The sequence below is a fragment of the Filicampus tigris genome, chromosome 2 (genome assembly GCF_054856515.1).
Source record: "Filicampus tigris isolate MCC_2025a chromosome 2, RoL_Ftig_1.0, whole genome shotgun sequence".
Classification (NCBI taxonomy): Eukaryota; Metazoa; Chordata; class Actinopteri; order Syngnathiformes; family Syngnathidae; genus Filicampus; species Filicampus tigris.
Genome location: NC_141218.1, coordinates 18,259,418 through 18,318,804, shown reverse-complemented (window position 1 = coordinate 18,318,804; position 59,387 = coordinate 18,259,418). Strand labels below are relative to the sequence as shown.

The 59,387-nt window shown below is 41.2% G+C and overlaps 4 protein-coding genes and 2 long non-coding RNA genes across 7 annotated transcripts; 3 read left to right on the top strand and 3 right to left on the bottom strand.

The window, feature by feature from the left end:
• Positions 1-1,794: 1,794 nt before the first annotated feature.
• On the bottom strand, positions 1,795-8,639 carry rom1b (retinal outer segment membrane protein 1b). 2 transcript variants are annotated; one of them, XM_086023001.1, is made up of 5 exons: positions 7,863-8,639; positions 7,040-7,282; positions 4,893-5,080; positions 3,681-3,927; positions 1,795-2,436 (listed from the first exon to the last, which is right to left on the bottom strand). In XM_086023001.1, exons 1-5 carry the CDS (start codon positions 8,010-8,012, stop codon positions 2,209-2,211), a joined length of 1,056 nt encoding a protein of 351 aa, XP_085879127.1. In that variant the 5' UTR covers positions 8,013-8,639; the 3' UTR covers positions 1,795-2,208. The 2 variants fall into 2 exon arrangements, with proteins under 2 accessions (XP_085879127.1, XP_085879134.1); XM_086023008.1 differs by having other exon boundaries at positions 8,023-8,639.
• A 2,440-nt stretch (positions 8,640-11,079) lies between these two features.
• LOC147151666 (uncharacterized) lies at positions 11,080-19,310 on the bottom strand. The gene is made up of 7 exons (XM_086013811.1): positions 18,855-19,310; positions 16,840-18,421; positions 15,759-15,787; positions 15,393-15,521; positions 14,401-14,467; positions 14,165-14,272; positions 11,080-13,082 (listed from the first exon to the last, which is right to left on the bottom strand). Exons 1-7 carry the CDS (start codon positions 18,956-18,958, stop codon positions 12,513-12,515), a joined length of 2,589 nt encoding a protein of 862 aa, XP_085869937.1. The 5' UTR covers positions 18,959-19,310; the 3' UTR covers positions 11,080-12,512.
• On the top strand, positions 12,525-25,470 carry LOC147151665 (uncharacterized). The gene is made up of 2 exons (XR_015081984.1): positions 12,525-14,242; positions 20,558-25,470. It is a non-coding gene; the product is annotated as an uncharacterized LOC147151665 (long non-coding RNA).
• Positions 25,471-30,926: 5,456 nt separating this feature from the next.
• Positions 30,927-48,940, top strand: scyl1 (SCY1-like, kinase-like 1). The gene is made up of 18 exons (XM_086016728.1): positions 30,927-31,247; positions 32,699-32,839; positions 34,718-34,825; positions 35,220-35,446; positions 35,562-35,652; positions 35,927-36,082; positions 36,310-36,468; positions 38,037-38,144; positions 39,077-39,190; positions 39,281-39,436; positions 40,414-40,602; positions 40,711-40,786; positions 41,370-41,564; positions 43,493-43,641; positions 44,779-44,868; positions 44,955-45,254; positions 46,941-47,019; positions 47,644-48,940. The coding sequence occupies exons 1-18, from the start codon at positions 31,140-31,142 to the stop codon at positions 47,766-47,768; spliced, it is 2,571 nt and encodes an 856-aa protein (XP_085872854.1). The 5' UTR covers positions 30,927-31,139; the 3' UTR covers positions 47,769-48,940.
• Positions 48,941-48,986: 46 nt separating this feature from the next.
• Positions 48,987-56,359, bottom strand: LOC147151663 (phospholipase A and acyltransferase 3-like). The gene is made up of 6 exons (XM_086016740.1): positions 56,345-56,359; positions 55,733-55,858; positions 54,989-55,037; positions 53,351-53,459; positions 52,584-52,852; positions 48,987-50,784 (listed from the first exon to the last, which is right to left on the bottom strand). Exons 3-6 carry the CDS (start codon positions 55,028-55,030, stop codon positions 50,668-50,670), a joined length of 537 nt encoding a protein of 178 aa, XP_085872866.1. The 5' UTR covers positions 55,031-55,037; positions 55,733-55,858; positions 56,345-56,359; the 3' UTR covers positions 48,987-50,667.
• On the top strand, positions 56,300-57,418 carry LOC147151662 (uncharacterized). Its single transcript, XR_015082588.1, has 2 exons — positions 56,300-56,800; positions 56,879-57,418. It is a non-coding gene; the product is annotated as an uncharacterized LOC147151662 (long non-coding RNA).
• The last annotated feature ends 1,969 nt before the right edge of the window (positions 57,419-59,387 follow it).

Genomic DNA, 59,387 nt, shown 5'->3' with positions numbered 1-59,387 from the left:
TTCAAAACAAGAAAACCCATGCATACGGCAATACGGCAAACATTCTCCCTTTGAAATGCTCACTATTACTTGCACTCTCTGATGATCAGCATTGTATCAAGTGGAGAAGTATTAATAATAATGTACTTTCAGTAGTTTATTGGCTGGAATGGCCATCTGGCATTCAGGGCAGATGCCTAGTGAGCCAGTGTCTTTTGGGCTCGATGCAGTGCTATTTAATTATTATTTTCCTCCATTTTACCCCAAGAGACCACCCCGCAATTAAGAGGGATCAGCCCATCCATTTACAATATAACATATTTTTCAGGCCGTCTGTCCTTCTTAGAATTCTTGAATTTTCTCAAAAGTTCACAGTGCGCCTTGTAATCCAGTGTGCCTTATTTATCGATGTCGGGTTTTCAGTCTTTAATTCTAATTCCTTCCTATTTACTTACATATAAACACTAGCAGGCGCAAATGTTTTTGTCACACCTGAACTAGAACTACATCCTGCTTCGGTGTCTAAGAACCATGGGAAATGTAGTCCTACTAGCTTCATGCCCGTGGTCACCAAGGGAAAAAATAGCAGACTTGGATAATGGCGAGTGAGGTAGGAGGGGTATCTGGAGAGTGCACTTACTTGTTTATAGCTGTTGAACTGTTAATAATCAATAGTGATAAGTCTAGCAAATAAACATACGATACAAAAAAAAATAGACCCGTTTGTTAATATTGCCCCTCCCAAAAATCTGTTGCGTCTAATGTTCCGAAAACTACAGTGGACAGCAAACTTAACGAAAGAACATCTGTGGCAAAGCTACATGGTAGTTCGCAGTGGTTGGATGTCGTGGCTGAATACAAACTTTTCAGACAAACGGTTTCAGCTGTGATTGGCTGTTAGCTAGCAAATGCATGAGATAGAAGCCGATTATATAAGCAAAGAAACTGCAAATAAATTGCCATTACTGTATCTTGTAAATCAAGTTCTGCAAAATGTTGCTTTTACTTAAACTTCATCCTGCTCATAATCGGAGTGTGTTGAGCAAGGTTCTGGATATGTGTATCTTTTATTTCATGAAACTCTGACTGTGGATGGTACGACAAATGATGACTTCTCAGTTACGGAAATGGTTTTCTGGTCTATGTGCCAGTCCAAGCCAAACAATGTCAGGAGTTGTGTAGTTCTCATCCTACCTATGGATTTACTTTACTAATACTAAAAATCTGACCTCAATGTGAACCCTAACTAGGCCTACTTTAAATATTAACAACAACATTACTGTCCCCTATGCAATACTGTTAATTACTATCAATATGACGGTATATCTACATGATCTGCCACTTCCTAAATCTTTTCATCAATCAGCTCTACAGCCACTGAAAGCAGGTTTATCTGCATAAATAAAACAAAACATAATGTTGTCAGATTTTTATTTAAGAAGAAAGAAGCACACATTTTAAACATCAGGGGTTATAAGATTTATCACTATGATATTTGAATTGCATTTTAATCTGTTTTTTTCTTTATGTAAAAGGGTAACAAAACAAAAAAACACATCCAACACTTGTCGTTGCTGTAAGACAGAGTGTGTTGCCATGTGTGCAGATAGTGCCTGTGCAGCACTTCTTGGATAAAGTATACCCGGGATTATCCGATTGTTTCTGAGCTGCATAGACAAGATGACAGCTTCATTTAGGGCACCAAAGTCACACACACATACTCGCAGAGACACACACAGACAAACGGCTCCCAGACAACCCACAGTTTGTTTCTTTTCTATTGTTCCTTGTAAAAATAGAAGCAGACACTACAAAGCGGTTAAAAATGTCTTCCTTTAATAGGCTGTATGTGCATTGCCACTTTTAAACTGTTTCCAAAGCATTTAATTGCAGTTAAGTAAAAACTCTAATGCTGTGAAATGATTAATACAGTGCACACGGGACGAACTATGATATCACGTTAAAAGTATCAGATTAAGGTCAAAATGTCGACTAAACCTGTTTATACAGTAAAATCAAAAAGTACTACCCATCTGGTGAACAGAAGCTCTGGTAGATGGTCACACATTCACATTTTGGCTGCGGGGTTGGTGGAGCAATCAAGCCTAACGTTTGAAAACCAAAAGGTGTTCTACCTGCCACCAGCCAAATCACACCCAACCAGGAAAACTTAGACATAACTTCCCAACTTTCAGCATTCTTCTTCTTCTGATTTTATTCAATCATCTTTTAGCTGGAAGATGGCGGGGCCTTTTCTGCGTCAGGAGAGCTCTCCGCTGCACTGGGGTCGACCTGGCCAAACTTCAGCAGGAGCAGGATTTTCAATTTGGCTTCCTCCAAGGTCTCCTTCACTCCCTTCTCCAGAAGAAAACCCTCGCTATCACCTTCCGGCTGCTCTTGAGCCATGGCCCCTTCCACCGACGTCTGCAGGTAGCGCAGGCTCAACAGGACTGACATCTGTGCATGGGAAGGTAGAAGTGATAGGAACAGTGGTCAGTGAGGCATGTAGCATTAGCATAACACCATTTATTATGCAACTACAAAAGCAAATAACAATCCATACGTTTTAATGGAGCTGGGCAATTTTAGAAAAAAATATAATAGCGAGTATTTTGATTGAGTTCCAAATTTAGCTTGTATTCAACTACCATAACATCAATTTTAGATCTAACTTAAATGAACAACGACATAATAAATTAGTATCAAGTGATGGATGGATGTATGGATGTATGGATGGATGGATGGATGGAAGTATGGATGGATGAATGGATGGATGGATAAAAATAGCAAGAAATTCCTGCTGTGCATGCTTTGTCCTCTAAGGGGCAGTGTGGTGCATGCATGGAGAGCCACTTACATGAACAGTAAACAAGTAGAAGAAAAAAGTGACAAACTTTGTAAGTACTGTATACCTCAACTTTCAAAGATAGGAAGAATCTATGCTTGTATGTTTGGTTATTTTATGTCTGTTTGTGTTCCTACAGTGTTTGTATGTGAAGTTTTGTTATTTGAATGTAAATCTCTCCCGTGACGTCTAATGCTAATTTTTGCTAACAGGTTTTCCATTGGGTGCTAGCATTAAGGTGGCCATGGGCCCAAAACTAACTATTTCTTGTGTTTAAATATCCTATGTGTGTAATTATTTTTGTTGTGTGTTTTGTTTTACGCTCATGGACTGCAGAAGAGCATACGGTATTCATTTAACAATGTGTGGTGGTGTACTGCAACACAACTGGCATTTTTGCAAGATTTTGCCCCTTTCAAATAGCTAAATAAAGTAGCCAAACTATTAGAAATAGATCTTCTAGAGCTATTCTAAACCACAACAAACCATAATTATACAAAAGTATTAATTTACTTATATTATACTATGAATGTTATGCATGGATACCTGAAAGGGACAGTTTTGATCAAAGTAATTTGGATTTCAAGCATTTCAACTAAATGGAGAGTGGATTTGTATGTAACTCCTGAGTCCAGTAACAAATATCCATCCATCCATTATCTACACCGCTAACCCATTGCAGTTAATTAATGCCTAACGGCATACAAATTCGACAAGCATGATCACCTTATTATTTCAGCACAATTTGCACCACATCTTAAGACATCAAAGTTTCTGCATTACTATTTTTTTAAAATTGTGCTGCCATCCTATGCTAGATGACTGTTGTCAAATGTGTATTGACGGCGTGATCCACCTGTATCAAGATGACTGATAGCACGCCAGGACCGGTTGAATTCATCAGGTCCATGTAGTAGTCAATCAGAGCCTGCCTGCAGCCACGATTGTACAGGTTGAGCTCCTCATTCTGGAACTCATAGTTGTAGTGAGCGCTGTTGTCTGTCAGGTGGTACTGCAGGCAGGGCCGAGGGGACGCAGGGTTACAGCAGCTGAACGGGACACCATCCAACAAATAGCGCCCATCTATATTGCTGCGAATGCGACTAGAGATTGAGGGGGAAACATAAAAAGTGAAATGAAACTAAAGGATGTGTTGGAAAGATAGTTCAATTTTATTTTTATTATATTTTATAGGAAAGTAAAAGTCGAGCTCTACTAGTCAACATCACCATAAAGTGACTTTGAGGCTGAAATTTTCCATTGAACTTTACATTCAGTGTATTAAGTGGACGTTATGCTGTTTGAAATGCACATTCTCACACTTCATTATAAGTTACGTGCAAGCAGAGAACGTGGTGGACGCAATATGATGAAAATTATGAAACATAAGTGTAAATATTATGTAACTGTCCTCTGTTTTAGCCTCCATTTAACAAAAGACGAGATGCTGGTCGTAATGTCACTGTTAATATCAAAGGGCTTCTTAAACGGGCAGTTTCCCAGTGACAACAATTGTTTAGTTTCAATTAAAGGGAAGTCAAGTCCCAAAAATATTTGTAATGATGTATTCGATGTGCCCCCACTAATCTAAACACATGATTAATGTTGCGTTTGTGGAATATTATTGTGGCCATATAAGGCAAAATAGATACCCCTGAGAAGAATAAAAACCGGTGGATAGTTTTATGCTTAATTCATATTCTACAAACACAATAATCAGAATACCATGTATAGACTAGTAGGGGGTGCATAGTACATATAGTTGTGAAGAAGATGTTTGACTTGACTTTCTCTTTAACCACTTACTACACGCACTGTAGTTAGCAGAGCGGTGTGTCAAGTGTATCAAAATCTTGTACACCAACATAATTATTTGCTTGTAATCCTTCCTTTATGAGTAAATCACTTGAAATATCCCTCTCTTTCACAGTGAACATAATTTTTTACCTTTTGGATGCCGCTTCCACTCCACTCATGCAGATAAGCATCTTATCTGTATTTCTTTATCCGTCCCTATAAACCACTCTTTTGTCTCACACTGCTCACCACTGTTTCATCATGTACTCACTCCTTGATATCCTTGGAGGTGTAGTCCAGGTATCTGTTGCTGACCCACTGCACCTCAAACCAATCCCTGAAGTTGGTGTTTCCACAGCAACGAAATTCCATCTGCAAACGATCGATGGTTTCTTTCTGGAAACAGCGTCCCGGAACGTCGGTGTCCTTGTAGAATCGAATCCCATTCCTCAAACCAACCTGAGATGAGGGAGGCACAGCCATAAAGGATGGCTACTTTTCCATCTTTGTAATGACTTTCCGAAAAGCAACACACACAAAAATAAAATCAAACCCACCGCCTGAAAGTTTGTTGCAGTCTTTCTTTTCAAGTCACACTAGCCATTGTTTTCTTGTGACATCAAATCATATACCGTAATTCGTATAGTTTATGAAATCAAGTGTTTTTAATTATAAAATACATAGGGCTGCGACTAACGACTATTTCATTAATTGATTAATCATTTTATTATTTTGTCAATTAATCAATTAATTGGATGAAAAAAGTTTTGATTTACACCCATTTATTCAAAAACATGACTAATGGTTATATCAAATTGACAGTGCAGAAAATTCAGAAACACAAATAAATTATGATTCAGCTACTGGTTTAGTCCATAACATGTCAGAAAATACGCAAAAACGTTGATCATTGTTTTCTAAAGTAAAAGCAAATGATTTGTTTTCATTCAACACAAATATAATCAGTCCGCTCTCATGGAGGACAAATCAGACAATATTTACTGTTGATAACTTGAAGTCCAGAGTATTTGGACTATTTTGAATGTTAAAAAAGGGTATCTAAACAATTCATCTATTATCAAAAATAATTCTTGATTAATTTGATAATCGATTAGTGGTCGATTGATCATTGATCAACCCTAAAAATACAATACATACCTGCACTACAGTGCTACAGTACACTGTGCAATACCGCTCTGAAATTGCCAGTCAAAGGCAGTTTTCTTGATCATATTTGGATCCCATTAGTTTATGCAAATGTTTTTAAGGTTGTGTCCATTCAGTGTGTGTTGAATTTTGGGTCCTCAGCATCAGGCCTGGAGTGGGTAATATGGACAACTGGGCAATTTCCTGGTGGGCTGTGCTGCTATATGCATATCCATTTTGAAATCAGCAAATAAAGTGCGTTAGTGATATTTAAATGTATTATCGCCATATCGTACAAATGTGCCACTAACACATTGATTGGTTCTGGTAGTACATTCTATTATATGTAGCACTGATTGTACTACCTTTGTTATTAAGGGTGTCACCCTTAATAGTCGCAATAATTTAATCCACAACTAGAAATGACATCACTGTAACTATCAGAGCTGGGCAGTCCGTCCCTAGGCCGGACCGGTCGGACCCTCCGGCAGAGGGGTGGGTGGTGACAAATTTTTAAAATTGGCTGCACTAAGCATGGCTGGAAGTGGATTTTAGTCCGGCCCACCAATTGGCCCTCATGCGTTTGACGTGGTCGCAAGGCGGCCAAATTTCATCTCAGCCTACCCAGTGAAAGGCTTCTTTCTACTCCCGCGTCGGGACGTAACGGGAAGGGGGGTGATCATTTTTAAAAATAATGGCGGGGGGTCGCGGCCGGAAGGGTACCCAGGTCAAGGGTGGAGGGTCGCGGCCAGACCGGCAAAAAAGGGTCAAGTGCCCAGCTCTGGTAACTATATTACATTGTTATTATTATATCCATCTATATTACTATGTCTGAACAAAATAACAAATTAAAGATGCATAACAGTCACAACTGTTACTTGTCATGACAAAGCATGCTGGGAAATCCTCCTCCTGTTCTCTATTCCAATACCCGTTGCTGTGTGGCAATCGTAAAGTTAGCGTCAGTGAACTATGTAGTGCACCAGTAGTGGTGTAAAAATGTTTCAAATAAGAGCGCAAACAGAAATCGCCATATTAGCTGCCAGAATGTGGCTAAACAGCATTTGATAAATGTGCATTTTTAAGTGTAAAGTCTTATCTGACTTGCATATTGGTCCTTTTTTGGTGGAGGGAATGCTAACCTATTTTAGATTGTTACACTAATAACAGTAAAATTGTAACTCCTCATTAAAACGTTATGAACTAAAATGGGTTTGAAAATTAGATCCCCTTCTCAGCATCTTGGAAAATACTTCTAATCTATGAACCCACCTTCAGAGACTCTTCCAGGCGTCCTTGCAGGGCATAACTGAGCACCACCACGGCGATAAGCAGGCAACAGATGAGTGCGGCCACAGCATACCAGCCCAGCAGGAAAATCTTCCAGCGTGGGAAGCGGCTCGGGTCCAAGGAGTCCTGGCACACTCGGCCGGCCACCCAGTTGGTGCCGATGGAGGCCAGGCCCACCAGCATCAGGATGTTGGGCACCACGTGGATCTCTGCGTTCTCCATCACCTCAACAAGGAAAGAACACACCGAAAGGTTGCAGGGCTACATACATTTTTGTGTACTTTTCCTTTGAGTAGCCGCAACTGAGCAATTTGAAATTTGAATGATTTTGTACCACTTGCCGAATAACAATGTCAATCGATATTCTTATAGGCGGCAGGTTCTTGAAACAAGTGTTGCTCTCATGCGGTATTCTTTGCGCGTCAGTCAGTGCTCCTTCTCAGGCATCCCCCGTTTCTAATCAATAACACTTTGCTTCACGAGTAAGAGATTACGATGGCCCCGCTCACACTGGTGATCAATAATGTAGCAGAGGGCGCACGTTGATGCCCTGCAGCTGTCCCACGCTACCAACTGCTTATTAATGCTTGCAGTCAATGTCAGTCTATAGGACATCAGTGAGGTCACATTGAGTTTTAGAGGTCACCACCTTCACGTTATTGGTTGCGGTATTTACAGCAAGCAGGCAGATTCTATGCACAATGTTTTCAGATGTTTAAATTAAAACTGAAATTAAAATGCGACAAATATTACAGGACTATTCTTTGTCAAGCCCTCACTGCAATTTTTTTTAGTCCAGCTTTACCTCAGCCCTACGGAGCAGCTCTATCTTAAGGTAGACCCCCAGCGAAAAGACGAAGGACCCGCACAACACGGCCATCCACGACAAGAGCCACAGGCCCTGGGCCAGACGCACCCGCCTCTGCTGGGTGAACTTCATCTTCAGCAGCACCATGACTCCTTACCGCGCCCCGCTCGGCTCCAAACTCAAGAGAAAAGATGACAAGGAAATGAAGGTAAGGGTGAGGAGTGGAGAATTGTGCTCCGAAACGGTCTGTGAATCCAGAGGTGGCCAGCTGCATGAAAAAGGAAAACCCTCAGAGGTTGTCTTGTAATCCAGCGGTCAAAGCAGGCCTATGCTGGTGAGTTATTAGCGCGTTGAGCTCGTTTAAGTTGTTCCAGTTGGAAAGGATAAGCAGATAGAGCCCTTGGGTGCTAGAGGACGGTCAATCTGAGTTGATAATCCAAAAGAACAAATTCACTTTGATAAAGAATTAAAAAAAAAAAAAAATGATCAGCGTATAATCCGTGATGTTAAGAAAGTGTACAGAAATGTAAAAATTGTTAAGAAAAGAGTTCTTCCTTTTCCTGGAGATGACACGTTTTCCACTCGCGTAACTAGTCAATCTGTGGTTGATCCCCCTCCCCTCCAAACTGGAATCAAAGATTTCCTCCTCTTGATGTGATCTTATTAGATGGTGCCTTGGTGGGTTTGTGCATGTGCGGTGCCCCCCTAAACCGCCATAGCCGTGGTTGGAGGACACAGAGACTGGGCAAAGTGGAGAGTTTGGAACCCTAATCCCCTCCATCACAGTCCCCGGGATCCTATTAGGCTCCAGGGGCCAATAGGAAAGCAGGCCAGTGTCTGATCAGCAAACTTGTTCTGATGGACATCTTTAAAGGGAGGGCCGAATGAAATATTATGACAGCTTTAGTCACCTGACATGAATATCATGCACTGTGGGTGCTCAGGCAACCTGAGGAAACATGACTGGGGCTGTGTCCTGTGCAGGGCGGGCCCCAGGCATTTCCGGCCCCTGGAACAATATCATTTAGGGTCCCACCATTTCAGGGGCCCTTAGAAACATCATCACGTTTGTCCCGCTTCCAGTGCCCCTGTTCAAGTGGTCTGGGGAAATGTGCTTGTTTGGAAGATTTCAAAATAAGATCTGACAAATACAGTGGCCTCCATGATTATTAGCACCCTTGGTTAAGATGTGTTAAAAGCCTTCAAATGAATTCAACTTTTATTGCAGAAGCATATTCTCATACTGAAAATTGTAGATATGGTTCACCAGATACAGAACCAAGCACCTCCCAATGCCATCGCAGTCCCCTGACCTCTATCCCATTGAAAAGCTGTGGAGTGAGCTAAAAAGGAGCTTTACCTGCAATGGAGATGAGCCAGGTCCCTGGATGATTTAGAAAGAGTGTGCAAAGAGGAATGGTTGAAGATCCCTCTCTCTTTCTGTATTCTCCCATCTTGTGAAACATCCATCCATTATCTAAACCACTTATCCTCACGAGGGTCGCGGGGGTGCTGGAGGCTAATCCCAGCTGTCTTCGGGCAGTAGGCGGGGGACACCCCGAATTGGTTGCCAGCCAATCGCAGGGCACGCACAGACTTTCTTACTCACAATTTAGGGACAATTTAGAGTGTTCAATCAACCGACCATGCATGTTTTTGGAATGCGGGAGGAAACTGGAGTACACACGCAGGCACGGAATTGAACCAACGACCACTGCACTGTGAGGTGGATGTGTTAACCTGCTGACCACCGTGCCACCAGTCCTCTATTATTTAGGGAAAAAAATAATTCATTAGAAACTAAAGAGCATTTGTACTAGGGGGTGCCAGTAATTATGGAGGGTGGTCTACATCTACCAGATCGACCCTAATCATAATATCTGGTTCTGGCAAGTTTTAATCAAAGATTGCTTGACCTTAAATGTATTTTTGTATGTTGATTTAAAGAATATCTTTACTATTTTCATAGCACATCAGGTTTTTGATATATTTTCATGTTTTTGTTTTTAAGTTTGACCTGTAAACGCTTGCGCAATATGGCTTTTTACCACGCGTTATAGTTATGACATTTCACAAAAATAATTCCACCTGTTGCTAAACCCAACCCTTAATTTATTAATATTATTAAATATATTACTACATTATTATTATTATTATTATTATTATTATTATCAAACCCTGATGTGGTAAAGAAAAAATTATGGCAGATTCGGAATCAGTGCTAAAAAAATAATTTAGTAAAGTTAAATTGGATCTCTGATCTAAAAATTTAGTTTTGTTTTTTTTGACCAGCGTAATTCAAAGAATTAAAGAATTATACATTTATTTACGTATACATGTAAATTGGAATACTAATATGAGACAGGTGTTGGGTTTTTTGGGGGGATGGGTGTTTTTTTTTTTACAATTTGGGCACTTTGAATAGACAAAATATTACAAACGTCAATATGAATAATTGATCACATCAAATTGAAATAGACACGTACACGTCAATATAAGAAGAACCATGTCATTTCTTTCAGCAAATCAGAAAAGAAATTACATTATTATAAGCAAATGCAAAAATGCATTTCTATTTGAATATAACAAATCATAGGTATACACATATATATGTGTGTGTATACATATATATATATGTATGTATATGTATATATATATATATATATATATATATATATATATATATATTTATATATATATATATATATATATATATATATATATATATATATATTAGAGCAGACTGCATAATGTGTGTTATTCATGTTAGAGAGCGCCAACATAGTGGAGGATGATCAATTGGATTATATTGTCATGATAAGTATTTATGACAACTTCAGTTAGTGTGAGGTGACACAGAAAACCCAGGCCTTCACAGATCCTCCAAGGTATGCACATTTGGCTAAATGTAAATGTAAAATGTTACAGCCCCGTCAAAAATCTGTGTAGCTGTAGTTAAGACCCTCCAGCATTTGATTTGATATTCTAGAATAGACAGTACTTATAAATTATTTTCTCAGCCCCAATGTATCAGTCAACCCCCCCCCTCCCCCCACCCCTCTCCCCCCTGGATATCCTGGAGCCGTGCCTGCTTTTGGAACAGTCTCAAGCACTCTCACTGTGACAATGCACAGGATAAAGATAGTTGCAAATGCAAGGATGGAGTCGGGTTGTTGCCAAGCACTAATTATAAAATGACCGAACAGGAAACAGATGACTCTAAAAACATCACATTTTTATTAACATGGAATATGAATCATCAAACAGGGAAGCTTCAGTTCAGCATGCTACCCTTTCAAGCTATTAACTGGAATATTCTTGGTAAGCCCAAAACTGCACTTATTTGCAGATGATAAGCAATGACATGATTAAAATTAGTTTTATTAAAGAAGAAATACCATATATGCTACATCCTGAGCTGACATCCAGTGCGTATAGTTGCTGACAAATCAGGACTGCGATATCCAGATTGAAATAACATCAATGAAATTATTATTTCCTTATCCGCACAATCTAAATAACACACCGACATAATATTGTATTTACAGACATGATTGCATAAACAATAAATACTAACATTAAAGGGTGAGTCTCTTTGGCCCCATCTCGTGCCTTTAGTTTGCTGGAAACCACTGTGAAGAAAAAACAACCAACCAGAGACAGGTGTGACTTACAAGGTGTCAATTATTTCTCGTACACTTGCAGGCACCCTGACAACATCATGCTTATCTATTACCTTGTTACCCTAGAAAAGTACCTTATTTGTAATGAAATGTTACTCTGACACGAACATGTCCTCCTGTTTTGTTTCGGAATCTGTCCAATTCTCTTTTAGCTTTTGCTTCTTCTCTCTGCTTGTTTGCTAGTCTCGTGCTCAGCTGTTGGCAAATTAGGAGGACTTTTTTTTTCATTTTGTAGAGGTGGACTGGATATCCTGCCAGTTTCAGCAAAGCTCCTGAAGTCCAAGGTAACAGGTCAGTTTAAGAGGACTGATTTTCCCCACCACACACACACACACACACACACACAAATCATTGTACTCATGTAGCACTGTCAGGTTATACTAAGTTTTAAGCAATGTGAGAAAAAGTGATCTTTATAAAAACATTTCCTTCGTTTTTCCTAACACGCATTAAAATTGACATAACCCCTAACCCCACGAAAATGCAATCAGTATTAAATTTCCAATTCATTAACTATCAATGTCATTTTTCACAACTATACACCACAATAACAAGAACTACACTAAACTATGTTTAATAATTGTAATTATTATTCTTATGAATAAATAAAAACACATGATCTTATTTACAATATAGATCATTTGCAAATAGCATTTAATATTTTTGTAATTTTTAGTAATAACATGGACTTTGTGAAAAGTTGCTTGAGGTGAAAGCGAATCACACTGTGCAATGTGATTATTGGATTGTTCGGCAAACCTTGTCCAATTCTATTCACACGTCGTCAAAGCAATACAATATAATACAAACAACCTTGCAATGTAATGTGCCGACATTTCCGAGATGGAAGAAACATAAACACAAACGCACAACTACGTTGTTTCCTGCGGTGACGTTAAATTCCCATCATCGCCCATGTTGCAGTTACTCTGTCACTGCCATTTTGCTCCACTCCCACTTCCTATTACTCATGCTCCTTTCGTTCGCCCACCCTCCCACGGGTGTGCAGCTGCTGCATGAACTCATCTAAGATCTGCTGGGCAGACATGGAGGTCACATCCACAGCATCCTGCTCCAAAAGCGTCACCAATACCTCTCCCTTTTCACCCAAGTGGTCAGCACGGTGGAGCTGCTGAGGCTGAAGAGGGCGGTCAGTGTACTTTACACCCACGGAGGACTGCTGTAGATTTGTTTGTGGTTTGGCAGTGTAATTGGCTACTATTTTCTGATAGATGGCGGTGCTCATGTCCACCAACGAGAAAGGCGGGCTGTTGCTGCACTCGAGTGGGCCTTGGAGGGGGATTTGACCTCCTGTTTTGGGCACTTCCTGTTTGAAGGGAACAAAGGCTGTAGCAGTCTTGGACTCTGTTAACCAGTCGTGTGCCGTTTCCTCCGATTTAGGAGGGTGAGGTGGCTTGAGTGCAGGTGGAGAGCTGGCGGAGTGGCTGCCAGTAGCAGAAGGTGTTAGAATCTTATGCGCAGGCGCAGATGAGTTGAAGTGCTTCTCCAGTAAATCCTTTATCAAGCACGGCAGCTGAGAGTGAGACATGCATTGAAGATGGATTCAAACTACACATTCAAAGATGAGGAGAAGTCATTTAATGCAGTCTTTGTCATTGTCATTTTGGGTTGCAGGAGTTTTAAGTGACAATTTGTATTTAATGTCAAATGCTTACGTATGTCAAATTAAATTAAAATCCCCTCTACTTAAATACAATTATTTTTAAAGAAATGCCAGTATATAATCCTCTTTTAATGCAAAATATACACTAGCATATTCAATGTGAATAAGCAGGAGCAAAATGTATAATCCTGAAGGCATGTGGGCACGTTCCATTGTGATTTACTTTGGTTCAGGTTTACTTTCAGCTAAGCAATAACACAGGTAAGCAAAAAGCAGTTACTTGTGAAATGTTGTCACTCTGAACAGGGATTATAACTATTGTGTCAAGCAGAATGATCTTTTCGATACACCTGGATGATGATCCCATTTCAATTCACAATACGTTTAATACTCTGTTCTTATTTGCAGTGGAGTAGAAATGCACTGCACTTTACTGTGAAGTGATTCCCACACTGTCTTTTGGTTACTTGTGATTCTCAACATGTGATTCGGGCTTCAAAATTGGGTTGCGTACGCTTTAAAGTGGGTCGCAGACAGTTGGTAAAACAAAAACCAAAAAAACAATTTATTTGTATTCAGATGTTTTCAGATTATTGTGTGAGGAAATGTTAATCACTCGTACGCGAGTCTATGTAGACAAATATTGTGCAGCTCAGCCGGTGGCGACAAACACATTTGAAACTGTAAAACTGTACGATGTCAAATGTATTTGAAACGGTGTTTTAAAACGTGACATACTGCACGTGTATTTGCAGAGGCTATTTTTAACAAACAAACAAAAAAAAGCTCTTTAAAATGGGTCGCGCAGGTCCAGGTTGACAACATTTGAGAACTACTGCCTTAGAGAGAGCAGACATTAGTAACACCTCTAAACCTAATGTCAAATCTGTACCCATCTGACAGTGTCAATAAAAGCTGAACAGTATCTTTGTAACGGCTCAACTTTCAGTGTGCTTCTTTGCTTACTGTCCGCTAGAGGGAAGCATGCTCACATTGATGTTCTCCAGCGCAGCAATGGTCCTGTGAGCGTCCTCCAGCTCTGAGCTCAGCTGGGACACACGATTGAGCAGGTACTTCCTTTCACTGCTTATATTCTCCGACTGCGCACATATACACAGAGAGGGAGAACGCATTCGAAACGGAATAGCCAGTTCGGTTGACAAAGTAGTGTTTCAAAAAGCAAGAAAGGAGTCCCTTTGTGTTATTCTTGCCTTGCTGGTTTTCTCACCGCAATGTGAAAATGCTCCCCCAGCAGATTACTGGCCTGCCCGGTTCCAATGTGTGTGTCCAGGAGGCTGTAAGTCAGAAACAATCAAGATACAAGCTTTATTTTACACTCTAGTAGGAGTACCCCATATTACGTTTTGCAAACAAGCACAGTTGTTGGGTCAGTCACAAATTGACAATACCCCAAGTGTGTAAAAGAAGAACGTTAAAAATACTAAAGAGCATTTGCTCAGTGTGACCTGACAGCCTTTTGCTCCAGGCTGTTCGTGAAGCATGTGCTGGGTGGGAAGTTGCAGTTGTTTAGTGATAAATACAGGACCAGGCCTGTCACTGGCACACTCGCTCATAGGAGTGAAGTGATATAACAGATGCATGGAGTTAGCCAAGGGCAGAGCGGGTGGTAGAAGTACTCACGCTCTGTAGTCTGTCCTAAAGTACAGCTGTTTGTGTAAAAACAAACAAAAGATGAGTAAAAGTACTGTAGAAGTATTGATTCAACTTCTGTGCGTAAGTACAAATAAAAAAGTACACATACTGAAATGTACTTACACACAAAAGTAAAAAGGATACCTGAAAAATCTACTTAAGTACAGAAACAAAGTATTTGTACACCATTTACAACCACTGGCCAAAGGAAAAGGGTCGCAATCGGATCCAAACACAAACCAAAATGCACTCGGGCAAATTCAGTGCATTCCATGCATCGATAAACCTATAGCCACTGTTATGCCAAGCCACAGGTTGACGAGATGTTGATTGATCACCAGGGGACACAATCTGCTTTGGCTCTCCGTTGAATCAATGTGAGCCTAAAGCATTGCTCTGCTCTGCTCTAGCGAGGCTCACATTGCATCACATGTGACAGGGATTTAGTGTGACATAAGAGATTTGCACTCAGCGGACACTTCACTAGCTACTCCTACATAGTTTAACGCCATTGCTAATCGTCCTCCTTGTTCTAAGCGTTTGTCGGGTTGGGTTATTCTTCCAAACCTTTTATATTTGTCTTTGACATTGCCGAGTTCATCCCTGGTCCTCTGCAGCTCCGATTCCAGGCTTTCAATGCACACCACCGTCTGCAGCAAGTTCTGGTGAAGATCAGTATTCTCCTCTTGTAGCACCCTGAACACACAAGGCGATAGGAAGATAGAGTTTTGGGGGGTATCTTTGTGTTTACCAGGAACAGAAATTTGAAGGAATGCGGGGATAAGTGCATTTCTAAAGAGGGACTGATTGCATCTCTATCATTAGATGCCACTTTTATGAAGGCTTGTCATACGATGATGCAGATTTCTGACCACTACATTACAAGTATATAGCCACCAATTCATCACAACTTAAAAAGAGAGAAATACTTACTGTAGCTGCTCAGCGTCATACAGTCTGTCCTATAGAAATGTGACGGTGAAGAAAATTATAAGTGACGTAACATAAGACAAGTGATTTTCTGTATTTCAGTAAAATAGTTCCACTCTCTAAGGATGGCGGGATATCGGACACTGATAAAATGGTTAACCCATGCTAGCAGCCAGGGCTGATTCAAAGAGACTCAACAAATGGTAGAAATGAGAAACATGAAAACCTTCCAGTTATCAATTTTCTTCTGATCTAACCGCATTGAGGCGACAATGGGAGCGTTGCACATTACATGTTCGAGTCAATGCGCACCCGGGATGGATCACTGCTTCATTACGAGGGACATGTCAGATTTGCTATCGATTGTGGCAGAGCCGTCCCTGGTAATGGAGTCTTTACAAATCGATCAGTTCTTTTCTGCCGGCCAGAATGTTTCGACGAACTGGGCAAGGCAATCAATCTCCTACGCAATAAACACTGGAAAAGAATGATGTAACACCATGCACATTTTGTTAAATTATATAGTCAGGCCTGAACAACTCTGACACTTAAGCTTCTACCTTATAGTTTGGGTTTTTTTTAAATGTAATTTACTTGTAATTCTTTAACCAACTCAGTTACCAATTTCCAAACTGTACTGGTTCCAAGGACGGTTTGTACTCCTTTTGCTTCCCTTCAAAGCACTGCGCTTTGCTGCATTGCTGTGGTATGACTCAGCGCATGTGGTATTCGACACCTCCCTCAGAGTGACTCAGCTGCACCACCTCTACTGGAGAGCAGCAACTCCATTTGCAGCGCATATATAGCCCTCGCTGGTTTCCTATGAGGCCTTACTGAACTTAATAGCCTCCCATTTTATAATTAGTCTTCGTAGTCATTTAGGGGGCTGATGATTTTTTTTTTTCCGCAGGGGTATGACTCATGAGACGTCCAGAATGTAGGATAATGACGTCATTGTATATAGCTGAGGTGTACAACACGCAAACTAATTACTGGAAGCAAATTATTTCAACATGATACCACGAATATTCAGATCCAAAATGTATCCTCATGTTACTTTCGAACAGAATTGAAATGAACTCACTCTGCATTGTTTGGAGCTCCCCACGTGCTCCGAATGGTGTCGCCGGCTCTGCTCTGAGCTGTGTCCGGTAGTGGTGGAGGCTGTATCTCGCGTCCCGGGCGAGTCGGATTTACTCGACGAAGACTCTGATCCGAGGCCCGTTCGTGCACCCTGAACTGAGGATGGCGGTGAGGTGTTTGGCCCTCGCTGGCTTGCGCTAGTGTGCACATGCTGAGGCTGGGGCTGAGCGAAGTGCTGGGTGTGTGGAATATGGAAGGCATGGCTTTGCTGCTTGTATTGGTGCCGCAGTTTGGGCTGGCACAGTTCAGGGCTGGTGCTGGTTCCGTCGGTTAGTTGAGAACCGCATCTGCCATAAGCGTCCTCTGTCAGGGAGCCCCCAATGGGTGATAGCCTCCTGTCTCTACGGCTTCTTCCATGGCGAGCATTTCGACTGGAGGAGTAGGCATACTGGTGAGGCGGCGGGCTGCCCTGGTGGTACCTCGCCGCGTATGAAATCAATTTGTCCGAATTGGAGCCGTCTAAGTCTTTTCGTGAGACACAAGGAGCACTTTTGTCCGGCCTGCTATCTTCTTTCGGATACTGTTTCCTCTCCTCGCCAGAACTTTTCCGATGCTTTTTAGGTGGGAGTTCAGGTTTGACAGAGTCAACTGTTTGAGCTGGTCCGCAGGTCTGGCTGAGAACTTTGCTATTGTTCACCCCGAGTATAGTCAGATACGACGGACTTATCACCTGTTTTGTTATCTCATCCAGGAACGCTGAGAATTGCAACTTTCCCCGCACAAAATTAGCCCTCGCTTGCTCCATCTCGGCTGGTGCAATCCCTTTCTCCTTCTGGCCGCTGGCACTGGGATCCGGTTGTTTGGCCACTCTTGGGGATATCACCTCCATCGATTTAGCTTTGCGTATGTCAGCGTGAGGCTCCGTGTTCTTCAGGATTCCTTTGCTGGGAAGCTGGCTGGATGAAACTGCTCTCTTTGGGCCCCTAGAATGTCCTAAGAGAAGGTCTTCCTCACTGAAAGTCAGGCTTCGATTCAAACTAGAGGTCTTATACAGAGGCCCACTATTTGGTGCCTTGGATTGTTTCCTGCCATCATGGCCTTCATCACCCTTCAGGAGGCCCTCCTCGCTTCTGCTATGACTTCGGTCAAGGGACGAAAAGACAGCCCTCTCTCTCTGTTGTGTGCTAGGACCGCCCAAACCATTGCCGTTGCCGCCATGCGTAACGGTGGCAAAGACAATAGGCTCGCTGCCGTCGTCTTCCCGAAAAGCCCTGCGTGTGTCCGCAATATTGGAGCAGGACAAGGAATGCTGTGGACGCTCAGCATGGCGGAGAGAGAAAGGATCGTTTGCACTTGCCTCCGTGAACCAGGATGACGAGGAGACGGAAGAAGAGGTTGAAGAGAGGGAGGAGGAGGAAGCTCTGGACAGAGTTACAGGAGTGTTGTGGTTATAAAGTAGTTCATCCTCCTCAATGTGGGGAGTTTGGTGCATTTGATGGCGATGGTGGGTGTCGTTTTGAGGGTTGCCTTGGAGGTAATGACCACGCTGATGGTGGCGGTGCCCTTGGGTTTCTTCCGAATTTCTATCAGCATCATCAAACAATGGCACAAACACATTGTGAACATTTACCCATCCATCCAACCATCCATTTTCTATATCGCTTGTTCTCATTAGGCTTTCGGGTGAGCTGGTGCCTAACCCAGATAACTTTGGGCAAGAGGTGGAGCGCACCCTGGACTGGTCGCAAGTCGACTGAAGTGCATATATACAGGTGGATCGCAACCAATTCGAATATTACAGAAATGTTTTTAGTCTTTCAGTTCAAAAAGTGAAACTCGTGTATTGATTAAACACACAGGAGAATATTTTTCAAAAGGCCAATTCTTTCCCAATTTCTACAAATTCTTTTCATAGACCCTTACGGGAGCCTTCCCCAGGCGACTATATCCATGGCTGTCTCCTTTATTGTTTCCCAAACAATATCCATAAATATGAAGTCTTCGAAAGTATCCTACCTGTGCGACGCTGGGTCTTCGCGATGAAGATGATGGCGGTGCTTCCGTAACTTCATCTCTGCCAGTTCGGAGGGGCTGTGAACCGGCCTAAAAAACTTCTCCATTACCTGTCTCTTCCCTGGTGGTAAGCTATCGATGTCGCCTTGGTTGAGTTGACTGGACAGAGGCCACTGATGGTGATCGGTGTTTCCACTGCCCTGAAGCTCCAGTTTCTCTCAAGTAATTATTATCTCGGTAAGACTACGACCTGTTTGTCAGATGCAAAGTCTTTGCTTCACACCAGATGGTATAGTCTGGAGTATTCCAAACTAACTCTCTAGCTCTATTGGTGTTTTAGGAAAGGCCCAATTTTTCGGATTGTGTGTCTACCTACTGTGGATAGGTTTGTCTCCATCATCCGGCTGCAGAGGAATGGGATAACAGCTTTTGAGCACACATAGTGGAATCCCTTCACACACGGTGGCTTGCTTTTACATCCTGCCTGATGTAACTGCGAGCTCATTGGATTGGAAAAGAGGGCACTCAATCGAAGAGATAATCGATGTTGGACTTTTGAAAAAATGATTTAAACAAGGGTTCAATAAGCAGATGTAGCTTGCTTTTACCAACAGGTCTATGACTTGGTACTATGCATGCCAATGTCACATTAGGTTTTGCAATTATTGTTCAAAACTGCCCCATGAATGTCAAGGTTCCATGTTGAACGACATAATCACATGGGGGATGGAATGGACTTTGGCTATAACGCATGGTAGGACGTATTTGGCAGCCATCAGATGTGAGGGTCATTTCAGAATTGGAGGACAATTCAGGCACCAACATTTTTTTTAAGTGTGTGTATATATATATATATATATATATATATATATATATATATATTAGGGATGTGCGCGACTCTAGTCGGTTCAACGCGACATTCAGTATCACGCATCTTGTTCCACACGCCTCGGCCTCTGTAAACAAGCTGAGGATCAAGAGAGAGAATTGCTCCCTCACCCTCTAAAAAAATCCTATTTTTTTGTGTAAGCGTTCATATTACATTAAAAATGCGACCTCTGTCTTGTCTGCTGTATGAACACATGCGTCGTCAAACTAATTAATTGCTAAATTTTCCATAATTTATCACGATTAATCATATTTTTGAACTACAATTCTTTACAAAGCTTAGAACTGATATTTACTTGAGTCAATCTTGAAATTAATGTGGGGAAAAAAAGTTTATTTTGATTCAAAGACGGTTCTAATAGCTTTCTTTGATCCTTGAATATGATTTGTTTTCCTGTAAAATACAACAGTTGAAAGATACACCAAAGACGTACAACTAATTTGAATATGATTTTGCCAAGTGTGCAATTATTTTGGATTTCTCCAATGAGCCGTGGAGCAACATTTTAAAGTAAAACTATGTAAAAGTCTGTCTTTGTGACAGTGACTCTCCTCTAAGTTTGTCTGCACAGTGAGCAAGAGTAAGAATACATGCTAGCTACTATGCCAACTGGTCAAGGAAAAAAAATTGTACATCAAAAAAAAACTTTAATATGAATGTATTTTTCTGATGACATGAGTAACATTTTTGTGTTTTTGTGTATGGGACAGTGACACACTCCAATACTGCTGAAAACATAATTTCGTCATCATTTAAAACATAGTTAGCTTGATGTCATTCTTGCTGAGTCATGTAGCTCCCATTTTTCTTTCTCTAGATCAGAGGTCATCATTCCTGTTCCTCGAGGGCCGCTGTCCTGCCTCTTTTCCATCTCTCCCTGCTGCAACACACCTGATTCTAATGATCAGAATCGTTATCCAGCTTCTGCAGTCCTTGCTGATTTTCTGATCATCCATCTATCCATCCCTCACCTACCACTTATCTCGGGCTTGGGTTTCAGCGGCAGCAGCTTTAGCAAGGAAGCTCAGATTTCTCAGCTATTTCATTAGACTCTTTTGGGTGGGGGATCCCAAAGTGGTCTCAAGATGCCGGAAGACAATCTCTCCAGCTTGTCCTGGGTCGTCCCGGAGCCTTTTTCTGGTTGAACACAACAGCTCACCAGGCGTCCAGGAGGCAGATGCCCCAAGCCACTTCATCTGGCTCCTCTCGATGCGGAGGGGCGGCTCTACTCTGAGCCCCTTCAGGATGATCGACATTGTCACCCTAAACCCCAAAACCCAAAAGGCCTCCAGGTCCTGAAAGTTATTGAATTGTCTTATATTACCTGCACATTTGAGTTCTCCAAAGAGTTGCCCAATGATATTGACGTCAGAAAATTGCTTTGGATCATTGTCATGTTGGTCAGAAGTCAGAAAATCATAAGTCAGAAGATGACCCATAAACTGAAAGTTATTTACAATTAGGTCATGGATAATGTAATGATTACATTAATCCATGACCAAAATGGATTAATGTAATCATTGCGTAGTTGTTTTTAAGATTATAACACAGTCAAATAGAGTTGTCTCCTTCATAGATACATTAAACTAGCAAGTAATTCTGAATTAGACCTTTGTTTTGCTCCGTTGTCATGTTGTGGATTGACCACATCCTGTGTTAGAATCAACTCATCAATTCATCTATTGTGGTAGGACTGAAACCCAGGATGTGTTTGATCCTGGCCCCTGGACATTGAAACTCGATGAGGGCAGTTATGTACATAAAGGAGTTTTGCCCAGACATATCCAGGATAGTGTTGAGTTGTCACTTGTCAGTCTTCATACACACGCGGGTGTGGAAGCTAGGGGGATGGGCTACTGAGAAAACATGTGCGTGATAGACGTGACTGGAGTCATGGGGTCCCGCTGCTCCCCCTGTTGGTCAACAGAGCGAACTTCCAGCTAGCCCTATTTCCTTGGCATTGTTTCCACATTGGGTGAATTATTTTTTTGCTACTCGGCAAAGATCGGTAAACACCACACGTTCCTGATTTTTTCCACACAGTACCTTGTGCTTGCGTATGTGTAAACGTATTACTTTAATACTTTAATAAAAACCGGTGAACGGTATTTGACTGACGTACGAATATCTCAGAACCTTTGTGACAATGCTTAATCAAAGGAAAGCTAATAAAGAGAATGACATAGGTAACATAACGTAGGGCGACGTATTAGGTAAATAAATTGGTTGGTTTAACATTTGTCACGGAGTTCTTGACGGTTATTATCTGGACACGACCAGCTGAATCTGGGATCGTTGCTCCCTTCCCCTTCCCGCAGCGCTGGTAATTTTCCACTCTGAAGTTCCTGTGCATTCTAATGTTTCTACTAATACGAGTATACAATCCGACTAAGAATAGGTGACGAGTTCCCATTTTTCCATTACAGTACAGGCGACTACTGTAGCTAATATGTGCGAACGTTGGGAGCCTAAAAAAATATATAAGTACTGTGCGGCAAAACTGCTTATGGAGCCGTCATGTACGCCGAAAAACGTTTTAACGTTTGATGATCTGAGTTATTTTTATTTTGTTTTCGACGACAAAGGCATTGCACAGACTGCAGTAAATGAGAAGTAGATCCGGCCACATTCTAGTTTCATCCAGTTTTGGAGCCCAGAAGCTTCAGTAATAATCCGCACGACCGTTGACCGTGACGTCAGCTGTTTTGTTTCAAAATTGGTACTAAAGAGCTGTGATTCTATCCTTACAAAATGTAACTCAATTACTGTGTTATAAAATTTGACGTACGGTACTAAACACGCACGCACCCCTTAATCCAACAAGTACAGCCGTTGTACTTTACTAACATAACCTCCATTTATTATTCAGTTTATTTACTCAAGCATTTAAATATTGATAATTGATCTAGAAGGTTCTGTTTGTCTTAAACATATAGCAATTATTGACAGTTATTTTTGTATGGAATGAGGGACTACTTTTCGTGTCGAATGAATACGTAGCCCTACCCGTGGCCGAACTACTCGGAGCGTATAAAGCAACGCCATTTCTTTTCTGCGTCACATTGCTTTGAATCTACAGTCGTGGTTGCGTCTCAGGTGAAACCGTTCTTTTTGTCGTTAGAAATTTTTGAATCTTCGACTGAATCTCGACATGCCTTTGTGAAAAGATGCGGATAGTGGCTTTGAATTACGTAGATTGTTATGTAGAACCTGTGTCTGCTGTTAGGCATAAAACGAACGGTAGCTTCTAGTGTCTCCGTTTATGATTTATTAGCTTTTATTTGAGATTATCCGTCAACCGGAGGAATATGTTGTTTTTTAAAAAATATCTATGATCGCCATTAGAGGCTTATTTGAGTAGAGGTGACCTACTTTTTCTTTTACGGTTGAAATGTTTGCGAACCATACTCTTGAAGTGTTGGCAACCAATACTCTCGATAGCCGAATTACTGATTTTTTTTTTTTTTTTAGTCATTAACCGTAAACTGCATATTTTAAGTGGGCTGAAGATGTATTGTTACATTTTTGTAACCTTTTGTTTGCGCAAAATGGCCGCCGTGACGTAGGCCTTCTGACGCTTTGTCATTGGTTGGTTTGAACCGTATGGATTTTTCCCCTTCCGTCACTATGACGATGGTGGGCGCCTCCTCAAGTTGCTATACTGTCGATCAAAGGCAAGGATGATAGCTGGTAGGGTTGAAGTTCTGACCTATGGTTACTATGTGGGCTTTTTGTCACGCTAGCCTTTTTTTAAATGGCAGTGAGACTTAGTTAAATAGTAGTACAATGTTCGATCTATCATTAGCCAGTAATCAAACGGTAGCTTGTGTTACTGTTAGCAGCCATTTTAAAGGCAAATACAAAGCTGATGACTCATGCTATGAATGAACAAATGGGAGCCATAAACATGTCCTACCACAGTAGCTTAGCTTGTAGTTGCTGCAAATAACCATGCAAGAAACATTTTTTTAAATAAGACTTTTTTTTTTTTTTAATGGCAGATATTTTAGCCTCATTGCTGCAGAAAGTTTGCGGTTGCTTGGCTCAAGCACTGTTAAATAACATCAAGGACGTTTTTTTTTTTTCCAAAAGCAGAAAAGTTGCTCTTATCAAGCGCAGTAGGTCAATTAATGAATTTTAAAAAAAAAAAAAATTTTTTTTTTTTTTTTTATTGCCCTGTGGGCCATGGACTGAGTTTATTGGGAGGAATGGACTTAGTTGTTGAGAGGAAGAATGGACTTAGTCTTTAGAAGATGATGGGATCAGCGACGAGTGCCGCAGCGGGAGCGTGTTGGGACCAGAGGGCGAACCAGGCAGGACAGGACCAGAGCGTGCGGTGGGACCAGAGGGCGAACCAGGCAGGACAGGACCAGAGCGTGTGGTGGGACCAGAGGGCGAACCAGGCAGGACAGGACCAGCGCGCGCGGTGGGACCGAAGAGAGTGCTGAGGGCGATCAGAGGGGTCCAAAAGAGCAGGCAGCAGCGGTCACCAGATGGCACCAGAGGCAGGGTAGCGTCAGCAAAGAGGTCCATCGGTGAAGCGGTTCAACCGACCCAGAGCAAGCCAGCCAAGAGTTGGAAAGGGCGCAGGCGTCTTCATTCTTCGAGTTAATCACAAAAGGCGTTGGTTTGTATGATGGTAGAGGTATCTGCAACAGGCTGTTTAATCAAATTTTACACCCAAAACCTGTAGGACCACTGTCTCGCACAGATTTCTCTTCCCTTTTCCAGGCTATCTATAAAGTGTTTCGTACCTTGATCACCATTCCTGTTGCGTGCTGACTCGCGTGGTGGTGTCCACTGGGACGAATGCCTTGGTATTGTGGTGGCGAGAACAACGCCTTATCGGAATTCTCTACCCCCCCTGCGATCACAAGTAGTTCCCCAGCCGGCCGGAGAGGCAGTCCTTTGTTCGCTAGGCCTACTTGAGAAGTTTGTCTACATTTGGGTTCCTTAAACACATTTGGGTGGGTGGGAGTGGGGTGGGCGTGTTAACCAGTCTCTTCCTAGACTTCACAGCTTTCAGGTTTCCCTTCGCAATGGCTCGAATAAGAATCAACTCGGTGTGCCAGCCAAACATCATTCAAGTGGACAATTTTCCTCGCAGGATAGCAGCCCCTAAAGTAGTCACCTGGTGTAGCCAGAGCACATTTGGAATGTGGTAAAAGTCTCTTTACTAAGTCATTGCAATTCTGTACAGGCATACTGCTGTGGGTTGGGGATGGGGCTATGTCTTTTGTTACTTTTGCAGAGAAGTTTTACCAGCCCTTGAGTAAGCTACATCCAAGCCTACATCTCCACAGCTATGCATAAGGTGGAAATCCTTCGTGTTCACAGCTGCGGTATTTAATTACTATTGGGGAAAAAAACATAACGTAGCATGTTGTAACGTTGTAGTTTGCACTGCTCTGTATTTGGGGTTGGGGTCCTGTGGGAGAGAGGCTTTTTCCTTTGCATTTTTCAGTGTGCCGTGTCCTGTGTGCTTTTCCAATACCTGAGACCACCTGGAAGTCTCCTAACTCATTGTATGTACACGTTCCTTGCGCTTCGAGCATCACGTAAGGTCATTAAATGTATTCATTATTTTTAACGTTCATTGTCTAGTAAAATTGCTCCATTGCAATTCCTTTGCAATTAGTTACCATCCTTTGTATTGATAATACAATGAGTGAACTATTTGTAAAGGATTTTTCTACCTGCATAATAAATGCATAGCTTGTTGTGATTGAATACAGTATTGGTATGCATTTGTTCTTTGGGGGGGCTTTTGTGGGGGAGCTCTTCTTGTGCTTTTCAGGTATTTAAGCTTGGAGCTTTGTAGAGCACGGATGTGACCAGGGCTTGAATGCTCCCTTTCAAAGTGGAAATTGAAGGCAGATAAGTGGAATCCATCAAATATTGATGTTGGAAAGCAGCTAAATTCCTAAAAACCCACTGATGGGTTCTGTATGTCGAATGGGCTCAGCTGCCCTCATCTCGAAAGCAACTTGCTATACATAACGTGATACATAGCATTGCTTTGTCTTGTGCTGAGATACACATTTGATGGGCCTTGATTGTCATATCTGCAGTAAAGCATTCGGGTAAGGATAACAATAGTCAGTTCTATGATTTTTGTGGGAATTGTAGGGGTTGTTTTGTCCCGTCTTTCTAATTCTACAGAGCAGTCTACAAAGGAATGACAACACGAGAATCTCTCTGCCCTATGAAATCAACCGTCACATTGTCAAGGTTTTAATAGCCTAGCATACATTTAGTCCTCAGCTACATGCCCTTGCGCAACTGTGCCAAGTCGCAGATCTGTATGCATTGAAATACATTTTTCCACGATCACGCAACTGTGTGATGTTAGAAAGTTTTGTAGCTGAGGAATAGCTGTGCATTGTGCAGCTTGAATTAAAAATGCAATGCAAATGTGTTGCAGTTGATTAGCGCTGGTTATGGTTGTTGGGTGTCCCTGCACTTGTCTTTACAGAGCTCAGGTTGATGCAGGAATGATGTCATCTAACCAGGAGACTAGTAAGACATTGACTTTTGTTTGTCAAAACAACAGTTGTAGACAAAAACATCTTGGAACTGGCTTTATGTTAACCTCAAATCAATAACAATGCTTTACTAGAGAATTCCTCTTTGGCCAATGGGCGCCCTTGCTTTGCATCTTAAAACTTAAGATGAGTAGAAATTTGAGTTTTCTGTGCTGGGTGTTGTGTAGATCACTCTTTGTTTCAGATTGTTTTCGTCTGTCCACTCCGACCTCGCCCGCCTCTGAATGCAAAGCCATCTGTGGAAGCCTACGACGAATATGTGTAGTCCCTGAATGACATATCAACCTCCTTGTGCGCTTGAGCTTAAAGCCGACGTCCTTCGCAGAAGCCCTGCTCTTTTCTCTCTCCGTGTGTCTGCCTCTTTCCATTTGGTTTCTCAGGTCAAATTTCCAAACAAATTTTCTATATGGCGACTGGGATGGGCTAACCTGTGATGGAACGGAGAATCCAGTCACTTAGAGCAACAGCTGCAAGTTTGTTTCCCCCCCTAACGCGCAACACTTGTCGTGGGTTCGAAGTTAAGTAATTTCCGTTCCCTTAAATCTTCATGCCATGGCTTTAAAGTGTAACTTACTTTTGCTGCATGTACATCAGCTCTGCATAACCTGTTTGTACTTTGTGTAACAATGATTAGTTGCAATGCAAGCTTTTTGTGGGGTGGGGGCACAACAATCTTTTGTCTTCAGAATTTTTTTTCAGCATAAATCACTCGACTCGCAACTTATACCTCGGCAGCAAGTCGTTGGATGCCTTGATTCTGCCTGCCTAGTTAAATTTCTTGGAGAATTGTGCTTCACTCAGGAAGAGTAGCTGGTGATTGTGGTTTCATCTGTTGGCGGTAAACAACAACCATACTTGCACTGGATAAGCAGTAGCATATATTTTGGGGTTTATGGGAGGGAGGGGGCGGGGAGCCTCAAATTGTCCTGTTTTTCCCTCCCTTACTACAGCTTTGACAGTTCGTTTGACCCGAGCATCCTGTCCGGTATCGCTCATGAGGAAAAATGGATTTGTGTACAACCCGAGATGCTGGTATCACGTTTAACGAAAGGATACCGTGGAATCACCAATCATACTTTGTAGTTGCGGGAAATGCTGGGGTCCGGGGGCAACCAGTTGTGTCTTGTTTCAGCCTCGTGTCCAGACTTAACCCGTGTGGTGACAAGATCACATAGCAGCCAGGTCGTCAGGGGTTTTCTTTTCCTGGGGGAACAAGCCTCTGGCTGTGTTCCTCCAGGTTTTGCTTTTGCCCGCCAAACAGTAACAACAAAAAGCAAAAGACCCCGGTGGTGGCACTCCTGACTTTGTCGGGATGGGGTTCAACTCCCTGCGGTGTCTTGCTTTTATCAGTGTACTGTGGGTAAAATCTACAATTAATCAGTGCTAGTTGGGGGGGGGGGGGGGGGGGTCACAGAACAAAACTTTGTAACCAAATGTAACAAAAGCTGCACAAATGTGCATAATGCATGCTCTCGGTATATTACATTTTTCATAATGCAAGTACAAAGCAAATTCCAATTAAGTTGGGACATTGTTAACAAAAATACAATGATTTTCAAATCATGTTCAACCTATGTGTAATTGAATACACTACATAGACCAGATATTTAATGCTCAGATTTTTTTTTTTTTGCATATCATTACCATATGATTTTGTGGCTGCAACATCTTAAAAAAAAAAAAAAAAAAAACTGGGACAGGTAGCAAAAGACTGCTCAGAATGAGAATGCTCATCAAACATCTTATTTGAAACATCCCACAGGTGAACAGGCTAATTGGGAGCTGGTGGGTGCCATGAAATGGTATAAAAAGAGCTTCCCTGATTTGCTCAGTCATTCACACCCAAAGAGGGGATGATGTTTACCTCTTTGAACAGCGTGACTAAAGTAAGTTAATGTTCCTCAATGTACAATTGCAACGAATTTAGGATTTTATGAATGTCTGACCTTTGATCCCACAGCAACCGAAACGACAATCTGTAAAGAAGGCATGCCTAAAGTCCGGCCTGGGGGTCCAAATGCGTCCTGTGTTCATATTTCCACCGGCCCGCAGCACTTTGCATGAAATTCATGTGTGACCCATCTGTACTGTTAACCACAGTAGAAAATGCACGCAAAAAGCTATTGTATATTTTACCAGAAGATCAGATCAAATTGTACTTATATAGCACTATTCACACAGAAATGCAAGCCAAAATGCTGTCCAATAAAAACATCAAAACAACATAAGACCCACTCCCACTCAAAAACACATAACCTGATAAACTTAAAAAAAATAAAATAAAATAAAGCCATGGCAAGGCACTGAAACCATATGAGGAAAGTGTACCCAAGGGGAGCTCATTCACGCTGAGAGGAATGACAGCCTATGGCCACGGGGAGCACCACTGTCACAGAGGGCCCCGGTCACCATGGTCTAAGGAGCCTCCAGGAGGATGCCCCCCAAAGGAAGGAGAGTCACACCTCCCAGTGCGGAGGTCCCCTCATGAGGAAACACTGGAGTTAAAAGCTAAAAACAGAAAACAATGAAGCTAAAGGACAAAAGAAGCTATGAACAAAAGGCAGTATAACAAGAAAAATACTCCTAGTTCAAAAGACAGAAAAAATTAAAAGCCAAACTATAAAGGTATGTCTTGAGCCTCTCTTTAAAAATATCAACCATCTCTGCAGACCTGACACCCTCTGGCAGGGTATTCCATAGTTAGTTCCATAGACCAAACTGGCTGCATGCAGCCTCGCCATGCGGTTTGGTTCTCACCTGAGGAAAAATTAAAAGTCCGGTGCCAGAGGAAATCAGGTTCTGCGAGAGTTGAAACTAACTGTGAGATGGGAATGAAACCAGTTGATAAAAGCAGTACCAGAGACGCCCACCAGGTTTTTAAGTATATTTAATAACATTTGGTGATCTACTATCAAAAGCAGCTCTTAGGTCCAGTAGCACCAAGACTGAGTTTTTTTCAAGTCTGCCATGCATCTGATATTTAAAATACTTAAAAGGGCTGACACTGTACTATGGTTCATCGACGACTTTACTTCAGAAGTGGTCTGCAAAATACTCAGAGTATCTGTTGGTCTCTGTGGGGACTTGTTAAGATCAGAGCTGGTTAAGAGATCAACTGGTGACTGGTGGTAATATTACTCGCTTTGTCAGTTCTGTTGTCTAAAACTGCAAACAATCGCCACCAAAATGCAAATGCACATTACTCTTGTCCACTTCAACCTGTGAAAGTATAAAAGTGTTCAGCACAATAGTTTGGATTTATTGACATAAAACATGAGCTCATCATGATCAAATCCACAAAATCAAAAATACTGTGGCAATCCCTTCTCAATTTACACAGGCTGAAGCGGGCAAGAGCATGAATGTGCACACAAATCCCAGCTGGTTATATTTCAGACATTTAGCCACCCAAAATCGGGTCAACTCTCAGGAGGCAGACGGCGACTGGCAGCGGGCAAGCAATCAGGCAAGCATGGATCTTTATTTCCCCTGAAAGTACAATGATTTCCAATGGAGAGTTTGTAATCGGTCCCCCCAGTGACTCCGACCGAACAAGGATAGAACGGTAGGGGGCGCTGCCATTAAAAAAAAATAAAATAAAAATGTTTTTTAAAAAAATTCCTCAAATTGATCAAGGGACCACTGTGGCCCGCTAGTTAGCCATCTCTGTCTTATTCTGTCTCCACAATGACAATACATTACATCCCAAATAGCTTTATTTATTTTCCAAAGATGAGTGGTGCTGCTTTCAGTAATGGGTCATTCTTGGCTATTGGTGACTTTTCATCAAGGCTGGTCTGGCAATCTGTCATAGAGGACAGATGCAGATGCCCAGTGGGCGGGTGTCTTTTAGGCCACTGAAGTGCTATTTGATTTTTTTTCCTCTTATTTTTATTCCCCAAGAACAGCCCCACTTAGGGGGAGCAGCCCATAAATCAATTTACAATATAGACAGCAAACTGAACCAATCAACATACGTGGCAGAGCCATGTGGCAGCTAGGGCTGGTCAGGAGTCGTGTTTGAAAACAAATTTGCAGAGCTGGGTATTCCGGGTCGGACCCTCCGGCCCGGCCGGATGTCTATTTTTGGGGCGGAGGGTGGAGGCTGACAAATTTTAAGAAAGGGCTGGACTAAGCATGGCCGGAAGTGGATTTTAGTCTGGCCCACGAATCGGCCCTCATGCGTTTGATGTGGTTGCGAGGCGGCCAAATTTCATCTCAGCCTACTCAGTGAAAGGCTTCTTTTTAGGCTTCTTTCTACTCCCGCGTTGGTGCAAGCGACAACTGCTGCATTGATTCACATGACCGACGCATTGTGCTGTTGGCGACAGGTCTGCACCACATGCCACGCACACATCAGGAATTGTTGCTGCTATGATCGGTCCATTATGTCACATGTTGCGATGAGTACCACAAACCAACAAAGTGGACTGTAATATTGGGGACGACACACAATAAATATTTTTTTTAAATGTTAGTCACTGCTTCCATTGATTTGGATACCCAATAATAAATTCAAGTTGTAGCTCTTCGGCTCCCTGACATAGATTGTAAAAAGCCATCGTTTGCGTCGCAATGACGTTGCGAGTTCAAAGTCCACAAGCGCGCGCGTGTGTGTTGGTAGGCAAGGTGGGTCAATAATTCACAGAATTAATTGTGTGTTAAGGTTAGAAGAAAAACCACAATCAATGCAAAAGTGTTATCAAAATCTCCACAAAATGTAAATGTTAGTTGTACGCATGAAAACGGAACCAATAAGCCGCGCCGTGTTTTCCCGGAAGCATTTCCACCGGTTCCTGTTCTCCCCTGTTAGCGAGTATGTTTGTTTGATGAGGTGTGAGGTGGAAAGAGGAGATGTGGTCCTTTTTTGCCAGGGATCCCGTTAAAGACTTCGCCTATGAAATTCTTCCAGAGGGCCAAGAGCAGTCTGGAATATGGTCGTTACATCGGGGCAAGCGAAAGGTAAAAAGATACAAACGTCAACCGAACCTTCGCTTAGCTACTTTCGGCCTGTTGAAGCACAGTAAAATCACAACGCTTGTTCGATACATGTATATGAATTTACTTTTAAGTGCTGCACATTGTCTTGCTATTTCGGTTGGTCGTTTCTAAAATTAATTTCAAACGACGCACTACTTTTACTGTCAATAATAGCGCTTTGAGAAATGTCAGTTTACACCGGGCACGTATTTGTCGCCACGTCACCCAGTGTTAGCCTCATCTAAAGCTGCCACTGATACACTTTGATGTCCTCATTTTTCAATTAAGTTTTTTTGGTGGGTGTGCTGTACGCGTGTATATCCTTAGAAGCCCAACTGTCGCATAATCGTCCAACTGGGCGCTGTCAGTGTCATCGATGTCCAATTGTCATCACCGCCGTTCACCTGATGTCAATATGGACGTTAAATATAAAGTATGCACATGCACAATTTGCTCTTCTCCAAGAAGCTGAATGTCAAGAGAAGACTCGGCCAATACATTTCCTCGTTCAATTAGAATTGATATTTAAGCTGTTGACTGTCTGACATCATGAGACTAAGACCCCGTCTCATCCTTGATCAACAGTACTTACTATAACCATTGTAGTGCTGTGCGATATTGACCAAATTTGATATCCTGATAATGATATATCCCAATGTAGTTTTTACTTGGTGGAAGTCAACCCAAACATATTTTTTTCAAGAATATATTCTATGCAAGCCCACTGGTTGAAACAAGGCATTCTGATAAATATTGCGTTTGTGGAATAAGAGTTAATCACCCGTTTTAGCCATCTCTGGGGTCAGCCATTTTGTCTCTTCTGTCGGCTGAAAATGACATCACAACTGCTCAGGTCACGACCAATGATGTCTGGGCTCTGTTTACACTTTGTTATATGCTAAGCGCTTCACGTCTGCCATGTTGTTTATCTATTCTCTATTCTATATATATTTTCTTATTTATTGTCCCTCTCTAGTGTTAAAGTAATGGCGTTTTTGTGGGTGATGTACTGTAAAATCGCGAACACAAAGTAGTAGGAAATCTTTCCCTCATGTGGTGAATGAAGTATCTCATCTCATCTATCTAGCTGAGATGTTGCCTTCTTTGACTGACAATTTGGAAAAAAGCTTAACTTTCTGTCTTGTTTCCAACACCATGCATTTTGTTAAACAAATTCATATGACCAAAAACAGACAAATATATAGAAATACATATTGTAGGGAAGTTTAATTTATTTTGCCTTCTTTAGCATGTTTGGTATTGGAGTCATCCAAAAGTAATTGAAAGTAGTCAAGTTAACAATTAAAAAATGGTACTTTTTTAACAGGTACTAGTACATTTTTAACAGGTAACTAGTAACTGTATCAGAATACATTTTTAAAAGTAACCCTGCCAGCCCTGTGTATGACTATTCAATTTCACACTGTCCTCAGTCCAATGGAGAGCCGGTGTCGGTGTTCGTGCACGAGGTGTCTCAGGGGTCGGAGCAGCAGACTCAGCTGGCAAAGGCAGCTTTCAAGCGGATGAAGACCCTTCGCCACCCCAACATCCTGGCCTACGTTGACGGCTTGGAGGTGCGTGTTCTCTTCATTTTGAGGGTGAATTGAATAACCTCAGTCATGAGCACATACTGAACCCCCCAGTTGCTCTTGATGCTCTGTCGTCTTTTGGTAAAAGATGAACAGCGTGAAGCGCTTTGAGTACCAAAGGTCTAAAAGCACTATACAAGTGACAGCCCATTTACCATTTTACCGTGTAGAACATGCGTTGATGGTGCTCAGGGCAGAATTCCAACAATGAGGGCAACCATACTAAAAAAATTAGCCCAGTAAGGACTAAAGCGCTTTTCTAAACATCTCTCTAAAACCTAAGGTCGTCTTTGGAATCACCCTCGAAAACCTGAAGTTTTCCAGAAAATTCAATACCTAGAAAATAATCAATATCTCAGCCCCTGTAGCAGATAGAAACATAATTCCAAAAGAAATTGAAAGCTTAGACATGTTGCTTTCAAACTGGCCCGAGTTTATTAGTCGTTACTGTTTCACTCAAAGATGTAAAACTAACTTAATTTTTTTTCATCAGTTCAAGAGAAGCAGTATTTGTAATAAAAAAAAAAAAGAGTGGTAAATACCATCCTCTATTCTGTTACAAAGACGTCGATATCGTCATTGTCTACAAACATACATCTTAACCAAATATCACGTTCGACTGGTTCCACTAGTTCAAAGTCCACAAGCGCGTCATTTTTCACTTCAATGGCGTTCCCCATTACTGGCGGACATTACCGACATCCTCCGAGGAGTCACGACACCGTTACGTGTATTTTCCGATGCATTTTATTGGCTAGGAGACCGAAAATTGGATTAAAAAAAGAAAATGATGTAAAGGTAGAAACAGCTCCCGGCTTTAGTGGTAGAAACGCAGATATGCACTTCGGGCCTTAACCCATTAATGCCTAAAGCGCCTTTCTCAACAGCTCCCCAAAACCTAAGGTCACCTTTGGAATTACCCTTGAAAACCTGACGTTTTCCCAGAAATTCAACACTTACAAAATATTTAATGTCTCAGCCCCTGTAGCAGACAGAAACATAATTCCAAAAGAATTAGAGAGCTTAGACATGTGGCTTTCACACAGGCAGACTTACTAGTAAATAATAATAATATATTATTATGTTTCAATCGAAGATGTAAAAATAATGTCAGTGAAACAGAAACACTATTTTAATTTTAAAAAAATCAAGTGGTAATTACCATTCTCTATTCTGTTACAAATACGTCAATATCGTCATTGTCTACAAACTACATCATATCACATTCGACTGGTTCCACTGGTTCAAAGTCCGCAAGCGCGTCGTCTATATATCACTGCCGTTACTTATTTCAGAGCTCCCGGCGATCGACGGCTACGGCTCCAAAAAAAAATCCGCGACATCCTCCAGGGTCTCGCGACACCGTCACCTGTATATTCTGATGCATTAAATTGGCTAAGAGACGGAGAATTGGATTAAAAAAAGACACAGACGTATCCGCTCTCCTGGCTTTAAAGGTAGAAAGACGCAACAGCGCTCCCGGCTCTAGTGGTAGAAACTCGGTTATGCGCTCCCGTCCTTAATGGGCTAATGGGTTAAATACGCAATAATTTGATGGGTTGTAATAGGGAGTGTCAGGAGCTGCTGATAAAGATGTTTTTTTTGTTTGTTTTTTTTTTAATGAAGTATATCTATGTGGCCTGGCACCAAACTACCGCAGGACCATTGCTTGGGGAAATACTAATCTGCAGTTTGTTGTCGTTAAATTGTGCACTTAAAGAGCCACAGAATATTTTCAATTAATTCGCTATTTTAGGCAATACTGAATCATGTTTTTTGATTAGGTTTTTATTTTAGTGTTTTTCTCGTGGCACATTTGTGATACTTACCACATTTGTCTTGTTGTTTCTAATCTCATTCCAGACGGAGAAGAGTCTGTACCTGGTAACTGAACCAGTGGCTCCACTGGCCGTTCAACTGAAGGGCGCTCCTAGTGAACTGGAGGTCTCCTGGGGTCTGCATCAGATAGTAGTAAGTAGGGCTGGACCGATAATTCAATATCAATATGTATTGCAATTGACACGTAATCGTTATCAATAGAAAATGCCTTCGATAAAACGTTCGTTAGAAAAATATTTGAAAAGAAACCCGATCGCTGCATGGTGCGTGATGTAGGCAGCACGCATCCGCCTCCAAACACGAAATAGAAGCCGGTAAACCAATTAAGAAGCATTTAAACCAACGAAGAAGCAGCAGCTAACCCAACGGAGCATTCGTGCGGCCCTGGTGGCCGTGCGCCATGCTCGGGGCGTAACTTTGTTCAAATAAATGACCATGAATGATAATGTATGACCAACATTATGCAGTGCTCCTCTTCAAGCACCCTCTAATATGAACTCTACTTATTTGTTTCTTTTTCCGTCAGAAAGCTCTGAGTTTCCTGGTGAATGATTGCCACCTGCTCCATAACAACTTGGGCTTGTGGGCCATCTTTGTCGATCGAGCAGGAGAGTGGAAGTTGGGGGCCCTCGACCATGTTGCTTCAGAACAGGGTGATCCAAGTGGGGCCTCGCTCCCTGGTCCGAAATCCATTTACCCGGACATGGAGAAGTATGACCCGCCAGAGACGCCCAGTTCCACTGGAGAGAAGTGGTAAATTCTAGGAGAGAGCATTTTCAGAGATAGCATCATAACTGGAACAGACAATGAATGTAAGAAATAGAAAAAATATTGGCAAATACCCTTCCTCTTTTTTTTTTTTTTGCAGGGCGGGGGAAGTGTGGCGGTTAGGCTGTCTCATCTGGGAAGTGTTTAATGGGCCACTTTCCCGCACGTCCTCACTTCGTTCACTCGGGAAGGTATTTTTTTGTTTGTTTGTTTTTGGGGAGGACTGTTCTTTTCTTTGCAATTTTGAGTTATTTACATAGTTTTTATTGATTCTGTTTTCATGTATTAAATAACAGTAATAAACTATTTGATATTTCAGATATTACACATTGTCTAAACAAAGAAATTAAATGACTTGAGTTCATTTTTATGGCCATGATGTCAAAGTGTTGCTGCAAATTTGTGAGTTAGTTGCTGTTACGAGTGTGCTTGAGTTTGCTGGATGGTCAATCTCTGTACTCACAGATTCCCAAGACCCTGGTTCCTCACTACTGCGAGCTGGTGGGCGCCAACCCCCGGGCTCGGCCCAATCCAGCGCGCTTCCTGCAAAACTGCCGAAGCCCCGGAGGGTTCCTCAGTAACAGCTTTGTGGAGAGCAACCTCTTCCTGGAGGAGATCCAGGTCCACATTCTCACATTATATCACAGCCGGTCACATAGTACAGTGATTTGTTTTGACATCAAATTCCATATATATTTGCATCATGAGTTTGGGATGGAGTGAGTCATCAGGTGCCAGCTCCACAAATTCACAACAATTGTCAGTGTTGCTCATCCCTCCAGATGAATGCTTTCTGTATAATTGATTATATAAATTTGTGGATAACACTGGATATAACTCTTTCTCAGATCAAGGAACCGGCGGAGAAGCAGCAATTCTTCCAGGACCTGAGTGAGAACCTGGACTCTTTCCCAGAGGACTTCTGTAAACACAAGGTCCTCCCTCAACTGCTCACCGCCTTCGAGTTTGGGAATGCCGGCGCCGTAGTCCTCACGCCACTTTTCAAGGTCAGTCCTTGATCTCTTTTGAATACCTGTTAGGCCGCATTGCGATTGCGATGTGTGCATGCGCGATAGTCACATCGTAGGACGTGGACGTGCGAACACGCCAACTTGTGTTTTGCTTCGTAAAAGCAGCAAGCTACTCCGTGCTCTACACAGCCTGTCTCACTCACCCCCTCCCTCCTGCCAAGCAGTCACCGGCCCCTCCCCCTCCACTCTCACAGCGACTGCTGTCTGGTTTGAGACGACATGGACGAAGAGGAGACGACGGCAGAAGCGGCAGTGGATTTAGTCCCCAAAAGAAAGTCTACATCCAAAATATGAAAGTATTTCGGCCATAAAAAGGAAGATTCAGAACAACAAAACATCCTTTGCCAACAGTGCCTCACCGTTGTTGCTGCAATCGCCGTGACAAGCCCCTGTATGAGCAGTTCAAACTAAGAAGTGGGACCCGACGTGAAACTTCATCTACTCGAAAAACTTTTACAGACGCCTTCGCCAGCATAACTCATTATGATAAGAAGTCCAAACAGCACCGACAAATCACGGATGCAATATGTTTTACATACCATTTTAGTTATTGGTATATTTTTGTGAACAACTCAGGGGACTAATGCACCTGCTCTTTTAAGTTTTAATATTTTTGTTCTAATTTGTTTACTACTTTGCTTCAGTTTCACAACGTTTTTTTTACCTTAATGTTATATTTTTGTAAACAACTCAGGCGCTAGTACACCTGCTTTTTTTTAGATTTTATAGTTGAGTTTATAGTTGTTTATAACTGCTGCTGCTTTAGAGGTTTTTTATTTTCTTCTATTTTTTTTAAATGACTCAAGGGCCTAGTGCTTAGTTTAATAATAATATTTTGCTGCTGTTTACATTGAAGTGTGAAATACAATGTTAAATAATCTATTATGTTACAGAGACATGACCTCTGTGATCCCTTTTATATACAGCAGTCGTCATTCACAGATGAACCCGCTTAGTCTGGATTAAACGATATTATATGAATACAATGATGTCATGGTGAGTTAACCAAATTATTCCCAAACAAATCTATTCAAGTCATCTGGTGAAAATTCTATTTTTAACACCGCAATATATATCGCAACCCTCCCCAAAAATCGCAATGTCATTTCTTTCCAACATCGTGCAGCCCTAATACCTGTCAACACCAGAGGGTTCAAACAGCTCAGAAATGCAAATGTCATATTTCCTTAAATAGGGGCACTCTCTGAAATAGATTGTGGGCGTCAATTAATGGCCGAGGGACGCCACCTTTTCTTATCTCATGAAAGAAAACATCCCCCGTGTTGCCAGTATGTGTCTGTGATGACCTTTTTCGATGACAGAAGATATGTTGATGTGTATTGCAGATTTCCTTGCTACAGCACAGAGCTTGTTGTGTGTTGAAATCACAGTCAGTATTACCACTAATTGAACTTTCTGCAGCCAGGATATTAAATGATATTCCTCAACCAATATGAAAAACCATACTTACGAATGTACTTCCAAACATAGAACTCATGTGGAAGGGATGTTTGTGCTCAAGTGTTTTCCAAAATGTCCACTAGGTGGGGAAGTTCCTGTCTACTGAAGAATACCAACAGAAGATCATCCCGGTCATCGTGAAGATGTTTTCCTCCACAGACCGGGCCATGAGAATACGACTGCTCCAGCAGGTACTTAATGCATGTTTACAATAGCAAAATCTCTCCCTTATGCAGACCTAACAATTGAATTCCATGAACTAATATACTCTTTATTAGAAGTAGGGACCAACCGATTAATTGGTCAGCTGGTTTTATCGGACAACAACCCTTGAATGTAACATTTGTCAAGGCATTGCGGTGATGTCAGGAGGCGCATCCAATAGGAGTAGGGCTGTCAGAGTAATTCAGAGTGCTAACAGCAATAGATATTCCATATATAGCATTCCGTGGTATTGTACTTTGTAAAAACATACTGTAATTACAAAAATGTAATTACAAAGCATTAAACAGGTTTTGCTACACTGTGTCATTTGAAATGACATTTATCTGTTCTCTCTGGTGTGCCATCCTTGGCCACCTGTGGGCCGTGAGGCAAGACAAACTGATAGACTGTTCATTCAGACATCTCAGCTCCTCTCAGCTCATCAGTATGACGCTAATATTCATTCTTCGCCGAGGAGTCAGAATATATGAATGAATACAGTTAGTTTCTCTCCATGTGTTGCTGCACTGTGAGTGTGCAACTTGTTTCTTTCAGGGTTATAGCCCTGCAACGAAGATGCTGTTTAGTGTTAACATTAAGTTATGTGGTTGTTTTAAACACACAAGGTGTAATTTTCTTTGTTTTATGTTTAGTGTGACAGTAAAATTCAACTGGGAGTGGTCATAAACAGCCTGAAGCCCCCTTTTGTTTTTTTTAAGAATTGTTCACAATTTGCAAAAAGCTCTCCTTATTGTGAAGGGAGTTGAGTTCACTGCCACCATACAGTGCTTGTATTACAAGTCTGCACTTGCAAGCCATCAAAAAATTGGCCAAACAATGGCTTGTACTTCGAAAAACACTTAAGTCGCTCGTATCTCAATCCATCACTGTACTTTTTTGCTCCCCTCTTTGCCTCTAGATGGAGCATTTCATTCAATATCTTAATGAGGGGGCGGTGAATTCCCAGATTTTCCCTCATGTTGTTCATGGCTTTACTGACACCAATCCTGCCATCAGAGAGCAAACAGTTAAGGTATGTGCTCACTCCAAAAGTGACCAAATGTCTACTTAGGTTTACAGATGTTTGTCTGATGTAGTAGCCCCCTCCGTCCCCTCTGCTCAGTCTATGTTGCTGCTGGCTCCCAAACTGAACGAGGGCAACTTGAACCAGGAGCTCATGCGCCATTTTGCCAGGCTGCAGGCCAGAGACGAGCAGGGCCCCATCCGATGCAACACCACTGTCTGTCTGGGAAAGATCGCCTCCTACCTCAATGCCGGGGTAAGCCGCAATAGCAAAGATTGCAAAACAATAAGAGTGAACACGTAGAACTCACGGTCCAATAAATTGGAATTAGAGATTATATCTCATGGTGAGGTCTTAAAAAATAATCAAGGATTTGAATGAAAACGGAACTGGATGAGACACAGCTGATCTGTTTGTTTTGCATAGTTTTCCATCTATTCTTTGTGTTTACTTGTGTGTGGGGTAAAGCTGCCACACATTTCAAAACTGTTTCATTTTTGCATCTTGTTTTTGCACTTGGGATACAATTAACTACCGTATTTTCCAGACTATAAGACGCTACTTTTTTTCCTAGGTTTTGAACCATACAGTTTATATAAAGGTACAGCTATTCTGTGGATTTTTCTTCCACCGCTAGGGGCGCTCTAACCGGAAATACAATGCAATACAATACAATTGCCATTAACAGGATGTGACTGCAGGTGGAGGAGTTCAACAGGCGAGGGCGCTATGAACTAGGTTATGAATTACGTGGTATGCCTAAATAGAGCTCACAAACTGGAGTGGCAGCGGGCATTGAAATAAAGATAAGTACTATATTTTCTCTTGGTTCTGTTCCGTTTTAATCAGCAAAGTTGCTGCCGTAGCAAAGAATCTGGTCAGGTACATACGTGTACATTTACAGTTCAAAATTGTTCTGTAAATGCAGTAAATAATCAAAATTTTCAACGTGCATAGGTGCGGCTTATGTAAAGGTGTGGCTTATAGTCTGGAGAATTCAATCTATCCATATACCGCTTCTTTTGGAGAAAATTTATTTTTATATTGTCATTGCACTACACATCCATTTTTTTTCAACTCTGTTAAAGATGTACAAGATTGCAAAAGAAAATACTGTTTACCAATAAACTCAAGAATTTAAGATATTTAGACAACTGTACATCATGGTTTTTCAGGCACACTTAAGACACTCAAAAATGATAATAACAAACACCTGATCCTTATCTTTACAGACCCGGCAGCGAGTTCTGATTTCTGCCTTTTCACGAGCCACGAAAGACCCTTTCGCAGCGTCGCGTTCTGCTGGCGTGCTCGGCTTCGCCGCCACACACAACTATTACAGCCTAACCGAGGTTGCCGCCCGAATTTTGCCGACACTCTGTGCTATTACCGTCGACCCTGACAAGAGCGTCAGGGAGCAGGTACTCTTACTTTTAAGCACACACATTCGGGGCCTCATCCACCATTCAGTCTCTTCTGTTGTTTGCTCTTCTTGAAATGTGATTTGCCGCTACTCTGATATCTGTCAGACTTTCAAAGCCATCAAGAGTTTTATCTCCAAACTGGAAACCGTGTCAGAAGATCCCACCAAGCTGGCTGAGATTGGTACGAAACAGCTGCCATTTGATTTGTGATATTACTCACTTGTGACCAGATATCGGATGCATTTGTAATGGACTATATAATCTCTCATTTTGATGTGATAGCAATCTCCACCAACTTTAAAATTAAACAAATGCATCAAAATTGAGAATTAATTCATCTTTGTCAGTGCAGAATATTTGATTCAATTAAATGTGAATTTCATTTATTTTATTCATTATCTCTCAAGCGTAAGTTCAACACACACATAGACAGAGAAACAGGAGAGGGGACGATGCCTTGCTCAAGGGCATCCCGACCGTACCTCGGAAGCAGACTAGTCTCTCCAACAAGTTGTCATTTTTACATTGGGGTCAGGGTTTGGAACCAATGCCACCCAGCTCCAAAGCCCAAGTCCTAATGGATGAGCTAATGCCACCCCAGAAATTATAATGAATCCATCAAAATTGCAATTATGAAATTGTCTTATTGTGAATATGTTCAGCGGTTGAGAAAATTGATGTAATTTGCTCCTGAATAATGGCTTAGTTAAATTTTTAAAAAGGCAAGAAACGATAATGAGGTCCCAATTTGTTGTGTTTAACAGAAAAAGATGTTGGGTCGTGTGCTCAGCCACCGGGCGCCTCTTCCGGCTGGACTGGCTGGGCTGTGACCGGCATGTCCTCACTGACATCCAAATTGATACGCAACACACCAGGGACAGTGGGAGGTGTGGCGGCTGAGAGCGGCGGGGCTTCAACTGCCACCAGCGTGACTCCCGGCAGTACAAGCGGAACCCCTGGTAAGACACAGATGACTATGAAGCATTTCTATACCGCTGTCCCTGATAGAGGCCGTGCCCTGCTGCAAATAATGAAAAGCAGCGAGTAGTTAACTTAAAAAAAAAAAGAAAAGAATTGCCCATCATAAAAATCGGAACCATGAATCTATCACATACTATAATCCCAAAACACTTCAATATCATTTCAAACTCACTTTACAACATTACCTGTAAAAGAAATGGCTTACAGATGATCTGATATTGGAAAAAAATACACCAAAGTACGAGGACGCTGGCAAGGCCACTGTACTTCTTTATTAATTATTCAGGGAACTATACTAACTTTTGCACTGGTAGCACTGATGCTAACAACTTTTTTTTAGTTGGAGGGACCAGCACAGGATTTGGTCACACCCCTTTTTGGATCGGTAAATGCATAGTTGTCTCATTTGTCATACCATAGTTTCGGATGCTGAAAAGATTGACAGTGACTCAAGATACATTTGCAAAATATTTTCCTCTAACAAGAACCTTGTTTTGCAACAAGCAGCGGCTGACAAAACAGGTCAATTATCTAAAGATCAAAAAAGGAAACAATACCCCGGAAAAAAACGTAACATGTCAGGAAACAGCAGTGAAATCATAGCTGAGAGCTAAACAAGTTAAATTTCATTTGATTTGTATTAATTCAACAAAATACTACAAGGATACCAATTAGAATGCTTTTGGTAACATTATTAAATACATTTAGAACATTTTTAAACACTTTAGAACAATTGAACAAAAAAGAAGTTCAACATTTTTTACACACTACTCATATTTCTATTTATATCAAGGACTTCACAAAAGTCTACCAAAAGATTTGTTGCTTGATATTTAAGACTTTGTGGAGTATAAAATCTCACTGAATATTTAATGTTTGACATCCCAATCACTAAGGACTGAAGGAAGGAAGCATAAGTGACCTCATGGACCATTGATTGCAAGTAAAATAGCAAAGTCATATCATCCCTATCGTTCTTCTTCACATATGTCGGCATTTATAGATTGATTTACTGCATTGAGGGACTTTTTTCTTTTTCAGTTTGAAATGTCGGAATTTGAATTTGAATATTTGAATGCATCCCGTGTTGGGCCGTATGCGAGAGATGTCAATGTTGAATGTAATGTTCCCATCGTGACCTTATCCATTTGAACCATAAAGGTTGAGTGTATCGCAAACGATACTACAAATATTCATTCATGAACATCTAACTGTTACATGGGACAAGTGATCCAAGTGATCAGGCCTCGACACATACAATAAATCAGTTTCAGCCCTTTAAGCGAGCGGTTGCGTGATCGTTTCGAGAACTCACAGGCCATATCCATGTTGTGTTTTCCAACAGTAGTGCCTAGCAATGTTTATAATTCCACATGCGGCACTAAAAATAGACCAGCATTCAGTCTCCCTTGCCAAAATGCCGAGCGGATCGTAAGTGCCTCAGTGAGCGGGAGCGAGCTGAATGCGAAGCCGTCCGTTATAACGCAAACGGTGCTGGTTAAGTTAAATAACTGTTAACATGGCAAAGTACACGTCCAGACTTGGATTTTTATTTATTTTATATATTAATTTTACACATTTTATAAATGTCGGCTGCAGTGTCAAGCCCTGTTAGCACTTCCCCATTACTCAGGGCTTTGGTGCCATTTTGTGGCATCTTAAGACATTACAGAAAGAGCACAAAAAGTTCAACATAAAAATATCCTCAAAAAAAGGGGATTCAGGTGAATTTTTTAGCGATCTGATCCAGGAATAGGACATTGCGGCTAAAAAGTGAAAAGACCCAGAGGAAGAATGGGCTGGGTGTTTTTAGTTTTCTTTTTAATGCATGCAGCTTACAAATGCGGGACCTAAAAAAGCTTGGCACACAACATATCCATTTCATGTTTTTCTCTCCTCATCTTAGGTTCTGTAGAGAAAAGTCCACACACCTTCCAGACCCACAGTTCTTCTGTATCAAGCACTGTGGAAAGATCGCAGACTCTTGAAGGGACGGAAAACGATGAGGAGCCGGGAGATCGCTGGGATGACGAGGAGGACTGGGGGAGTTTAGAGGTAGGGCTTATTTTAAAGGGAAGTCAAGTCAAGTCAAGGCAAATTTATTTATGCAGTATAACCCTTAATCACAGGAAAGTCTCAAAGGGCTTCACATATGCAACAGATCATATACACGACATCCCCTGATCTTAACCGCCAAGAGGGCAAGGAAAAACTAAAAAAAAACATCTGGGGAAAAGTGAGAATCCTTGAGAAGGGACCACAGATGGGGGAATCCCCCTTCCAGGATGATCAGGCTGCAATGGATGCCGAGTGGGCAGCATTGAACACACATTATAGTACGAGTTGAAATACGGCTTTCTGATTAATACTGCGTTTGTGGAATATGTTGAGCAGCAAAATGCACCCACTTTTAGCCATCGAAGGGGGCGGCCATTTTGTCACTTCTATCGACTGAAGATGATATCGAAGTTGCTCAGATAACGACCAATCACGGCTGACCTGATTTCTGAAGCCGAGCCATGATTGGTCGTTATCTGAGCCCCGAGCAACTTTGATGTCATCATGTCAATAGATTTCTCATATTCCACAAATGCAATTTTAATGCCATGTTTGGACTAGACTGGAAAAAAATGTGTTTGGGTTGACTTCCCTTAAAAGTGGAAAGGAGAACCGTTTTGTTTTTTTTTGTTTTTTTTCTTCTTCTTCAAGTATATGTTCCCAGCAGGACCACTAGTTGAAAACACGTCATTCTTATTAATATTACGTTTGTGGAATGAGTTCATCAGCAAAATCCACCCCTTTTTAGCCATCTGAGGGGCTGGCCATTTTGTCGCTTCTGTCGACTGTAAATGACATCCCAACTGTCCAGGGCTCAGGTAACGACCAATCATGGCTCAGTTTCAGAAAACAGGTGAGCCGTGATTGGTCGTTACCTGAGCCCCTGAGTAGTTGTGATGTCATTTTCAGTCGACCGCAAGTGGCAAAATGGCTGCCCCCAGAGGTGGCTAAATACAGGTGGATTAACTCTTATTCCACAAACGCAATATTTATCACAATGCCTTGTTTCAACTAGTGGTCTTGTATAGAACATATTCTTGAAAAAAATGTTTGGGTTAACTTCCTCTTTAAAGATGTTTAATTTGTTAGAAAACATGTAAATTTGACCCTTGGGAATTGTCCCCCCCAAACAAGGATTCAGAGAAAGGACGAGCTGAGAAGGATGACTGGAATACTGACTGGTCAGGAATGGCATCATCCAAAAGGAACACTGGTGAACATGAAGTAGGTTTCCTTTTAGCTTACCTTTGTCACAAAGAGTTTTAGATTTAAACTCACTCGCTGTGACTGCCATGATGTACCACATGTAGGCGGGCAGGTCATCGTCCACCATGGCGGTGAAAAAGCAGAGTTCAGATTGGAGCAGCTCAGGCTGGGACGCTGATGACAGCTGGTCCAACGAGAAAGAGGGCCAGGGCCAGAGTTCCGCCGGGGAGGAGGGCTGGGGCAACGAATGGGCCGAAGAGGAGACGGACGTCGTCAGTGCCGCCCTGCCTGAAGGGGTCCGCTTGGCCAGCGAGTACAACTGGGACAGCGGCAGCATGAGCAAAGGAGCCATTCAGAATGACCTGTTCGCTTGTGTGGCACAAAGAAACGCCGCGGGCCACACGGTGAGCATGTAGAAGCGCATAAAACCAATTCATTTTATTTTGAATTCATCAGATGATTTACATACAGTGGTGCCTTGAGATACAAATTTAATTAGTTCCTTAACCACACTCCGCACTTAAAAGACTTGTCTCAAATCATCAGAGAAATGGACAATGTCCAAATGACTATCTGTTTATAAGTCCGTGAGGGGATGTCGCTCCATGGCCGGACTTGCTGTCCTATCGTCCGTTGCCAGTGATGGTGGAAGTCGGTAGCCAAACAGACGACAGAGACATGGGGGATGCGCTGCAAAGATGGCTGTATTTATGGCACTCGTTCCCTATGCTTATTAAACTCAACTCAAAATGATTCTTTTCACTCTGAATTGCTCCTTAAACAGCCCTGCACCGCTACGCCTGCAGACTTCCACTTTTCTCTCTCCAGGCCGCCCGCTCCGCACTCACGTGTGTGCACTCCAACCTCAAATGGCTGATGAATATTTAGTCTGAGGGACAGTTTCATCTTTTCACTGTGACATGTTAAGTAATTACTTTGGTCAGAGATGACGAGACAATGGGTAAATCCATTCAGAGCTTAAAGCTCATCAATAAAAAATCATAAATAAACCGCGTCACATTAAAAGCCGCAGGGTTCAAAAAGTGGTAGAAAAAAAATAGAGGCATATAGTCCGGAAATTACGGTACTTTCCGGCCTGGATGCAGCACCCAATTATATTACAGCAGGGCGTGTCCTGTGTAGAACTGAAGTGGAATTCATAGTCGTTCTTTAGATAGGATATACAATACAGTATCTGATGAGTGTTTTGAAATAGCGATGGGTAACAGGTAGTCTTAATGGGCCACATTTCACTCAGTGTTTAAATACTTGCTCCACTGTCCGACAGCAGAAACTAAAAATATGCAAATGAGAAAATCTTCATTAGGATTCAGCTCTATTAAAATACTGTGTATGTGCACAGAGAGCAGAGCTTCGACTTTTCATACAGTTTTTAGCTAGGGTCAAATCACCCCAAAAATGTTAACCAAGCAGATTATGATGTTTGCGAAGCTAGTGGAGCCAACGTTCATCCTTTTTTTTTTTCTTCATACTGCTTAACAGTTGAGCTTTGGCTCCAAAAATGTCACCATAAAGTACTGTAAACACAGATTTTATGCAATTTTATGCCGTTTTACTGCAGATATTACAACATCCCGTGAATAACACACACACGCGCACACAAAAAAATCCAAAATTGAGGGGGGACACGGGGCTTATTAAGTAACAAAAACAATTCACATTGTTTAGACATTTCCAAGTACCTAGGTGGTCATTGTTGTTTAAAAAGATTGAATCACTGATTTACAGCGCAGGGAAAAAAAGACATTAAAAAAAGCTGACTAAAATTATAAAAGTGCATACAGTGCAAGAACAAGCTTTTGGAAAACATGATTTTAAAAATAGTTTGAAAGACCTTACTCATAGGTATGGGAAAACAGCATAATTATTAACCTGGATTTAAAATCATTTACACTTTGTTGGTGTGTGTTGAATCTTTATTCATTCCTATTATTCACCCTGATAATAAAGGGTACAGGCAACCCAGGATACGGGGGACTATATTATACACAGGTGCATGTTGTTCAGAGGATTTAAAATAAAAAAAACAATAACTTAACTATTTGGTTCATGTGTTTTCTTGTTTTCAGCCTGAAGGTGGTTGGGGTACAGAGGCAACAGGAGACTGGGGCACTGAAGAAAGTTGGGAGGCGTTAGATGGAAATCAAGGTGAGGCCAAGTGTGTCTTTTGTTTTTCTAGGGTCTCAATTAAGGGTTGAACTTTTTTGTAGTCAACATTAGGGTGAAGACAGTAGAGTCAATGTCCATTAATCGATAATATCCTCAATACTTGTCAATTCTCTGTACTGGCTTTCACTTCCAAACACAAGCTTCGTGCGCTCACTTTCTCCGCTTTCCTCTGTTGCACGGTCCGCACGGTTTATGTATGATAAATCTGACATTGTGTATTGTGCTACAGATTAATTACTTATGTTTTTAAAAAACTGAGAAGAGGACCTTGAAAACATAATTGCATATTAAATCCCAATCACAATACTGACGGGTGAAAAAAAATCGCAATTATATTATCTTTCAAAATCGTATAGTCACATTTTTCCGCATGCTTCAGGCAAATGCTGCTGGTTTTTGATTTCGGTGAGGCGTCAATGTTGTTCTTGACCAAATATATGATTAACTGACTTCAGGCTAGAATCATCATTGTGCAGTGGTAAAGTTGATTAAGTCAATTAAGGGGTTGAAACTACGCATCGTCACGATATGCAGTAATTATTAAAAATGAGCTCGCATCACTTTGTGTGTTTCTTACAAATCAGTTTGTGATTCACCGTGCAGGTCTGAGCAAGTCCGAGCTGTCCAAGAAGAAACGAGAGGAGAGGAGGAAAGAGCTGGAGGCCAAGCGGGCAGAGCGCAAAGCTGCAAAAGGTCCCCTCAAGCTGGGTGCACGCAAACTAGACTGACGGTCCGTTTGACGAGAGGTGCGACCATGGCCGACATTGAACAAGGGCCACGAGATGGAGGCTCCACATTCCTAGTAAGGAGCCAACAAGAGTGGGAACTTGTTTTCAAACTGTCGCTTACTTGGACAACTTAACTTTGGATCCTCCGCTGATCATCACCGAAACTTGAGGAGGCGTTTGACAACGCAGCGATCTCTAGTTTGCCTCGCATTGTACTCTTGTGGATGGGTGAATGGCAAGAGAAGAATCAAAACGCAACAGGAGTTGATGACAATATTTCCGATGTTTCTTCCTAATAAAAGGGTCACCGTTGTAAAGTAAATGTATATAAAATGGAACGTTGTGTCTTAAAATGACACTTTTTCATATCGTAAAAAATATATAAATATACATATATATATATAAAGGAGTTTCAGAATGTCTAGTGAGCTCACAAACACTGTAACGTTCCAGGCTTTATTCAGTCCGTGCATGCAGTTTGACAGGCCGATCAATAACTTTCATGACCAGGAACACTTGAACCAAACTCATTTGACAGGATCAGTACAAGAATACTCAGAGGTGTGCTCAAATCCAAGACTGATTGCACGCAACAACAGCAGCAGCAGCAGCATACAAACAGGTTGGAAATGTTTTCATCAGTTTGTCTTACATTTTCCATGAAGGTTTAATGTTGCGATGAACAAATGCTTCAATCTGATACTTTCCATTTCCTTTTGAAAAGCTGTATGCTTGTATTTCTAGTGCACCCTTTGTGAGCCATAGATTTTCACACAAATGTTTTCTACATAAAGGAATCACTTTGAGCAGGTTTTTTTTACACTGCTGACTGTGGTTCTGAGTGAAGGAGATTCACTTCTGTCTTTCACTTTTTATTTGTGTGCCTTCATTTACTTTACTGGATAAGACTGTTGGTTCGCACCCCAGTTTTGAATGACATGGAACACAAACTGTCACATTCCATGTTCCCAGTGAAGTATGTAAGAATCATGTGTCTGCTGGGCGGGCGGTTTAGCTTCAGGATGATATTGCTGCTGGGACCATCAATGGTGGATGTAAGGAGTTGACGTGACGCATTAGCAAACGGGGAAAAAAATAAAGCCTTTAAAAAAGAGAACCAAATGATGTAGCATGTGATCTGTCCTGAAATAAAACATAAATGCTTCTTTGAATGGCTCAGAGTGTTCTTGTCAAGACAAAATGCCAAAAGTCAGTTGGTATGTTTAGAAAATTTATTTTGCCAAATTTAGACATTGAAAAGAAAAGATCATACATACAAATGTAAAGAAAAAAAACAGACCACATCCTCTTTCCATACAGATTTTTTTTACAAACAAAAGGTTTAAAATTCTTGTCAAACTGCATATTTAAAGGGACACTTGGATCAGCTTAACATTGGCACTTATATAATAGCTTTGCATGTAAAAATGACATTAGTACTAAAATGCCCACCCCAAAAGACTAGTGATTTAAGGTATTTTTTTGTGATTAGGTTTACGACAAATTTCCCCGCCCCAAAAAGGGGCGTGGCTTATGTTATGTTTTCGGTCTCAGCGGTCCCATCACGCGAGGAAGGCATGCTTGGTAATATTGCTCGCTTTGTTAGTTCTGTTGTCTAAAACGCTGACCGATCGCCACCAAAATGCAAATGCACATTACTACTCTTGTCCACTTCAACCTGTGAAAGTGTAAAAGTGTTCTGCACAATAGTTTGGATTTATTGACATAAAACGTGATATCATCATGATCACCTCCACAAAATCAAAAATACCGTGGCGATTGATCCTCCACTTTCACAAGCTGAAGCGGACTAGAGCATGAATGCGCACACGAACCCCGACTGGTTATTTTTCGGACATTTAGCGACGCTAAACTTCTCAGGAGGGAGAGAGACGGCGGCTTGCAGCAGGAGCAGGCAGATTGGAGCCCCCCGCTTCCCTCCCCGGCTAAAGGTAGGATAGGGACGGCTAATAGCAGCAACTAGCTTCAGGGTGTTAGCACAACAACATTAGCTCCTTACTGTCCGCCCAGCGTGTGGAGGTGAAGATGAGCCTACGAGTGTGGCCGCATTGGAACGTGCCATTTCGGCTGTTACCTTACAAATTGGACGGCGCGTTCTAAATCGAAAAACTGGGTCCATTCCTCATCCAAATAAATGTGCATGTCTACTCATTCCCACTTCACTGTAAATATCCGGACTGGTGTTTAATGCCTCGCCCGTTCTAACCGTGATCAGCAAAGAAGCAATGTTTTTTTGTTTTTTTTTAAGCAAAGAAGCAGTGTGCGCTCGTCCCAGCCTAAATCTATGTAGCTCTGCTGACTTCCACATTTCCTCATTCTCATATAAATCAGCCATGGAGAGGTTAATCCTTTTGATATGTTGAAGTGGGCATTAGTAGAGATGTCCACATAAATTTTGGTGCCAATTGATCGCAGTGTTTGGACGTTATAAGCAATAAAAATACAATGATTTCCAATGGCATCGGTTCCACGCGTGACTCCGGCCGAACATGGATAGAACGCTAGGGGGCGTGGACATTCTCTTCATTAACAAGGGGCGTTATTCATGGAGTTACATATTTACTGATTTCTCCAAAATGAATGGATAAAAGAGAAAATGGCAACTCTTTTCATTTTCCTGATCAAAAAATATTTAAAATGAACTTGTGATTACATGGCTATCCCGGCCCCACCGTCCCTTTAATTACAAAAACAGTACAAATCTCAATCATTTTTTATATTATAAACGCTCCTATTCTTGAGGTAATTCAATGTAAAAATAAGTGTGCTAGTGTTTCTTATTACTAGTATAACATGAATTAGTGTGACTCCCTCAGTATTTGTTAAGCTTTGCTGGTGAATGGCTGAATTCAAGTGGCAGCGTCGTTTCTGTTTTGTATTACTGTTTGCGTTTGTCCTTGTTGCCTCCAAGTAGAGCTGACACCAGAGCTGCGACGCCAACAGCACCCAGGGTTAGCGCACCTGCAACTAGAGCGGCTTCTCCCACTTGATGCACCTGCAAAGAGAGGTCACACTTGTATCTCCTTTTAAAAAGAACTTTTTTTTTTTTTTTTTAAACTGAGCAAGGCAGGTTTTGGGATAACACTTACTGCTACATAACCAGACATCTAATGTACTTGCACAATCTAATGAGATCCAATATTAGAGCTATATAAACCATTTATTATGGGTATTCATTCAAGCAATCGAATCTTAAATACGAAAAATCGGTGGTCAACCACTTGAGACAGCGCACTGAACATCTACAGTACTTGCTCTTACTGTCTTGGCTTTTTCTATTGAAAGAAAATCCATGTAAACAAAAAAAGATCTTATGTCATGTACTATCATCAATGTGCAGTGGTACATCGACTAACAATGGCCCCAACTTATCAGATATGAGCCCACTAATGCTTTATTTTTGTCTTTGACTTGTGGCCAATAAATTGAGTTACAAGTGTGCTTCAGGCCCTCTACCGCTCCAGTGAAGTTAGCGATTAAGGTGGAACCCCGGTTCAACGACAAATAGGTATACACATTTTTCTGAAACTATTGCCTGAGTTCACCAACTATATGGGTTGATTATACTGTCCAATATTAGGCCTTTACAAAATAATACTGTATAGGCTGAAGTTCAGCCGATTAAAACTGAAGTCAAGTCAACATTTTTCTTTACAATATGTTCTACGTGCCCCCACCAGTCGAAGCACAGTATTCCGATTAATATTGTGTTTGTGGAATATGAATTAAGCAGAAAAACCCACCTGCCTTTATTCATCTCAGGGGGCGGCCATTTTGCCTTGTCCAGCCACTTTCTTTCAACTGAAAATGACATCAGAGTGCCCAAGCGCTCAGGTAACGACCATCATAGCTCACCTGTTTTCTGGGTTTGGTCATGTGACAGTCATTACCTGAGCCCTTAGGCACTGTGATGTCATTTTCAGTCAACCGCAAGTGGCAGTACAAGGCAAAATGGCCGCCCCCTGGGATGGAAAAAGATAGGTGGATATATTTGCTGAATTGGCTTTCCACAAACACAATACTAATCAGAAAAACGGTTTAAACTAGTGCGAGCGCACAGAGCATATAGTATTGGAAAGAATAGGCGGGAGGTAAATGACATGCGTGACTGACAGTTATTCTGTGAATAACATTTTTCTCCATCCTCTCATAAGCCCATTAAGGTGCCATGACTGTAAGTACAGTATATCGATGTTGATGAGATTTACATCCATGCTCAAAGTGAATTATTAGTGTGTTGCGATACAATATATATTTTGGCCTGAAGCTAAATTCATCAGTGCATGTGTTGTACATCAAATTTCCTCTCTGTTGTAAAGTTTAACAATACTAAAGGACAAAGTATTGTAAAACAATGACATTTTCTGCCTGTAATTCATATTTTTGTTGTTGTAAGAATTTGTATACATAGTATTTATAATAATAATAATTAGCCGATTTAATCAGTTATGTGAATGCTTTTTCTGCCAAATGTAACTGGAATTGAGCTAAAAAAAAAAAAAATCCCTTAACAGTTGGGCCCTACAAACTATGCTTCCTGACATCTGCACAGAACGTTCAGTTGTGTTTTCTCTCACACAGCGTACACATGGTTCATATCACGTAATCTAGGTATCTTCTTTTTGCTTTTTGTAAGCCCTTTGCATTGATCTTAAGTGATTGTGCTGCTGCAGCAGCTGCTGTGTACAGCGGGGGGAGTGGCGTGTGTGACTTTCGGCACTGTAACTAACTGTATTTGACCGATCTCCCCCCACAAAGCAATGCATTTCTCATCGTGTAAATATTTCTACCAACCTGCCGGGACTGGGGGTTGCCGTAACGCAGCTGGGTGGCAAAGTGCTCGCAATTTTGACTGATGACGCAGTATGACAGCTCTTTGCCCACCAGGTCGAGAGCATCCGCCACGATCAAGTAGACTGAAAGGGGCTGGTACTTTCCGTCCAGCAAGTTGTTTATTTTCCAGGGGCTGGTGCCCACCACCTCCCACAGCTCCTCCTTCTTCACGATGGCCTTGTTTGTTAGGACGGACATCAAACTGTTCACGCCCGCACCCGGGACTTCGGCTACGGTTGAAAGAGTGACACAAAGAGAGATATTGGCCTTTAGCATTAACAACGCAGGTGAATTTCAGGATTGAGTCAATAATAGCATCATAAAATAATCAGTGGATTTGTGGACCACTGGGCGAACACTGGCAATTGCCCAAACATCTCACAAAAAATGATTAGTAAAGTTGATCAAATTCCTTCGCAATTATGTTAGAAAGAAAAAATGTTGGGAAAGCCTACTAAAACATCTGAACTTCTGGGGTTAATCAAAGATACTCTAAGTAGTGGCAGTTGTGTGCAGACCCCCATTTAACGAGAGTTTGAACGTGATTGGTTACTTCTGAACATACAGTAGTCACATCCGCAGCAACCACATGATCTCAGTTGTTTATTTTTAGTTCCACTCTCAAAAAGGGGTGGGTAGACTTTTTATATCAACTGTATAAGGTTCCAGTGTATGTGGGCGTGTTGCGCTTTTGGTTAGCATGAACCTTTTGTGGGACCACGACTCACATGATGGGGCCAAATGAACAACATAGCCATTGCCGATGTATATGGCCCAATGCTGGTAGGTGCCACGAAAGATTTCTATCAAGTCGCCAGGCTGTGGTTTCTCATCATACTTTGGGGAGAAAACAAACAGGAAAACAGAGGTATATATGTTAGTTACATCAGGTCTTGGGTTTACAACAGAGTCATCGGATACGATGTTTGGAAGCAGATATTAAAAATGAAAAATTACTCATTATTTGATTTTCTTTTTAAAATACAAACACCAACATTGAAATACATCTTAATTTTCTAGTTTGTTGTCTGGAACGAGGAAGGAAAAGTCTAAAAACTGTTTGATTTTCAATTTCTAATCCCCCGGAAGTTGTCACTGACAGCATTTCTCATACTGACCGGGAGATGACAAAATGTACTGTAAAACTCAATTTCCAAGCTAATTCCACAAACGCTTAGTCCTCCATGAAAGCAAACGGTACATACAAACATACATACATACATACATACATACATATTTATTTATCCATCCATTATCCAAACTGCTTATCCTCACAAGGGTCGACGGGGTGCTGGAGCCTATCCCAGCTGTCAACGGGCAGTAGACGGGGGACACCCCGAATTGGTTGCGAGCCAATCGCACGGCACACAGAGACAAACAAACTTCTACACTCACAATCACACCTAGGGATTCAGAGTGTCCAATCAACCTACCATACATGTTTTTAGAATGTTGGAGGACACCGGAGTACCAGGAGAAAAGCCACACAGGCACGAGCAGGACATGCAAACTCCACATAGGAAGGCCGGGGCCCGATTCAAACCCACGAACTCCGCACTGAGGCGGACATGCTAACTAGTCGATCACCGTGCAGCCCTGGTTGTAGTGGAGTATGTATGCCCGAAAATGTTGGCCAACTGACTGCTTACAAGTTGGAAAACATCTGTGATGTAATTCGAAAACACATTGGTTGAACATGTCCCTATGGTCAGATATTTCAATCTTTTCTCGGAGTACCACCATTTTTGTCCAGGCCTGTTCCGTGAGTTTATGATTATTATTTTTTAAATAAAGATATTCAACCACAATTCAATTCTGATTTTCATTAGTTAATTTTCATTAGTTTTTTTTTTTTTTTACTACTTTTCTTAATTTATTTTATTTATTTCTTTAACAAAGGATACCAGCAATTTTCTCCACGTTACAATACAGTTCATGATATCGTCTTCAGACGCTACCCTGTCGTCATCTCCTGGTCAGTAGGAGAAATGCTACCGGGAATCTAAAACAAATACAGTATATGAGCCGTATTTCGATTTGTGTCTCGTGATATATTTTATTTTCGTTTTGGCATTAAAAATGTAATATCAAACTGTTATTTTCTTACTCGTTCCAGGGACCAAACTTGAAAATCAAGCTGTATTTAAATTTAGCTTTTTTGATATCAAAACGAAAATAAAATGGTCGTTTTTCAATTTTTAATGTTTTTTTTTTTCAAATGTAACAGCCAATGACCCAAAAAGACAGGGACCCACTGCCCCTCGACGATCCATATGCATTAAAATAATTGTCACAAACAACAATAACATTGTGGTTTGGCTATGAGATAAGACCAAAATAACTAATCATAAAGAGGATTCTTTTACCTGTGCTGATGCCATGTCTTTGTTGAATTTCTTTGCAAACATTGACACTCTGAAAAACAAATAAATAAAAGTGAGACAAAATTCGAATTATTTGCAAGCAGTACCTGACGTGAACTATGCTGACTGTACAAGCTCTTGGACAGGTCAATACAGTACTTTCTGACTGCGCAACGTTTTCAAAAGAACCGAAACTTAAAGTGTGTGCGTGTGTATGTGTGTGTTCGTCTGTTTTGTATTACTATTTTGGATTATTGTTATTATTATTTGCAAACATTGACACTCTGAAAAACACATTTAAAAAAAAGTGAGACAAAAGTCGAATTATTTGACCACTCACATTGTACAAGCAGTACCTGACATGAACTATGCTGACTGTACAAGCTTTTGGACAGGTCAATACAGTACTTTCTGACTGCACAACGTTTTAAATACAAAATACTAATACATAATATTCTATAATGTATTATTATTTTGTATTTTTATTATTATTATTTGTATTAATGCATTAAAATTGCACTTTCCGTTTGCACAGTGTCACTGGCAATTAAAGTAATTATTACTGTTTATTATTATTATACTAATCAAAATGGATGAATGCGGTCACCACTGTCACTGTCATCCATCCGAACACCATTTGCTATGAGCTTTTAAGCTTTTAAACAAAGCCTCGTAAAATCGATGAATAAAAGTCTACATACAAATCACATTGAAGATAAGTTACGTTTTCAATGTGTCTGTCCTTACCTCGGATACTGGCCTGGAGGTGTCCACTGCTTGTGTGGATTTTAAAAACATAACCGAAAGTCAATGCCTGTTAAACCACAGCAATAGTCGCTAGAGCTCGGCAGTCATAGATCAGCTGACCAGTTCCTTCGAAATAAAAGTCACACCAAAATAAATTCATTAATAATACACCATGCAATGTACGCATACGTGTGTATTTACATATACTCTAAATATGATACATTAAAAACAGATTTATATTAACTGGTTTCCTACCTTTACGTGCCTTGTATTTCTTTTAATTTTATTTTGACAATTGTATTTTTTCAAAAGTTTTTTTTCCCATTGTATTATTTTTTACATGTTTACCGTACTGTAATATATCTCAAATTTGTAATGAAAAATTAAAGTGTATTTCTCGTCACCATGAGAGAGAGAAAGACAGAGGGAGGGAGAGAGAGAGAGAGCGAGAGAAAGAGAGAGAGAGAGAAAGAGAGAGAGAAAGACAAAGAGAGAGAGAGAGAGAGAGAGAGAGAGAGAGAGAGAGAGAGAGAGAGAGAGAGAGAGAGAGAGAGAGAGAGAGAGAGAGAGAGTGCTGCTGCCGCTGTTCTGAAATTCCTTCCTAGTTCTTACCCATCGAAACTCAAATACAGTAAGTATTCCCACCTACGGACCTCTGTCAAACGGAAATTCCCTCACCCGGAAAAAAAACGTATGCATTAATTTTTCTACTCCTATGTTACATTAACGATCGATTCCTGACAACGGAAGTTCCGGTATCCGGAACGCGGAACCAATAGCGAATCCCGGAGTGAGCGCAAACTCAAGCAGTCAACGCTCTATACTACGGAAAAACTTTGACCGCTCCGCCGTCAACGGATCAAATGGAAATTCCCTCACTCGGAAAAAAAACATATGCATTAAATTTTCTTCCACTATATGACATTAACGATCGATTACTTCCCACGGAAGTTCCGGTACTGTATCCGGAACCCATAGGGAAGCCCACAGTAGAACTCAAGCAGCTACCGCTCGTACTATGGAAAAACTCTGACCGCTCCGCCATCATCGGATCCAAAACGGCGACATGTAAGTTACTTCTTTGGCATACGTTTTACTGAAATTGTGAACGATTTTAAATTTATTCATTTACATTTTCGTCTGTAGTTCATGGCATCCGAACGAAGAAAAACGGTAATGACCGTGAAAGAGAGAGTGAAATGCATCCGATTATGCAAAGCTGGACAAAGTAAAAAACATCCAGGAGACACTTGGTGTCGGAAAAACTCAAATCTACGAGAAAAGTCCTGATGTAAAGCCACCGTCCAGCAAGAGAGCTATGGAGATTACATGTAAAATGCTTTTGTATGCACAAGAAGCCCCAGACATCAGTGATGATCAACGGGACAGTTTCTTGCAATTAGCAACAAAACTGTAAGTTACACAGACAAACATTTTCATACAGCAAAGAATGAAGCCAACGCAACAACTCAAAATAGACTCATTTTTTTCACAAGTCTGAGAAAAATCAACATTAAAATACAGTACAGTTTACTGTAGTTAAGTACTGTACTGCATTTGTGTTACAGTATTTACAGTATTTTTTCTACAGTATTTGGACCATCTTTGTTATACTGTACTGTATTTTGTTCATATACCTGTACTTTATAGTTTAGTTTTTGTTTAATAAAAATTTTGGGGAAAATATTTTTTGGGGCATTATATTGCTTGTGTTGCTACACATGTATTTTGTTAACATACATGCACGTTCATACAGGACATGTACCGTAGTCGTTTCCTACATAAGGAAATTCTGTTATAAGGAAAGATTGAACAATGCAAATATGATTCTTTACTAGAGAATACTTACGGTACAGTACCAATGCTTAGTGTGCTTGCGCATGCTCACAACGCCGATAGTGAGGTGGGGCTACGTTGAGTTTAGGGTTAGGATGAGGGGTAGACTGTCTGAGGAGGAACTATCCCTCTTGGAGTGAAAAACAAAGAAAAAGAAGCGGGAGAAACGAAAACAAAACAGTGGTGAGTGTAATAAAATGTTAGAGTTGTTTATGACTGTGTTACTGTGTACCGGTGTCCAGTGTTAGTATATATTAATTAATATATGATTTTATTGTCCTTTCTTTTTTTAGGCTCACTTAGAAGGTTTCTTGCTAAAGTTCCTACATCAAAATCCTGAACATGCAATTTATAAGTGAACACTCCTTACCTATGGTTTTACTCAGATGCTTTTGGACATAATAGAATGATCATGTTTTATTATTCATTGTTTGTAGCTCAGTTACATGGTACCATGGTCGCAAATGGTACACATTAAGGCTATGTGATTAGTTCGCATTCACTGTAATAGCAGCAGAGGAAGTTGAAAACCCTCATGGATCACTTAAGTCGCATGCATGGGGGCGTTTTGCAAACATACTCAACGATCACACCGCCTCCACAAAGACAAACTTCAAAAGAAAGCTTACCAAATAATACTCAAAGTCATTGAAGCCAATGCAACAGCTTTAGTAGTTTTACTTTGAAGTTGGCCCTCGTGGTGGCGTAACGGCTAACTTGACTTCTGTTTTCAACGTTTCAGCTTGCTAATATCCCCTAATATATATATATATATATATATATATATATATATATATATATATATATATATATATATATATATATATACATACAGAGAGAGAGAGGGGGGGGGGGGGGGGGGAGAGTGAGAGTGTGAGAGAGAGTTACAGTATATACATACATTATACATATGTATAGTCCCCCATCCTCAAAATCCCATCTGCGTCCCTTCATGGTACTACTTCAACCAGTTTTACGATGCCTAGCACGGCCATCTGCACATCTACTTCCAGTGCTCCTCTCCAAAACACTGCAATAAGAAACATTCCTTCATAATCTGATTCTGATGACCAGGAGGACAGACAACCACAACGTCCAAAGCAGGTATCATTAGTTGTTTAATAACTTAGAGAAGTGTTTTTCAAACTTTTTGGAGTCAAGGCACATTTATTTCATTGAAAAAAATCCCGCGCCACACCACTAGGTGAAATTGTGAAAAAAAAGCTTATTTTAAGAATATAAGCGTTATATTGTTTGTATAAGCATTTTTTTAACATTGAAGAATGACGTTATATTATAACGTCTTGAATAGGAATTAAATAAACACAAAGAAAAAAGTATTTTATAATGTTTCATATTGATACTTACTCAGTGTGAAACATGGGCCTGTTTGGATAAACATGCGTCACTATTTCGCTTGTCTCTAAACAAAGACAATTAGCTACCTGCTGCTGCTGCTACCTGCTGGTATGGAAGACTACTACAATGTAGTAAAGATATGATTACGCTGCCAGGCGCTAGACCGCACAGGCACAGAAATGAGATAATTTCCCACGGCACACCTGACAATATGTCGCGGTACACAGTTCGAAAAACACTGACTTAGAGGTTATTTTGTTATGATGCAGATGCTCATTGGGAAACTTCTAAGTTTGCTTGTTTGATCATTTGTTTAATTTTAGCTTAGTCGGCGTTTGATACATCCACTCCAGCAACTACCACAAGAGCAGTGATATCTATTGATCCTGCACAGTGGCCTGATGTCCTCAACGATGGTGAAAAGTGTTCATTGGGGACAAAAGGACCTGTTCTGGTGAAG

What these genes read in the sequence shown, in the direction of transcription:
- rom1b (XM_086023001.1), bottom strand. Translation starts at nt 8,012, where the DNA reads ATGGTGCTGCTGAAGATGAAGTTCACCCAGCAGAGGCGGGTGCGTCTG. An exon ending in ACCTCCAAGGATATCAAGGA is followed by an intron (nt 3,928 to 4,892) that starts GTGAGTACATGA and finishes CTCAATCTCTAG; the next exon opens with TCGCATTCGCAGCAATATAG. An exon ending in TATCAGTCATCTTGATACAG is followed by an intron (nt 2,437 to 3,680) that starts GTGGATCACGCC and finishes TCCCATGCACAG; the next exon opens with ATGTCAGTCCTGTTGAGCCT.
- LOC147151666 (XM_086013811.1), bottom strand. Translation starts at nt 18,958, where the DNA reads ATGGAGAAGTTTTTTAGGCCGGTTCACAGCCCCTCCGAACTGGCAGAG. An exon ending in GAAGACCCAGCGTCGCACAG is followed by an intron (nt 18,422 to 18,854) that starts GTAGGATACTTT and finishes TGATGCTGATAG; the next exon opens with AAATTCGGAAGAAACCCAAG. An exon ending in CTGCGCTGGAGAACATCAAT is followed by an intron (nt 13,083 to 14,164) that starts GTGAGCATGCTT and finishes TCTCACTCTCAG; the next exon opens with CTGCCGTGCTTGATAAAGGA.
- scyl1 (XM_086016728.1), top strand. Translation starts at nt 31,140, where the DNA reads ATGTGGTCCTTTTTTGCCAGGGATCCCGTTAAAGACTTCGCCTATGAA. An exon ending in TCCTCACGCCACTTTTCAAG is followed by an intron (nt 36,469 to 38,036) that starts GTCAGTCCTTGA and finishes AATGTCCACTAG; the next exon opens with GTGGGGAAGTTCCTGTCTAC. An exon ending in GAATACGACTGCTCCAGCAG is followed by an intron (nt 38,145 to 39,076) that starts GTACTTAATGCA and finishes CTTTGCCTCTAG; the next exon opens with ATGGAGCATTTCATTCAATA.
- LOC147151663 (XM_086016740.1), bottom strand. Translation starts at nt 55,030, where the DNA reads ATGTTTGCAAAGAAATTCAACAAAGACATGGCATCAGCACAG. An exon ending in AAGACATGGCATCAGCACAG is followed by an intron (nt 53,460 to 54,988) that starts GTAAAAGAATCC and finishes TTCTCCCCAAAG; the next exon opens with TATGATGAGAAACCACAGCC. An exon ending in GCAACCCCCAGTCCCGGCAG is followed by an intron (nt 50,785 to 52,583) that starts GTTGGTAGAAAT and finishes CTCTCTTTGCAG; the next exon opens with GTGCATCAAGTGGGAGAAGC.